Source organism: Aethina tumida, chromosome 1, assembly GCF_024364675.1.
Source record: "Aethina tumida isolate Nest 87 chromosome 1, icAetTumi1.1, whole genome shotgun sequence".
NCBI lineage: Eukaryota > Metazoa > Arthropoda > Insecta > Coleoptera > Nitidulidae > Aethina > Aethina tumida.
Genome location: NC_065435.1, coordinates 35,023,375 through 35,095,463, shown reverse-complemented (window position 1 = coordinate 35,095,463; position 72,089 = coordinate 35,023,375).

Sequence of the window (72,089 nt, the reverse complement as noted above, 5' to 3'; positions counted from 1 at the left end):
TATCAGACCCCCAAATGGAGTTAGACATAACGTTCGTCCTTCTGTTTGAATTTAGTTATAAGAGTTGCCATATTCAGACAAAAGAGAAGAGTTGTTAATTTGGCTGGCAACCTCGGTTACTAAACCAATAAACCATGTGTAGTGTCCGCGAAAAAGATAAGCCAAGAGGTACCCGAAAACTAGATGTTAAGATTAAAATCTCGGAACTAGAGGGTGAATTAAAACGAATGAAAGTAAGTAATGCAGTAAGCTGTCTGCTAAACTACAGATACCATCGGTAAATCCTGGAAGTACTCCTACTTCTAATCCTAACAGCAATCTGTCCTCCCGACCAGCCACCCCACACCTCCAAAACGCAGAAGTCTTCCACAAAGTGGGATACTCCCATGGAGGGGGTCTCAAAATCCTGACAACGCACCCCTGTGCTCTTCTGTTGTTTTTATTCTCCGTTGTCATCACAACCGTTATACACGATGTCTAGATATTCTAACATAACCTGCCTCGAGTGAATTGGACCAATGATGTGTAAGTATAGTGTTTGCATGAGTACTGAGGTTTACACTTTAAACTATCAATTATCATTGGTTGATTGTGTCTTCTGAAATTTTATACATTATGTTCCTACTTTATCTACATGTAAAAAAATTAAAAACTAAGTTTCCTAAGTTGTTCTCTAAAGAGCTTATAACATTAACTATTCGTTATTCATTTTGTAGACATTTGAATTTCGTTCCCATAAACAAATTTCAATTTTGTTCATAAAATCAGGTAGACTAAAAAGTTTTCTTTACTTGTTTACCACCAAACTTTAATCAGTTCAAACTTTTATTTCATACGAACCACATCTCTCTGAAGTTGTTTCTACGCTTCAATTCAAAATTATTAGTTAAATATTCTCGCTTTTATTAATGAGTTCCTGCCTCATTGGAAATGATAATCGGAAGAAATACTTGTGTATAGTAATGCTAGAAATGAAACAGATCGTATCAAACTGTTATTTTTAGGGAATAATTTTGTCTAAATTCATTAATTTACTTACAGGAATTCCCAACTAAACAAAGAATAAGTACTTTCATGTATATGACGCTCCTTAAAACAACACATTAATACCTAATTAATTTGTTTTCAGAATAAATTAAGATTGAAATCTTAAAGTACGATGCAAAAGGCAAATGATGTAAAGATTCTAGTGGCGCAAGAATTGGATTTAAATGTAAGTATAATTTTCATCTGCATTCAAGATTTTTATAACTAATGACATATTTTATGTTAAAACACACAATTAAATTATTTAATTTAAATAAAAAACAAATAAAATTGGTATATATAATATGATTAATCTTTAATAATTTTATATATCTTTTTTAAGGTATTTTGACGATTCGTTGGGCACGAGGAGTTACGGTCACATGGAAAGGCTGATTACCATCATATAAATGAAGATGAAATGAGCCATGACAAAACCTGACGACATCGGGAAATATTTTCTCTGAGGCTATGAAATATGAAAAAAAATCCAAAAAATCCGAAAAATGTACAAGAAAAAATCACAATAAAGAAGAAAACAGCATTACCAAGAAACCGTCTTCAAAAATTCTACCAAAAAGGTTGAGGTCTAGAATGTTCCTGTTGAAGTTCCACATATCTATCTCTGTATATAGCAGGTACTTTCATAGTGTGGATCTAGGTTTCAACTCATCTATCATCTGAGAATGAAGCTTGTTTATAGCAATTGTAAATTTAGATTAGTGCCGAAGTAATTTTTCCTTAAATTTTAATCTGTACTGTAATCACTAAATGTGTTTCCTAAAAAAATATATTCCATATAACTCAGTACCTCCACTGAATAGCTGAAGGTTAAAAAAATCGACAATGGGTCGAAACCATTTATTAACAACCAAACTTATATTAAATTAACCACATAACTTAAAGGTACACAAAGTAGTTTTATTTGGAAAGTTATATTATATATAAATATTTGGGAATCACATTTATAGTCATTTAGTGTGGGTTGAAATATAAGGATGAATTTGATTCGGAACAGTTCTACCATTTAGTATAACTCATCTCATCTCGATATTTCTTAGCTCTGTCAATTTGTTGACACTGTGGATTCAAACGAATAGAATTATACCAAAAAATATAACTGAACCACAACTTGATGTAATATTAATACAATGTAAGATCAAATCAAATTTACTTGAAAGACGACATCCCTCACCTCTCTTAGCAACAAAATATATATCGGCATTTAAGTATAAAGTTAACAATGTTAACAAAAACAATTTCTATTCACATGTTAATTATCTGTCAGATTCACAGGCAGTATTCCTTTGACGGAAAATAAATGTCGTCGAGACATCTACAACTGATTTGATTTCAGTGACTCGTAATCGGAACCTTCGGACAGTAGGTTGCTATTATTGTAACTGTTTAAACAAGTCACCTTTTTAAATCAAAAAATAATTCACGTAGTTGATTTTTTAAGCAAGAATTAGTGAGCGGCAAATTTCAACTAGGTACTGAATTTCTCTCTTTCACGTTTGGTTGGATTATCACCCTCAAACAACACTAAGATACCAATCTTTCTAATTTTGCTAATTTTATGTCAAAATTTATTCAGATTCCTCATGTCTAGATGACAAGTTCAAATAATGACAACACAATTTATAAACAAATTCAAATGACAATTTTCTGTGTAAAAATTTGCAATCTAGCTCTATCATTTGTAATTTTGATGAAATTTTCATCTACTTTAGTGCATATATATTTTAAGTGTCTCAACGTTTTCTTGAGAGCTAGTAACCACCACGCACGTTTTGACAACTTGCTGATTAATTAGACAACTTGGGCATGTTGGGGTATTTTCATTCTGCTTAGTTGCTAATCTTATAATCGCGATTATAGGAACCTGGGATCATATTAAGTAGTATTTTTCTAGAAAAACTACTTTACCGTGCAATAAGGTATAACATAACTGAAAAGAAAGATAAACATTCAAGAGGTGACACACAATTTACTTGGTTTACCTATATGCTATATGCAGAATCTTAACATCTACTACATGTCTGATCGGTATTCTAAATAAATGATTTTCCAAGTAAATTGCGTCTCAATTCTTGACTCTGTTATAGCGTAAGCTTTATTTTCAAGAATAAGATATTTTTTCGCATTGTAAATTAAATTATATCAGCAGAATGCTACACAGTTAACTGTGACAGGAAAATAGCTCCTCGATTATTATTATAGGATCCTGTGTTCAGAATATCTCGACAATTTATAATAACAACTTTGTATACTTGGTAAGGCCTTTATAAAATCGGCCAACAAGCAAAATGAAATAACTCCAACATCAGTTGACAGTTAGTTGTCAAAACACACGTACAGAACCAGAGTTCTCAAAAACTTATTCTCTCGTTTTAAGAAATTGTTAATAAATAATTTCATTATTTATTCCATATAGTATTATTCAAGTCTTAACCATTAATTTAAACCACACACATTTTCCATTTAAATTTGATTCACTGATGTTAATCATCAAATTTGACTTTCCTTAGACATTATGTGTTATTCCTTATGAATTACATCTGAAATAAATTAATCGCGTGTATGTAGTTGTTGATTTTTTGAATGGTGAGACACCTACTGTTCTAATGTTTCACAGCATCTCTTGAATGTTGAAATTGTTATTATTTTAAATTAAGTTTTGGGAACAGTTGTAAATAACAGTTGCTAGGTTACAACAAGTGTTCTATTGTTTTTTAAATTTGGATTCCCTTAGATACATAATTTATTGCAGTTAATCAAGGCGGAATATTGTAACAATTACATTAATAACGAAATATATCTAATTTAGAGCCCTGATTTCAAATAGTGTTAATTAATCATGAAACTCTCGGAAATCAAGCCACATGAAAATTTCCCGTGGGCTTTAATTTTGCTGTATCAAAATATTACCAATTATATTTAAAGTTCACTTAAATAAAGTTAGGAGATAAGATATATTAACAAAACACCAAAATGTCTTAGAAACTGTAAAAAAGAATCCCGATTTGTATATATATCAAAAGTTAACCAAAGTTATACAATATTACAGAGTACAGAGAGTATTTAGTGTAAAATATCGTGTTATATATACCGCCCCTTTGGTTGACTGAATCAACGCACTACAACGCCGTATAATCAAATTGAGACATCCCTAATTAAAAATCGCTCGGTTATTTTCCTTCTTTCAAAAAAATCTTTGGTCACTGTGTTTTTCATTCTCTTCTACAATATGATTTATTCAATCAATTTTTGAAGATAATTTTTGCAATACCCTCAAAAATTATTTCTTTTTACAGATTGCAAATTTAAATAAAGTATCTTAAGAACTCCATCTACATCCCTTCGAGTTACCACCACGATATTAACATATTTTTGAAGCAAGTATGGAGCATACAGGTAAAGCAAGTAAATTGTGTCTCACTTCTTGAATGTCTATAAGAGCATAAACTTTCATTTCAATTATGATATACCTTATTACTTTATATATTTTAGAAGAATACTGCTTAATAGGATACAAGGCTCCGCGATGTTTGATTGTATATAATAACTTCTTCCCATAATCGGTATCGCGATTATATGATAACCGAATAAGCAGGACGAAAATACTACAACTTTAGTTCTCGATGATGTTGTCAGTGTTTTGTCAAAACATGCCTACTCCCAAGAATATATGGAAACACTAAAAATATATATGCACTAAAGTAGATGAAAGTTTTAACAAAACTGCAACAGATAAATCTATTAATTATAAATTTCAATCCAACAAAGATTGCAAATCTTTATTTTCCCAGAAAATTGTGAAATAGTGTGAATTACTATTTCATGATTTGGTTTATAAATTGTGATAACATTATTTGAACTTGTCATCCAGACATGAAAAATCTAAATAATTTGCGACATAAAATTATCAAATATGGAAAGATTGGTATATTAGTGTTGTTTGAGGGTGATAACTAAAGGTGAAGGAGAAAAATTCAGTGCATAGTTGAAATCTGTCGCTCACTTATTCAAGCTGAAAGAATCAACTACGTGAATTTACTGTTTATTTAAAAAGGTGAAATATTTAAACAGTTACAAAAATAGCAACTTACCGTCTGAAGGTTTAGATTACTAGCCCTGAGAGTCACTGAAATCAAATCAGTTGCAGATCCCTCTTTGACATTTATTGCTGCTGAATAGATTGCTGCTAAGAGAAGTTTCAACTATTATAAGGTGAGGAATAGAATTGAAAACAAGATAACTAGCCTGATGTATAAACACATAAATAAAATTTTAATTAATTTGTAATTTCAAAATAAAACGAGTGGGTGTGTGACTGAGTGACACTTTACAAACTTTCAAGTTTCAATGGCAACGAATTGTTTGTCAAAAAATAAAATAACATGTCAAATTATGTTTCTTTATGGCATATGTCAGAAGTATGTAATTTAGAAAAAAGTTGTCAAGCAAATTTGATTTGATTCTTACATTGTATTAATATAACACCAAATTGTGGTTCAGTTATATCTTTTCTTATAATTCGTTTTAATCCACGGTCTCAGCAAATTGACAGAGCAAAGGAATATCGTGATGATTTTTCAATTTGTTAATAATTACTATAAACATGCTTAATTCTCAGATGTTAGATGAGTTGAAACGTATGCCCATACTATGGAAAACATTCCATAAAATGAAAGTACCTGCTTTAGTCCTCAGCCTTTTTGATAGATTGTGATTTTTTCTTGTACTTTTTTCGGATTTCTTGCATATTTTTTCATATTTCATAGCCTCAGAGAAAATAGCATGCCCTCAATCTCCGGAGATCTATCTTTCATCACTCTAATCCGGAGATTGCATGCTTGCATGATATCCAACCCTGTGAATCCGACAGATACAAGAGACCTTGTCTCTTGGCTGTCTAGACCTCTGCGTCTCTTTGGGACATCTTTTCTTTACCATGTAGCGATTGTTACGTACCTCTTTAGTTTTCCCTTCTATTTTCCTAAACCTTTGTGGTTAATTACTCTTAGGCCATGATCTTCGCATCGGTGCCCGGAGAGGCCTGCTTGTTCCAATAAACAAAAATCATAATTTATTCTGAAAACAAATCAATGTGTTGTTTTATGGAGCGTTATTCTGTGTTTAGTTGGGAATTCCTGTAAGTATAAGTAATGAATTTAGCCAAAATTATTCCCTAAAAATAACAGTTTGGTACGATCGGTTTCATTTCTAGCACTACTGTACATAAGTATTTCTTCTAATTACCATTTTCAATGAGAAAGAACCTGTTTTATATGTGTAATAGTTTCTGCTCGAAGGACCAATGTTTTGTATGTGCAGGACTAGTAAAACTGCCAAGTTTGTGATTTTTCTGTTTATTTTGCTCGGAGCATCTGAACGTTGTGTGTTGCTCTCGAGCTGACTTAAAAGTAAGTAACTTAAAGCTAATTCACCCTAACTAACTAAGGGGAGGGGGTTGCGCATTAGACGTTGCCAATGTTGACAAATGCTCTAACAGAACCTCATTAATAAAGAGAGAATATTTAACTATTAATTTCCTGTGGCATAGACAACTACAGTACTTACATTGCAAAGGCGTACAGGATTTGTACAGAAAGCGACTGGTACACGGTAATAAATTGGATAATGATAAATTACCCATGTGGTGTGACAATGTCAACGAGGTAAGCAAGCAAGGAAACCCTTTACTGACAGAGGAGGAAGAAGTAAGTAGTTACTGAATATTGTTCATTCAGATATCTGCGGACCAATGCGAGTCAGATTCAGCGGTGGATCCAGATATCTTCTTACATCAATAGATGATTATAATAGGTGGTTCCAGGTTTTTTCCTTAAGTCAAAGAGAGAAGTTTTTGAAAAATTTATGGAGTACAAAAGAGCTCTCAAAAACTAACTGGTAATGAAATTAAAAGAGAATTAGCTGAGAAATTGAAGATCAAAGATTGCTAGGTTTTTCTTTAGAATAGAAATTAACCAAAGTAAAAAAGGAGTAACACTTAAACAAAAAAAATATGTTTTAGAGAAATTCAGAATGGTGGATTGCAATCCAATTAAAACACTGTATGACTGCAACTCAAAATTTAACAGAGATTTAAAACCATTCAAAGACCTCACACGATACAGAGAATTAATTGGTACTCTAATGTACTCTAATGTAACCGGCTTTACAATAATTAGCTGTGTCGTTGGATGTGGTACCGCCTACCTTTCTGCCAATAGAACCTGGATTTGAGCCTCCTTTTCCTTTTCTTATTTCACGATTCTTGTCTTTTAATAGGAACTTTAATAGGGTCACTAAATAAAAACGAAAATATCACTACCAACACTTTTCCGTAGTTGCTACCGAAACTTGGTTAAATGACGATCTTTTTTTTTTTTTTTTCTGGGGACAGAGAGGGGAAAGTGTAAATCCCCCTCCGGGCACCGATCCGGAGATCATAACCAATTGGAAACCATATGTGCTAGCACATATGGGGGAAAGGGCGTGTATATACATACACGGGTGAAGTTGAACCAGAAGACGGGACTGACAAAGATGCCAGCCCCCTGTCAACTGGTTCCCGGAAGAACAAGCCCAATCTGAGGAAGGTCCTAGAACCTCCCTGGGTAAGGATTGGGCTTGCAGTTGATCCGTCGGCCTCCCGCCACCACTGGCTTGTGGAGCGGGACTGCCCGAGAGATGATGACGATCGTTACCTCTGCCATTGATAACGACAGAAAAGTCTCTTATTGTTAGCGACTTTTGTCAATTGTTCAGTGTGGGTAGTAACCAGGGAATATTGTTGAAAATTACAATTTTTGTTTGAGTTGTTCGTCCTTCTTCTGTCTGAATTTAGTTATAAAAGTTACCATAATCGAAAGAGAAGAGTTGTTAATTTGGCTTGTAACCTCGGTTACTAAACCAATAAACTATGTGTGCTAAGTGAAGGTGAGATACAGAGAGTGAAAGAGTGCTTACACAGCTTTGTCGTCTAAACTAGGGATGCTATCGGTAAACTCTGATAGTACCCCTACTCCTAACGCTAATCCCAAATCTTTGTCCCAACTAGCCACCCCTACTCCTGCAAAGTCTCCCAGCTCCAAAACTCAGAAAACTTCTTGGAACTCGGTCACCCCCAAGGAGGTGATGTCGAAATTGTGTAACTACGACGCACCCTACCATTTATGGTTCAGTGTTGAAATTTATGTATATTGAATTGTATTAAAGTATTTTAGACCAAGTACCCTAAGAATTAGAAGAGCCTTCTCATAGAAAATAAACTCCTTGTTATTAAAGTAATTATTTAACGTTTCTAATTGAATGGAATTATTTGGTAGCACTAATGGCTAGTCGTCTCAGTCTCAGTTTCGGCTCGTATTTTTTGACAACTCACTGACAATCTTCACAACTGATCTTTGTGTAATTTTGTTTTGTTTGGTGTCCGATCCTGTAATGCTCTTTGGCGAATTACAGAAAGAGGATATTTCAGTCTGCCAAAATGTGCGAAAAATGGGATCATATAAATATTAATCAAGGAGATGACCCAGCTTACAAATTCCGATAATATGCATTCCTCAGTTAATTTAATGCTGTCTTGTTAACCCAAAGTAGTTTACCTGAAACATTCTTCTCAATTTACAGCGCAATGTAGCTTAGGCTATTATAAAGAATGAAAAATTATAACACAACTTAAAACAAATAATGTTTCATTTTCTCTTGGGAATCCAATTGTGACTGATGCGATGACCTGTAGGAGTGTACTGAAACTACACATAAACTGTTAAAATTGTAATTTGAATTGTGCGCCTGTAGACAGTTAAGTTGTAATTTTAACACTAAATTCTTAAATATAAGATTTTCTCCTGAAATAATAAATCCTTTTAAGAAAAATTAACAGGTTATGGAGCCAGAAAAGCCCAGGGAAGCCCAGAATGGCTTACTTACTGAGAAAAGTAATGAAGTTAACCTAAAACGTCGATACGACAATTGAAAAGTGTTTTCTCGTAACATCTGGAATAAGGGTTCTTAAATTGTCAGCAAACAATCAATTGGCATTAATTGAAAAGTTAACCGGCCGAGATAATTACGTAACGTGGCGATTTGCTCTAAAAACATACCAACAGCAAGAGGAGTTGTGGAACTGACCCCACCACATGTGTCATTGTGGACACAAAACGAGACACAAAGGCAAAAACTAAGATAAATTTACTAGTTGTCTAAATAAATTACGTGCCCATGCAAGAGAGTAGTACTGCAAAAGAAGTATGGGATACGTTTTCATAAGTATTTGATGACTCTTTGTTGACACGCTGTGATGGGCTGCTGCGTGATCTCTATAATACTTCACTTACTGTATGTCAAAACGTAGAGAAATATGTGAGCAAAATTATGTGTACTGCTCACAAGCTCAGAAACATAACGAAACGGTTTCGCAGTTGACGATGAATGGCTAGTTACATTGCCACTCTCCGGTCTACCAGAGTCCTCCTATCAACCTATGATTATTTCTATTGAAAGCTCCGGCATGAAGATAACTTCATTTTCTGTGAAATCAAAACTATCACAAGATGTTAAACAACCTGAAAGTGACTCAACAGTATTCTCAGTCAACAAGAACAACCACAAGAAACAAAGTAAGTAAGGGAGCTACACTTGTAATAAGTAAGGTCATAAAAGTCCTCAAATGCAAATCCAGGACCAAGGATCATCAATAAAAGAAGAAATGGAAGAAACAAATCAAATTTACTTGAAAGAAGACAACTTTTTTCTAAATTACATATTTCGAATAAGGTTCAATTGGACATTGGATGTTTTGTTTATATTTTAAGGTCTGGCATATGTCACAAGGAATCGTAATCTTAGCAACATAAATGTTATTTTCTTTTATTTGATAAACAAAATTCCTTCATTGCTATTGAAACTTGAAAGTTCGTAAAATGTCACTCAGTCCAACACCCACTCCCAAATGTTCGTTAGTTTTGTAATTACTAATTAATTAAAATTTTATTTATGTGTATATACATCTAGTTATCCTGTTTTCAATTTCATCCCTCACGTCGTCCGTATCACATATTCAAACTAAATTATAATAGTTGGAATTTCTCTTAGCAGCAATCTATTCTAATGGAAATATAAAGTTAACAAAGTTAACAAAAACAATTTCTTTTCACATGTTAATTATCTATCAGAATCACAGACAGTTTTTGTATGTCGACGATAGATCTGCAACTAATTTGATTTCCGTGACTTTCAGGAACAGTAATCGACATCTCCACAATAATGGCATCAAGTTGCCATTATTGTAATTGTTTAAATATTCTTAACGAGTTCCTAATGAGTCCGCACGTTTTGACAACTCTGGGAATTTTGACAGCTAATGTGAGAGTATTTCGTTCTGCCTAATTGCTGTACTTATAATCTCGATACCGATTATGGAAAGAGGTTATTTTATACGACAAAACATCGCAGAACCTGGGATCCTACAGCAGTATTTGTGTAAAAAGCTACTTTAATGTGTGGGCAAATGCATCAAGATATGCTCCAGCTTTTCTTTTACATTTACCCAAAGTCATTTTAGCTTGAGCCGAACCAACTTTTCTAGAAAAACTACCGCCCAGTCTATTACTCATTTTTAAATTTCAAACACATTATATTAAAATCTTTTATTTAAAGTATAACTTGCGAATATGGTGTTGATTAATTTTTTTATAAAAACTAATCACTTTACATTACAATAGTTATGATTATTTACAGTGGAAAAATTACTTGTCAAATCCAGCCCATTTAGTTTAGCAAACAATAAATCATGGCAGATTCTATGAAATGCCTTTTAAATGCCTGTATAAACAGCATCAACCTGTAAATGATTATCAAGAGCACCAACTGTCGAGAGGTTATAAATCAGAAGGTTGGTCGCAGAAGATTTACATTTGCAAAATTCATGTTGACTCTCATTTATAATATTTTGGAACTATGGCATAATTATTTTGGAAATGATTTTTTTGGACAATCTTGGTAAACAACAAGTAAACTATCTCCATCCTTTAAGGTAGGTATAACAAATGATTTTTTACGTACGTTAGGAAATAAAGTAGATTTTAAAATCATATTAAATTTCATTGTTAGAGGCTTTGTTAATGAGAATCCACAATTCGTTCAATACTGTAGAAGGAATATCATAAGGACCTCTATTACTAGATAAATCAAGACTTCTGTGTTCATTGAAAACATCAATCTGGACAAAATTATAATTACGTTTTGAATATAAACAAAAATATTAGATTTGTGTCTGCATTGAAGGCTAAAAAGTGAAACAAACAGCTAACGAAGTGTAAATACTTATTTCTTTTGTTGTTTTTGTCTTTTCAATGACGAAATTGTAAGAAGTTACCAAATAATTGTTCAAGATCAGTTTTGAAATCAAATGATATTTTGTACATATTCAGGTTTTATGAAGGCGAAATTTTATATATTTTCTTTGATAAGATAATAATAAAACTTAAACATCTTTTTTAGCTGCTTTTTTTCAATATTGTTAAACTTATAAATTCACATCACATAATTAGGACCTTCCTACTTTCCGCATATTTTGGCAAATTGAAATAACTCTCTCTCAGTAATTCGCCAAAGAGCATTATATTATTGGACACCAAACGAAACGAAATTACACAAAGATCAGTTGCCAAGATTGTCAATGAGCTGTCAAAAAATATTAACCGAAACTGAGATCTGAGACGGCTAATCATTAGCGCTGTTTTCTCCCAAACCAATTTAAAAGTTTCTTCTCTATGAGAAGTCTCTTCCAATTCTTAGTGTACTTGGTCTAAAATACTTTAATACAATTCCATATTCATAAATTTGAACACTGAACCATAACTGGTGCATTGTAGTTAGACAATTTCGACTTCACCTCCTTGGGGGTGACCGAGTCCCTGAGTTTTGAAGCTGGAAGACTTTGCAGGAGTGGGGGTGGCTGGTTGGGATAAAGATTTGGGATTAGCGTTAACAACTCTTCTCTTTCGATTATGGTATCTATTATAACTAAATTCAGACAGAGGAAGGACGAACAACTCAAACAAAAATTGTTACTATCAACAATATTCCCTGGTTGCACTTTGAACAATTGACAAAAGTCGCTAACAATAAGAGACCTTTCTGTCGTTACCAATGGCAGCGGTAACAATCGTCATTTATCCAAATTTGAGTGGCAACTACGGAAAAGAGTTTGTTAAGGAATGAAATTGCACATTGATACTTGGAACCCCTCTGTATAGATGCCCTAACGCAAGCGTCATGCTACGCAGGGTTTTTAGTTCTTAGTTTTTAGTCTTTGACGTTTCTAGCCGAGTGCACACTTTCTAATAATATAATAAACGTTTAGTGTTCTTGTAACATAGACTTTTAATCTCATCACACTCACACCTCAGTTTTCAAAAGTGTTTGTAGTGATATTTTTGTTTTTATTTAGTGTCCCTCTTTTGTCTGAATTTAGTTAGTTACCAAATTCAGACAAATGAAAAATTTGTTTACTTGTCTGGTAACCTTGGTTACCAATTCAAGAAACAACTGAATTAAATTTTTGTTTTCGTACTATAAACAGTTTAATAACCGAATTAGCGATAATGAAATGGGAAAACAGCAAGTGTGCCTGCAAAAGTCGAGTGGTTCCGAATCCTATTGAAACCGGACGGCACATCGCCAGTTCCGTTCTACAAGAAGTTCCTACTAAGAGACAAAAACCTTGAAAGATGGAAAGGAAAAGGCGGTTCAAATCCAGGTTCTATTTGTTTCCATTAAGGTCAAAACACAAAAGTTAATAGTTAGAACATGCCTGCTTACAAGGCGACGTGGAATGATAATGCAAGGTACTCAGTAAAACGCTTATTGACTATCTTACAACATTGGTGGGCTGTATACAACTAACTCTGCTCTTACAACTTAACTCTGTTTCTATAACTACGCTCTTCTATTGTTTTTATTCTCCGTTGTCATCACAACCGTTATACACGATGTCTAGATTTTCTAACATAACTTGCCTCGAGTGAATTGGACCAATGATGAGTAAGTATAGTGTTTGCATGAGTACTGAGGTTTACACTTTAAACTATCAATTATCATTGGTTGATTGTGTCTTATGAAATTTTATATAATATGTTCCTATTTTATCTACATGTAAAAAAATTAAGAACTAAGTTTCCTAAGTTGTTCTCTAAAGAGCTTATAACATTAACTATTCGTTATTCATTTGTAGACATTTGAATTCCGTTCCCATAAACAAATTTCAATGTTTTATTTATTAATTCGTTATTCATTTGTAGACATTTGAATTTCGTTGTCATAAACTAATTTCAATTTTGTTCATAAAATCAGGTAGACCAAAAAGTTTTCTTTACTTGTTTACCTCCAAACTTTAATCAGTTCAAACATTTCATACGAACCACATTTCTCTGAAGTTGCTCCTACGCTTCAATTCAAAATTATTAGTTAAATATTCTCGCTTTTATTAATGAGTCCCTGCCTCATTGGAAATGATAATCGGAAGAAATACTTGTGTATAGTAATGCTAGAAATGAAACAGATCGTATCAAACTGTTATTTTTAGGTAATATTTTTGTCTAAATTCATTAATTTACTTACAGGAGTCCCAACTAAACAGAGAATAAGAACTTTCATGTATAGACGCTCCTTAAAACAACACATTAATACCTAATTAATTTGTTTTCAGAATAAATTAAGATTGAAATCTTAAAGTACGATGCAAAAAGCAAATGGTGTAAAGATTCTAGTGGTCCAAGAACTGGATTTAAATGTAAGTATAATTTTCATCTGTATTCAAGATTTTTATAATTAATGACATATTTTATGTTAAAACACACAATTAAATTATATAATTTAAATGAAAAACAAATAAAATTGGTATATATAATAAAATTAATCTTTAATATTAATTTTATATATCTTTTTTAAAGTATTTCGACGATTCGTTGGGCACGACGAGTTACGTTCACATGGAAAGGCTGATTACCATCATATAAATGAAGATGAAATGAGCCACGACAAAATCTGACGACATCGGCAAATATTTTCTCTGAGGCTATGAAATATGAATAAAAATCCAAGAAATCCGAAAAAAGTACAAAAAAAAATCACAATAAAGAAGAAAACATCATTACCAAGAAACCGTATTCAAAAGTTCTACCAAAAAGACTGAGGACTGGAATGTTTCCGTTGGAGTTCCACATATCTATCTCTGTATATAGCAAGTACTTTCATTTTATGGAAATGATTCCATAGTGTGGATCTAGGTTTCAACTCATCTATCATCTGAGAATGAAACTTGTTTATAGCAATTATAATTTTAGATTAGTGCCGAAGTAATTTTTCCTTAAATTTTAATCTGTACTGTAATCACTGAATGTGTTTCCTAAAAAACTATGTTCCATATAACTCAGTACCTCCAGCTGAAGGTTAAAAAAATCGACAATGGGTCGAAACCATTTATTAACAACCAAACTTATATTAAATTAACCACATAACTTAAAGGTACACAAAGTAGTTTTATTTGGAAAGTTATATTATATATAAATATTTGGGAATCACATTTATAGTCATTTAGTGTGGGTTGAAATATAAGGATGAATTTGATTCGGAACAGTTCTACCATTTAGTATAACTCATCTCATCTCGATATTTCTTAGCTCTGTCAATTTGTTGACACTGTGGATTCAAACGAATAGAATTATACCAAAAAATATAACTGAAGCACAACTTGATGTAATATTAATACTATGTAAGATCAAATCAAATTTACTTGAAAGACGACATCCCTCACCTCACTTAGCAACAAAATATATATCGGCATTTAAGTATAAAGTTAACAATGTTAACAAAAACAATTTCTATTCACATGTTAATTATCTGCAGAATCACAGACAGTATTTCTTTGATTCAAAATAAATGTCGACGAGAGATCTGCAACTGATTTGATTTCAGTGACTCGTAATCGAAACCTTCAGACAGTAGGTTGCTATTATTGTAAATGTTTAAATATTTCACCTTTTTAAATCAAAAGATAATTCACCTAGTTGATTCTTTAAGCAAGAATTTGTGAGCGGCAAATTTCAACTAGGTACTGAAATTTTTCTATCACGTTTGGTTGGATTATTACCCTCAAATAACACTAGGATACCAATCTTTCCAAATTTGCTAATTTTATGTCAAAATTTAATTAGATTCCTCATCTCTAGATGACAACTTCAAATAATGTCAGCACATTTTATTAACAAAATCATGAAAAAGTGATTTCTACTTTACAATTTGCTGATTTGCAATCTTTGTACAGATGAAATTTATAATTAATAGCTCCATCATTTGTAATTTTGTTGAAATTTTCATCTACGTTTGTGCATATATATTTTAAGTGTCTCCACGTTTTCTTGAGAGCTGACAAATTGGACAACTTGGCCTTAGTTGCTGATTTATAATCGCGATTCTAGGAACCTGGGATCCTATTAATTAGTATTTTTCTAAAAAATCTTTATAAACATTCAAGAGTTGAAACACAATTTACTTTACCTACATGCTCCATACTTGCTTTAAAATAAAGTTCAAATCGTGGTGGTGAATCAAAACTTGAAGATTGTGATAGACAATATAAATTGAACTTTGCGAATGTTATTTGATGGGATAAGAACCCTTTAGAAGATAAATAAAAGTTTTTTGTGCTCTTCGCAATAACTAAATGACCAAGTTTAGAAGGTAAATTTACCAAAAAATAGTTTTGTACATAATCTGGGTTCAATAGCAACGAAGGCAGTTCTTCTTCCTTTCTATTTACCTGGAAGAATATCATCAACTGACACATGTCTGATCGGTATTCCAAATAAATGCTTTTCTAAGAAAATTGTGTCTCAATTCTTGACTCTGTTATAGCGTAAGCTTTATTTTCAATAATAAGATGTTTTTTCGCATTGTAAATTAAATTGTATCAGAAGAATGTTTCACTGTTAAATGTCACAAAAGGATAGCTCCTCCATTATTATTATAGAATCCTGTGTTCAGAATCTCTCGACAATTTAGAATATCATCTTTCTATATTTGGTATCGCCAATATAAAATCGACCAACAAGCAAAATGAAATAACTGAAATATCAGTTGTCAGTTAGTTTTCAAAACAAACGTACAGGACCAGAGTTCTCAAAAACTTATTCTCCTGTTTTAAGAAATTGTTAGTAAATAATTTCATTATTTATTCCATATGGTATTACTCAAGCCTTAACCATTATGTTAAACCCTACACATTTTCCATTTAAATTCAATCCATTGATGTTAATCATCAAATTTGACTCTTTTAAGAAATTATGTGTTATGAATTACATCTGAAATAAATTGATGGCGTGTTTGTAGTTGTTGAGTTTTTGAATGATGAGATACCTAGTGTTCTCAAGTTTCACAGCATCTCTTGAATGTTAAAATTGTTAATATTTCAAATTAAGGTGTAGGAACAATTGTAAATAACAGTTGCTAATTTACAATAAGTGTTGTATTGTTTTTTAAATTTGATTTCCCTTAGCTACATAATTTGTTGCATTTATTCAATCATATTGGAACAGTTACACTAATAACAAAATATATCTATTTTAGAGCTCTGATTTCAAATAGTGTTAATTCGTCATGAAATTCTCGAAAATCAAGTCATATGAAAAATTCCCGTGGGCTTTAATTTTGCTGAATCAAAATATTACCAATCATATTAAAATTCATTTCAGTAAAGTTAGGCATATGATATATTATCAAAACACCAAGATGTCTTAAAAACTGTAAAAAAGAATTCCGATTTGTATATATATCAAAAGTTAATCAAAGTTATACAATATTACATAGTACAGAGAGTATTTAGTGTACAATATCGTGTTGTATATACCGCCCCTTTGGTTAACTGAATCAGTGCACTACATCGACGTATAATCAAATTGAGTCATCCCTAATTAAAAATCGCTCCGTTATTTTCCTTCTTTCAAAAAAACCTTTGGTCACTGTGTTTTTCAATCTCTTCTACAATATGATATATTCAATCAATTTTTGAAGATACCCTCAAAAATTATTTCTTTTTACAGATGGCAAATTTAAATAATGCATCCTAAGAACTCCATCTACATCCCATCGCATATGGAGAATTACTACCACGATTTTAACATATTTTTAAAGCAAGTATGGAGCATATAGGTAAAGCAAGTAAATTGTGTCTCACTACTTGAATGTCTATAGGAGCATAAACTTTCTTTTCAATTATGATATTATTATTATTATTATTATTGCAGATATTTTAGAAGAATAGTGCTTAATAGGATACAAGGGTCCGCGATGTTTGGTAGTATAAAATACCTTCATTCTATGATCAGAATCGCGAATAAGCAGAACGAAAATACTCCATCTTTAGTTCTCGATGTTGTCAGTGTGTTGCCAAAACACGCATACTGTCAAGAAAATATGGAGTACACCAAAAATATATATGCACCAAAGTAGATGAAAATTTTAGCAGAACTGCAAATGATAAAGCCATTAATTATAAGTTTCAACCGAACAAAGATTGCAAATCAATATTTACGCAGAAAATTGTAAAATAGAAATTACTATTTTATGATTTGGTTTATAAGTTGTGTTGATATTATTTGAATTTGTCATCCAGACATGAGGAATCTAAATAATTTGCGATATAAAATTATCAAATATGGAAAGATTAGTATATCATTTGAGGGTGATAACCAATGTTGAAAAAGAAAAATTCAGTGTATAGTTGAAATCTGTCGCTCAGTTATTCAAGCTGAGAGAATCACCTACGTGAATTTACTGTTGATTTAAAAAGGTGAAATATTTAAACAGTTACAAAAATAGCAACTTACTGTCTGAAGGTTTAGATTACGTGCCCTGAAAGTCACTGAAATCAAATCAGTTGCAGATCTCTCGTCGACATTTATTTCAAGTTTCAATAGCAACCAATTGTTTGTCAAAAAATAAAATAACATTTATGTTGCTAAGATTACGTTTCCTTATGACATATGTCAGAAGTATGTAATTTAGCAAATAAGTTGTCTTCTCCCAAGCAAAACTTGATTTGATTCTTATATTGTATTTCACCAAATTGTGGTTCAGATATATCTTTTCTTATAATTCTATAAGTTTCTTAGTTTAACTTAAGTCGAAAATTTAGTTTGGTGTTATAAAATGGTTTCGACACATTGTCGATTTTTTCAACCACCAATTTTTCAGTAGAAAGATTTACAGCTATATATAACATAATTATTTATAATATATACAACATAATTATTTAGGAAACGCATTTACCGTCATAGAGTACAGATTACAATAGGAAAAATTTCTTCGCCACAATTATAAAATTATAATTATTATAAACATGCTTAATTCTCAAAATGAAAGTACCTGCTTTATACACAGACAGATATGTGGAACTCCAACGGGAACATTCCAGTCCTCAGCCTTTTTGGTAGAACTTTTGGTAATGCTGTTTTCTTCTTTATTGGGATTTTTGCTTGTACTTTTTTTGATTTCTTGGATTTTTTTTCATATTTCCCGATATGTGGCTTTGTCATAGCACATTTCATCTTCATTTATATGATAGTAATCAGTCTGTCAATGTGGTAATTCCTGATGTCCAACGAATCGTCGAAATAGCTTATTTGTTTTTTATTTAAATTAAATTTAATTGTGTGTGTTTTAGCATAAAATATATCATTAATTATAAAAATCTTGAATACAGATGAAAATTATACGTATATTTAAATCCAATTCTTGGGCCACTAGAATCTTTCCAGCATTTGCCTTTTACATCGTACTTTCAGATTTCAATCTTAATTTATTGAATTTATTCTGAAAACAAATTATGTATAAGAGAGGTAGGTTTCGATATGAACTGATTAAAGTTTTGTGGTAATCAAATAAAGAAATCTTTTTGGGCTACTTGATTTTATGAAAAATATTTAATTTTGCTTATGACAACGAAATTCAAATATCTGCAAATGAATAATGAATTGTTAATGTCATAAGCTCTTTATAGAACAACTTAAGAAACATAGTTCTTAATTATGTTTACAGGTAGATCAAGTTGGAACATATTGTATAAAATTTCATAAGATTTAACATCCATATTGCTTAAAAGTAAATCCCAATCGACTAATGACAAGTGATAGTTTAATGAGTAAACCTCAGAACTCATGAAAACACCAAACTCATCATTAGTCCAATTCACTCGGGGCAGGTTTCAATCTCCAGTTACTAAAAATATATCCACTGATGCACAATGATTGGAATAAAAATCAGAACCAGATGCTGGTAAACTGTTCCAATTATTCACTTTTGGCTTTTGGCCATAATGGATATAAAGACTTCCAGTACTTTCATGTCTTTTCGGTGAGCACAGGGGTGCGTCATCATCAGACGATATCGACATCACTTTTATAGGCGTGACCCACTTCGTGGAAAACTTTTGCGTTTCGGAGGTGTGGGGTGGCTAGTTGGGAGAAAGGATTGGTGTTAGAAGTAGGAGTATTTCCAGGATTTACCGAAGGTGTCTGTAGTTTAGCAGACAGCTTACTGCATTACTTACTTTCATTCGTTGTAGTTCACCCTCTAGTTCCGATATTTTAATCTTAAGGCCTCTTGAAGCGCCGGCAGACTTTTGGGTTTTATTGAGATTTTCACTTGGCTTGTCTTTTCTCCTCAAACTACATATAGTTTATTTATCTGAGTTTGAATCCGAATATAAACGCACACTGGTAAAATGTAATATTTTTCAAGGAAAAGAATAATATATATTAGGGCAAATTTTAATATTGATATGATTTAGATGACTGAGATAATGTTAGAAATTGTTCAGTGTTCAAATTTATGTATTTTGAATTGAATTAAAGCAAAAAGGTCAATACACTAACATTTAGAAAAAAGTTTTCATAGAAAAGAAACACTTAAATTAGTTTGTTAATATTGTTTGTTATTGTGAAGACTGATATGAAATACGGTTCGTATTCTTTGACAACTCCTTGACAATCTTGACAACTGATCTTTGTGTAATTTTATTTTGTTCGGTATCCGATCCTATAATGCTCTTTGGCGAATTACGGAAAGAGGTTATTTCAATCTGCCAAAATGTGGAGAATGTGTATCGTATAAATATTACTCCAGGAGCTGACCCAGCGTACTAAATTTGATAATATGCTTTCCTTAGTTAACTTAATGCTGTCTTGTTAACCCTAATTAGTTTAATTGAAGGATTCTTCTAAAAAAAATCTAATTTACAGCGCAATGTAGCTTACACTACTATAAAGAATGAACAATTTTGACACAACTTAAAACAAATAATGTTTCATCTCCTCTTGGGATGCCAATTGTAACTGATGCGATGACCAGGTAGGAGTGCACTGAAACTACACATAAACTGTTAAAATTGTAATTTGAATTGTGCGCCTCTTGAGAAATAATCTTCTTCTTGAGAAATAATAAATTCTTTTAAGCCCAGAAAGACTTATTTACTGAGAAAAGTAATAAAGTTAACCTAAAACGTCAATACGACAATTGAAAGGTGATTTCTCGTAACATTTGGAATAAGGGTTCTTAAATTGTCAGCAAACAATCAATTGGCATTAATTGAAAAGTTAACCTGCCGAGATAATTACGTAAACTGGTTATTTGCTATAGAAACACATCTACAGCAAGAGAAGTTGTGGACTGCATAAAACCCCCCACATGTGTCATTGTGGACACAAAACGAGACACAAAGGCAAAAACTAAGATAAATTTACTAGTTGACTCAATAAATTACGTGCACATACAAGAGAGTAGTACTGCAAAATAAGTATGGGATAAATCTTGGTTGACACGCTGTGATGGGCTGCTGCATGATCTCTGTAATACTTCACATACTGCATGTTAAAACGTAGAGAAATATATGAGTAAAATAATGTGTACCGCTCACAAGCTCAGAAACATTGGTTTCGAAGTTGACGATGAATGGCTATTTACAGTGCTACTCTCCGGTCTACCAGAATCCTATCAACCAATGATTATTGCTATTGAAAGCTCCGGCATGAAGATACCTTCTGTTTCTGTGAAATCAAAACTATCACAAGATGTTAAACAACCTGAAAGTGACTCAACAGTATTGTCAGTCATCAAGAAAATTAAAAACAACCACAGAAACAAAGTAAGGGTCCAAGGTGCTACACTTGTAACAAGTAAGGTCATAAAAGTCCTCAAATGCAAATCCAGAACCAAGAATGTTCAACAAAAAGCAAGTAGTTCATCATATGCTGCTGCGTTTGAGGCAACATCCAGCCAAAATGACCCATGGTAAGTGGCTTCCGATGCATCGTCACACATGACAAGACGTAAGAACATGCTTGAAAATATGATGGCTCCTGTCATACATAAAATCAGAGTCGCAAACAACAAAGTATAATCTGTGCAATGCTCAGAACAAGTGAGGTTGGACCATTATGACGATGAAGGTCAAAACAAAAAGGTGCTTTTTACAAAAGTATTATGTGTTCCTAAACTGGCAACAAATCTATTGTCTCTAAGTTAGATTATTTGCGATGGTAGCCAAATAAAATTTGACGGAACAAGCTGTGTTATTATGAACAGCAGAAGTGAGGTAGTATCTTCCCACTGTGGCTTTATGTGAGGGTCGACTGGAACAGTATTAGGATTAGCATTAGTCATTTCAAATCTGTTTAAAATTTGTTCCGTATAAATACTAAAACTACTACTAAAACTGGCTTTATGTGAGGGTCGACTGGAACAGTATTAGGATTAGCATTAGTCATTTCAAATCTGTTTAAAGTTTGTTCCGTATAAATACTAAAACTACTACTAAAACTCTTTTCGGTGTAGAGTCGAATTTTGCATTCCAGCAGCGTGGGAATTGTTTTAACCCATATAGTGACTTGTTCAATTTACATACCATGTTTTCGTCATGATCCAACCCTTCTTGTTAAGTCATAAATAGGTGTGTTCAAGTTCTCCGTATAAAAATGCTGTCTTTACGTCTAGTTACTTGATTTTGTGATTATTTTGTACAGCCACAGATAGGAACAATCGTATTGAATCTCACCTGACTGTTTGTGCAAAAGTTTCCTGGTAATCAACACGTGACATTTGACCATATCATTTCACACACAGATGTGATTCGTAACGTGGTCATTAAATAAATGAATCACTGTCATTAAAGTTATTATAACAAATCGAAAAATCATCTCGATATTTCTTTTCTCTGTCAATTTGATGACACTGTCAATTAAAACAAATAGAAATATAATAAAAATATAACCACAATTTGATGTAATTTTAATACAATGAAAGAAACAAATCAAAATTACTTGAAAGATGACAACTTTTTTCTAAATTACATATTTCGAATATGGTTTAATTGGTCATTGGACGTTTTGTTTATATTGTAACGTGTGGCACATGTCACAAGGAAACGTAATCTTAGCAACATAAATGTTATTTTCTTTTATTTGATAAACAAAATTCCTTCGTTGCTACTGAAACTTGAAAGTTCGTGATTTCCGTGATTTTTCAGCACTCGTAATCGAAATCCTCAAACAAAAAGTTGCCATTATTGTAATTGTTTAAATATTTCACTTTTTTAAATCAACAGTAAATTAATGTGGTTGATTCTTTCAGCTTGAATTAGTGAGCGACAATTTTCAACTATGCACTGAATTTTTCTCTTTCACTTTTGGTTGGGTTATCACTCTCCCACAACACTAAGATACCAATGTTTCCATATTTGCTAATTTTATGACGAAAATTATTTAGATTCCTCATGTCTGGATGACAAGTTTAAATAATGTCAACACAACTTTTAAACCAAATCATGAAATATTGATTTCTATTCTACAATTTTCTGCGTAAAGATTTGCAATCTTTTTACAGTAGAAATTTATAAGTAATAGCATTCTTTTGTTGATTTATTACATATATATTTTTAGTGTCTCCACGTTTTCTTGAGAGTTGCTATCGAGTACGCACGTTTTGACAACTTTCTGACAACTTAGTCAACTAATGTTGAAGTATTTCCGTTTTGGTTAATTGCTGATCTTATAATCGCGATACCGATTATAAAAAGAGGTTATTTTATACGACAAAGCATCGCAGAACCTGGAATCCTATTAACCATTATTTTTCTAAAAATCTACTTTATAGTGCAACAAGGGCAACATAATTAAAAGGAACGCTTACGAAATTATAGACATTCAAGAAGTGAGACACGATTACTTGTTTTACTTATATGTTCCGTACTTGCTTTAAAAATATATTAAAATCGTGGTAGTAACTCTCCATATGCGTTGAGTTGTAAATGGAGTTCTTAGGATGCTTTATTTAAATTTGCAATTTGTAATAAGAAATAATTTTTGAGGGTATTAGAGAGTTTGATGAATAACCCGAAAAGTTTTGACAATGACAGAATATAGAAGGGCGTGACAACTAAGTTGACTTATTAATTACTAGTCAATAATAGTTGATGTTAACAGAGAAATGGAAAGATTAACTATTTCTACACATTATTTCTTCTTCAACAATAACGCATACTTTAAGCTGGAATTTATATGCTAAATTACTGTCCATCCCATCTAAAAATTGTTCTGCAATCAGTGCACTAGAATATTCACCAGTTTTTCTTTTACATTTACGCAAATTTATTTTAGTTTGAGCCAAACCAACTTTTCTAGATAAACTACCGCCTAATCTGTTACACATTTCTAAATTTCAAACATATTACATTAAAATCTTTTATGTAAAGTGTAACTTTCGAAAATAATGTTGATTTATTTTTTTTTAAAAAACTAATCACTTTACATTACAATCGTTATGATTATCTACAGTGGAAAACTTACTTGACAACTCCAGCCCAGTTAGTTCAGCAAACAATAAATCATGACAGATTCTATCAGATGCCTTTTAAAAGTCTGTATAAACAACATCAACCTGTAAATGATTTTCAAGAGCAACAACTGTCGAATTGTTATAAATAAGAAGGTTGGTCGCAGAAGATTTACATTTGCAAAATCCATGTTGACTCTCATTTATAATATTTTGGAACTATTCTGAAAATGAATTTTTTTGGACAATTATGGAATACAAAACATTTTTCATACAGGCCTAAATTTGTTACAAGTAAACTATCTCCATTCTTTAAGGTAGGTGTAATAAATGATTTTTTCTGTACATTAGGAAATAAAGCACATTTTAAAAACTAGTTAAATTCCATTTTTGGAGGCTTTGTTAATGATAATCCACAATTCATTCAATGCTGTAGAAGGAATATCATAAGGACCTCTATTACTAGATAAATCTGACTTCTGAGTTCATTAAAAACATCAATCTGGAAAAAATTATTATTATTTTTTGAATATAAACCAAAATATTTTCATGACAAAACGATATTGCTTAAATTTGTGTTTGCATTGAAAGCTAAAAAACGAAACAAACAGCTCACGTGTAAAGACTAAATACTTATTTATTTCTTTCGTAGTTTTCGTCTTTTCAACGACGAAATTGTAAGTTTCCAAATAATTGTTCAAGTTCAGTTTTGAAATCAAATTACATTTTGTACATATTCAGGTTCCAACAGCAATGAAGGCGATATGTTTATTAATCAAAAGTAAAACATACTTCTGTTGTCTGAAGAATATGCAATGCTTTAATACAATTCAATATACATAAATTTGGACACTAAGGAAATCGGGTTCCTCTGGAAACGTCGGCAGACATTTGGTTTTTATTGAGATTTTCACTTAGCTTGTCTCTGTTCCGGACACTACACATAGTTCACACACATAGTTTATTGATTTAGTAACCGAAGTTACCAGCCAAATTAACAACTCTCCTCTTTCGAATATGGTAACTGAATTGGTCTGAATTTAGTTAGTTACTAAATTCAGACAAATAAAAAAATTTGTTTACCTGGTTGGTAACCTTGGTTACCAATCCAAGAAACAACTGAATTAAGTTTAGGTTTTCGTACTATAAACAGTTTAATAACTGAATTAGCGGTCATGAAATGAGTAAACAGCAAGCGTGCCTGCAAGAAGTTTGAGTGCTTCAGAGTCCTATTGGGGCCACACGGCACATCGCCAGTTTCATTTCAGAAGAAGTTCCTATTAAGAGACAAAAACCGTGAAATAAGAAAATGAAAAGGCGGCTCAAATCCAGGTTCGATTGTCAGAAAGACACAGCTAATTATTGTAAAGCCCCAGTTTTGATCGGCTGGATTAGAGTACATTAGAGTACCAATTAATTCTCTGTATCGTGTGGAGTCTTTGTACATTTTTAAATCTCTGTTAACTTTCTAAAATATATTTTTTTTGTTTAAGTGTTACTCTTTTCTTACTTTGGTTAATTTCTATTCCAAAAAAAACCTAGCATTCTTTGATCTTCAATTTCTCAGCTAATTCTCTCTTACTTTCATTACCAGTTCGTTTTTCAGCAGTTCTTTTGTACTCCTTAAATTTTTCAAGAAATTCTCCTTTTGACATGAGAAAATACACCTTGCACCATCCACTATTATCGTCTATAAATGTTAGAAGATATCTTGATCCACCTCTGGTTCTAACTCGCTTTGGTCCGCAGATGTCTGAATGAACAATATTCAGTAACTGCTTACTTCTTAATTCTCTGGCAGTAAAGGGTGTCCTTGCATATTTACCTCATTGATATATGCCACACCACGTGGGTAATTTATCGTTATCCAATTTTATTTATACTTAATCAAATAATATAAAATATATAAAATATATAAAATAATTGTTTCAAAAGTGCCATACATCTTTGGAAATCTCACATCCTTTGATACTCTTGAGGTCCGATGGGCTTATGCATAGGATGATGTCCGCATTTACCTTTTTATCTTATTTACATCCACGTTTTAAGCGCTGATTCACTTTTTTTGACACCCTGACATCTAACTGACTTTGATACTTCATTAACGAAATTCCAGGTATCGATTTTGGTAAGTAACGCCTCTACCTGAATCCGCCTCGTGTCGAAATTTTCTTTGGATAGAAGTTCAATTCTTGTACCACAGATCGCCATCTCGAGTCCCATGTTTCGATAGTATGGACCTACCTTATAACTGATTCTACATCTGAGAATTAAGCTTGTTTTTTCTAATTATAATTTTAGAATAGTGCCGAAGTAATTCTTCCTTAAAATTTAATCTGTACTGTAATCAGTAAATGTGTTTCCTAAAAAATTATGTCGCATATATCTTTTAAGTACTTCTTTCCACTAACTAATTGGAGGTTAAAATTAATTAAATTAACCACAAAACTTAAACAAAGTAGTTTCATTTGGAAAGTTATATTATATTTAAATATTTGGAAACCACATTTATAGTCATTTAGTGTAAGTTGAAATATAAGGATGAAATTGATTCGGAACAGTTCTACCTTTAAAGTTATTATAACTCATCTCGACATTTCTTTGCTCTGTCAATTTGTTGACACTGTGGATTCAAACGAATAGAATTATAACAAAAAATATAACTGAACCACAATTTGATGTAATATTAATACAATATAAGATCAAATCAAATTTACTTGAAAGAAGGCAACGTGATTCCAAACCACATATTTCGAATTAGGTTTAATTGAATTAACCATAACTCTTGCCTATAATTGGACAGGCTGACATACATCATAAGGTGACGTAATCTTAGCAACATAAATGTTATTTTCTCTTATTTGACTAATAATCTTCTTTCGTTGCTACTGAAACATGAAAGATTGCAAAATATCACTCAATACAAAACTCACTCCAAAATGTTTGTTTAATTTTGTAAGTACTAATTAATTAAAATTTTATTTATGTGTATATACATCAGGCAAGTTACTTGTTTTCAATTTCATCCCCCACGTCTCTTAGTAGCAAAATATATTTCTGCATTTAAGTATAAAGTTAATGAAAACAATTTCTATTCACATGTTAATTATCTGTCAGATTCACAGACAGTAATCCTGTGATGGAAAATAAATGTCGTCGAGACATCTACAACTGATTTGATTTCAGTGACTCGTAATCGGAACCTTCGGACAGTAGGTTCCTATTATTGTAACTGTTTAAATATGTCACTTTTTTAAATCAAAAAATAATTCACGTAGTTGTTTCTTTAAGCAAGAATTAGTAAGCGGCAAATTTCAACTAGGTACTGAATTTCTCTCTTTCACGTTTGGTTGGATTATCACCCTCAAACAACACTAAGATACCAATCTTTCTAATTTTGCTAATTTTATGTCAAAATTTATTTAGATTCCTCATGTCTAGATGACAAGTTCAAATAATGACAACACAATTTATAAACAAAATCAAAACACAATTTTCTGTGTAAAAATTTGCAATCTTTGTTGAGTTGAAATTTATAATTAATAGCTCATTTGTAATTTTGATGAAATTTTCATCTACTTTAGTGCATATATATTTTAAGTGTCTCCACGTTTTCTTGAGAGCTCGTAACCGTTACGCACGTTTTGACAACTTGCTGACAAATTAGACTACTTGGGCATGTTGGGGTATTTTCATTCTAATTAGTTGCTAATCTTATAATCGCGATTATAGGAACCTGGGATCATTTTAAGTGGTATTTTTCTAAAAAAAACTACTTTACCGTGCAATAAGGTATAACATAACTGAAAAGAAAGATAAACATTCAAGAGGTGACACTCAATTTACTTGGTTTATCTATATGCTATATGCAGAATCTTAACATCTACTACATGTCTGATCGGTATTCTAAATAAATGATTTTCCAAGTAAATTGCGTCTCAATTCTTGACTCTGTTATAGCGTAAGCTTTATTTTCAAGAATAAGATATTTTTTCGCATTGTAAATTAAATTATATCAGCAGAATGCTACACAGTTAACTGTGGCAGGAAAATAGCTCCTCGATTATTATTATAGGATCCTGTGTTCAGAATATCTCGACAATTTAGAAGAACAACTTTGTGTACTTGGTAAGGCCATTATAAAATCGTCCAACAAGCAAAATCTCCAACATCAGTTGACAGTTAGTTGTCAAAACACACGTACAGAACCAGAGTTCTCAAAAACTTATTCTCTCGTTTTAAGAAATTGTTAATAAATAATTTAATTATTTACTCCAAATAGTATTATTCAAGTCTTAACCGTTAATTTAAACCACACACATTTTCCATTTAAATTTGATCCACTGATGTTAATCATCAAATTTGACTTTCCTTAGAAATTATGTGTTATTCCTTATGAATTACATCTGAAATAAATTAATGGCGCGTATGTTGTTGTTGATTTTTTGAATGGTGAGACACCTACTGTTCTAAAGTTTCACAGCACATCTTGAATGTTGAAATTGTTAATATTTTAAATTAAGTTTTGGGAACAGTTGTAAATTACAGATGCTAGGTTACAACAAGTGTTCTATTGTTTTTTTAAATTTGGATTCCCTTAGATACAGAATTTATTGCAGTTAATCAAGGCGGAATATTGTAACAATTACATTAATAACGAAATATATCTATTTTAGAGCTCTGATTTCAAATAGTGTTAATTAATCATGAAATTCTCGGAAATCAAGCCACATGAAAATTTCCCGTGGGCTTTTATTTTGCTGTATTAAAATATTACCAATTATATTTAAAGTTCACTTAAATAAAGTTAGGAGATAAGATATATTAACAAAACACCAAAATGTCTTAGAAACTGTAAAAAAAAATCCCGATTTGTATATATATATATATCAAAAGTTAACCAAAGTTGTACAATATTACAGAGTACAGAGAGTATTTAGTGTAAAATATCGTGTTATATATACCGCCCCTTTGGTTGACTGAATCAACGCACTACAACGCCGTATAATCAAATTGAGACATCCCTAATTAAAAATCGCTCCGTTATTTTCCTTCTTTCAAAAAAATCTTTGGTCACTGTGTTTTTCATTCTCTTCTACAATATGATTTATTCAATCAATTTTTGAAGATAATTTTTGCAATACCCTCAAAAATTATTTCTTTTTACAGAATGCAAATTTAAATAAAGTATCTAAGAACTCCATCTACATCCCAACGCATATGGAGAGTTACTACCACGATTTTAACATATTTTTGAAGCAAGTATGGAGCATGCAGGTAAAGCAAGTAAATTGTGTCTCACTTCTTGAATGTCTATAAGAGCATAAACTTTCATTCCAATTATGATATACCTTATTACAGATGTTTTAGAAGAATACTGCTTAATAGGATACAAGGCTCCGCGATGTTTGATTGTATATAATTACTTCTTTCCATGATCGGTATCGCGATTATATGATAACCGAATAAGCAGAGCGAAAATACTACAACGTTAGTTCTCGATGATGTTGTCAGTGTTTTGTCAAAACATGCCTACTCCCAAGAAAATATGGAAACACTAAAAATATATATGCACTAAAGTAGATGAAAGTTTTAACAAAACTGCAACAGATAAATCTATTAATTATAAATTTCAACCCAACAAAGATTTCAAATCTTTATTTCCCCAGAAAATTGTGAAATAGAAATCACTATTTCATGATTTGGTTTATAAATTGTGTTAACATTATTTGAACTTGTCGTCCAGACATGAAGAATCTAAATAATTTACGACATAAAATTATCAAATATGGAAAGATTGGTATATTAGTGTTGTTTGAGGGTGATAAATAAAGGTGAAGGAGAAAAATTCAGTGCATAGTTGAAATCTGTCGCTCACTTATTCAAGCTGAAAGAATCAACTACGTGAATTTACTGTTGATTTAAAAAGGTGAAATATTTAAACAGTTACAAAAATAGCAACTTACCGTCTGAAGGTTTAGATTACGAGCCCTGCAAGTCACTGAAATCAAATCAGTTGCAGATCTCTCGTCGACATTTATTTTCGACAGGTAATTAATATGTGATAGGTGAGGGATAGAATTGAAAACAAGATAAATAGCCTGATGTATATACACATAAATAAAATTTTAATTAATTTGTAATTAAAAAATAAAGCGTGTGAGTGTGTGATTGAGTGACATTTTGCAAACAAGTATCAATAGCAACGAATTGTTTGTCAAAAAAATAAAATAACATGTCAAATTACGTTTCTTTATGGCATATGTCAGAAGTATGTAATTTATAAAAAAGTTGTCTTCTCTCAAGCATATTTGATTTGATTCTTACATTGTATTAATATAACACCCAATTGTGGTTCAGTTATATCTTTTCTTATAATTCGTTTTAATCCACTGTCTCAGCAAATTGACAGAGCAAAGGAATATCGTGATGATTTTTCAATTTGTTATAATATTTTTGATGGTAAAACTGTTTCGAATCAATCTCATCCTTGTATTTCAACCTACAGTGGATGACCATAAATGAGATTCCCAAATATTTAAATATAACATAACTTTACAAATAAAACTACTTTGTTTAACTTATGTCGATATTTTAATATTAGTTTGGTGTTATAAAATGGTTTCGACACATTGCCGATTTTTTCAACATCCAATTATTCAGTGGAAAAATATACAGATATACACAATATAATTATTTATGAATCACATTTTCCGTCATAAATTACAGATTAAAATATAAGTAAAAACTACTACGGCACAATTCTAATATTATAATTACTATAAACATGCTTAATTCTCAGATGTTATTTGAGTTGAAACGTATGCCCATACTATGGAAAACTTTCCATAAATTGAAAGTACCTTCTTTATACACAGACAGATATGTGGAACTCCAATGGGAACATTCCTGTCCTCAGCCTTTTTGATAGAACTTTTGAAGACGGTTTCTTGTTATTGCTGTTTTCTCCTTTATTGTGACTTTTTCTTGACCTTTTATCGGATTTCTTGCATATTTTTTCATATTTCATAGCCTCAGAGAAAATAGCATGCCCTCAACCTCCGGAGATCTATCTTTCAACACTCTAATCCGGAGATTGCATGTTTGCATGATATCCAACCCAGTGAATCCGACAGATACAAGAGACCTTGTCTCTTGGCTGTCTAGACCTCTGCGTCTCTTTTGAACATCTTTTCTTTACTATGTAGCGATTGTTACGTACCTCTTTAGTTTTCCCTTCTATTTTCCTAAACCTTTATGGTTAACTACTCTTAGGTCATGATCTTCGAATCATTGCCCGGAGAGGGGTTTTTAGTCGGTAAAGTCCGGCACTACGTCTTGTAGATTTCCTCCTCTTTGCTCCAATAAAAAAAAATCATAATTTATTCTGAAAACAAATCAATGTGTTATTTTATGAAGCCTTATTTTGTGTTTAGTTGGGAATTCCTGTAAATATAAATAATGAATTTAGCCAAAACTATTCCCTAAAAATAACAGTTTGGTACGATCGGTTTCATTTCTAGCACTACTGTACATAAGTATTTCTGATAATTACAATTCTCAATGAGGAAGAACCTCATTATTAAAGAGAGAATATTTAACTATTAATTTTGAATTGAAGCGTAGGAGCAACTTCAGAAAGATGTGTTTCTTATGAAATAAAAGTCTGAACTGATTAGAGGTTTGTGGTAAACAAATAAAGAAAATTTTTGGGCTACTTGATTTTATGAAAAATATTGTAATATGTTTATATACAACGAAATTCAAATGTCTACAAGTGAATAATGCATAGAAATTCAAACAAAATGGTCCTGTGGCATAAACAACTAGAGTACCTACATTATAAAGGCGTACAGGATTTGTACAGAAAGCGACTGGTACATGGTAATAAATTGGATAATGATAAATTACCCATGTGGTGTGACAATGTCAACGAGGTGAGCAAGCAAGGAAACCCTTTACTGACAGAGAAGGAAGAAGTAAGCAGTTACTGAATATTGTCCATTCAGATATCTGCGGACCAATGCGAGTCAAATTCAGCGGTGGATCAAGATATCTTCTTACATTAATAGACGAATATAATAGGTGGTGCCAGGTTTTTTCCTTAAGTCAAAGAGAGAAGTTTTTGAAAAATTTAAGGAGTACAAAAGAACTGTCGAAAATAAACTGGTAATGATATTAAGAGAGAATTAGCTGAGAAATTGAAGATCATAGATTGCAAGGTTTTTATTTAGAATAGAAATTAATCAAAGTAAGAAAGGAGTAACACTAAAACAAAAAAAATATATTTTAGAGAAATTCAGAATGGTAGATTGCAATCCAATTAAAACACCGTATGACTGCCACTCAAAATTTAACAGAGATTTAAAACCATTCAAAGACCCCGCACGATACAGAGAATTAATTGGTACTCTAATGTACTCTAATGTAACCGATCAAAACTGGGGCTTTACAATAACTAGTTGTGTCGTTGGATGTGGTACCGCCTTCCTTTCTGCCAATAGAACCTGGAATTGAGCCTCCTTTTCCTTTTTTTATTTCACGATTCTTGTCTTTTAATAGGAACTTTAATAGGGTCACTAAATAAAAACGAAAATATCACTACCAACACTTTTCCGTAGTTGCTACCGAAACTTGGTTAAATGACGATCGTTACCTCTGCCATTGATAACGACAGAAAAGTCTCTTATTGTTAGCGACTTTTGTCAATTGTTCAGTGTGGGTAGCAACCAGGGAATATTGTTGAAAATTACAATTTTTTTTGAGTTGTTCGTCCTTCTTTTGTCTGAATTTAGTTATAATAGTTACCATAATCGAAAGAGAAGAGCTGTTAATTTGGCTTGTAACCTCGGTTACTAAACCAATAAACCATGTGTAGGGTCCGGAAAAAAGAAAAGCTAAGTGAAAAACTCAATAAAACCCAAAAGTCTGCTGACGTTTCCAGAGGTACCCGACTTCCTTAGGAATAAAATTTTGAAACTAGAATGTGAGATACAGAGAGTGAAAGAGTGCTTACACAGCTTTGTCGTCTAAACTAGGGATACTATCGGTAAACTCTGATAGTACCACTACTCCTAACGCTAATCCAAAATCTTTATCCCAACTAGCCACCCTTGCATCCCCTGCAAAGTCTCCCAGCTCCAAAACTCAGAAGACTTCTTGGAACTCGGTCACTCCCAAGGAGGTGATGTCAAAATTGTGAACCATTTATGATTCAGTGTTGAAATTTATGTATATTGAATTGTATTAAAGTATTTTAGACCAAGTACCCTAAGAATTAGAAGAGCCTTCTCATAGAAAATAAACTCTTAAATTAGTATGGCAGAACTGTGTAGATAGAAATGGAATACAGGTTACAGTACTTTAAATCACAAACATTTATATAACCTTGTTATTAAAGTAATTATTTAACGTTTCTAATTGAATGAAATTATTTGGTAGCGCTTATGGCTAGCCGTCTCAGTCTCAGTTTCGGCTCGTATTTTTTGACAACTCACTGACAATCTTGACAACTGATCTTTGTGTAATTTTGTTTTGTTTGGTGTCCGATCCTATAATGCTCTTTGACGAATTACAGAAAGAGGATATTTCAGTGCGAAAAATGGGATCATATAAATACTAATCAAGGAGATGACCCAGCTTACAAATTCCGATAATATGCATTCCTCAGTTAATTTAATGCTGTCTTTTTAACCCAAAGTAGTTTACCTGAAGCATTCTTCTCAAAAAAATCTAATTTACAGCGCAATGTAGCTTACGCTATTACATAGAAATAAAAATTATAACACAACTTAAAACAAATAATGTTTCATCTCCTCTTGGGAATCCAATTGTAACTGATGCGATGACCTGTAGAAACTACACATAAATTGATAAAATTGTAATTTGAATTGTGCGTCTGTAGACAGTTAAGTTGTAATTTTAACACTAAATTCTTAAATATAAGTTTTTCTCCTGAAATAAAAAATTCTTTTAAGAAAAATTAACAGGTTATGGAGCCAGAAAAGCCCAGGGAAGCCGAGAATGGTTTACTTACTGAGAAAAGTAATGAAGTTAACCTAAAACTTCAATACGACAATTGAAAAGTGTTTTCTCGTAACATCTGGAATAAGGGTTCTTAAATTGTCAGCAAACAATCAATTGGCATTAATTGAAAAGTTAACCGGCCGAGATAATTACGTAACGTGGCGATTTGCTCTAAAATCATACCTACAGCAAGAGGAGTTGTGAAACTGCAGAGACCCCACCACATGTGTCATTGTGGACACAAAACGAGACACAAAGGCAAAAACTAAGATAAATTTACTAGTTGACTAAATAAATTACGTGCACATACAAGAGAGTAGTACTGCAAAAGAAGTATGGGATACGTTTTCATAAGAATTTGATGACTCTTGGTTGACACGCTGTGATGGGCTGCTGCGTGATCTCTATAATACTTCACTTACTCTATGTCAAAACGTAGAGAAATATGTGAGCAAAATTATGTGTACTGCTCACAAGCTGAGAAACATTGGTTTCGCAGTTGACGATGAATGGCTAGTTACATTGCTACTCTCCGGTCTACCAGAGTCCTCCTATCAACCAATGATTATTGCTATTGAAGGCTCCGGCATGAAGATAACTTCAATTTCTGTGAAATCAAAACTATCACAAGATGTTAAACAACCTGAAAGTGACTCAACAGTATCCTCAGTCAACAATACCAACCACAAGAAACAAAGTAAGTAAGGGTGATACACTTGTAATAAGTAAGGTCATAAAAGTCCTCAAATGCAAATCGAGGACCAAGGATCATCAATAAAAGAAGAAATGGAAGAAACAAATCAAATTTACTTGAAAGAAGACAACTTTTTTCTAAATTACATATTTCGAATAAGGTTCAATTGGACATTGGATGTTTTGTTTATATTTTAACGTCTGGCATATGTCACAAGGAATCGTAATCTTAGCAACATAAATATTATTTTCTTTTATTTGATACACAAAATTCCTTCGTTGCTATTGAAACTTGAAAGTTCGTAAAATGTCACTCAGTCCAACACCCACTCCCAAATGTTCGTTTAGTTTTGTAATTACTAATTAATTAAAATTTTATTTATGTGTATATACATCTAGTTATCCTGTTTTCAATTTCATCCCTCACGTCGTCCGTATCACATATTCAAACTAAATTATAATAGTTGGAACTTCTCTTAGCAGCAATCTATTCTAATGGAAATATAAAGTTAACAAAGTTAACAAAAACAATTTCTTTTCACATGTTAATTATCTATCAGAATCACAGACAGTTTTTGTATGTCGACGATAGATCTGCGACTAATTTGATTTCCGTGACTTTCAGGAACAGTAATCGACATCTCCACAATAATGGCATCAAGTTGCCATTATTGTAATTGTTTAAATATTCCTAACGAGTTCCTAAGGAGTCCGCACGTTTTGACAACTCTGGCAATTTTGACAGCTAATGTGAGAGTATTTCGTTCTGCTTAATTGCTGTACTTATAATCGCGATACCGATTATGGAAAGAGGTTATTTTATACGACAAAACATCGCAAAACCTGTTATCCTACAGCAGTATTTGTGTAAAAAGCTACTTTAATGTGTGGGCAAACGCATCAAGATATTCTCCAGCTTTTCTTTTACATTTACCCAAATTCAGTTTAGCTTGAGCCGAACCAACTTTTCTAGAAAAACTACCGCCCAATCTATTACTCATTTTTAAATTTCAAACACATTACATTAATATCTTTTATCTAAAGTATAACTTGCGAATATGGTGTTGATTAATTTTTTTATAAAAACTAATCACTTTACATTACAATCGTTATGATTATTTACAGTGGAAAAATTACTTGTCAAATCCAGCCCATTTAGTTTAGCAAACAATAAATCATGGCAGATTCTATCAAATGCCTTTTAAATGTCTGTATAAACAGCATCAACCTGTAAATGATTTTCAAGAGCACCAACTGTCGAGAGTTTATAAATAAGAAGGTTGGTCGCAGAAGATTTATATTTGCAAAATTCATGTAGACTCTCATTTATAATATTTTGGAACTATGGCATAATTATTTTGGAAATGATTTTTTTGGGCAATCTTGGAAAACAACAAGTAAACTATCTCCATCCTTTAAGATAGGTATAACAAATGATTTTTTACGTACGTTAGGAAATAAAGTAGATTTTAAAAACATATTAAGTTTCATTGTTAGAGGCTTTGTTAATGAAAATCCACAATTCATTCAATACTGTAGAAAGAATATCATAAGGACCTCTATTACTAGATAAATAAAGACTTCTGAGTTCATTGAAAACATCAATCTGGACAAAATTATAATTACGTTTTGAATATAAACAAAAATATTAGATTTGTGTCTGCATTGAAGGCTAAAAAGTGAAACAAACAGCTAACGAAGTGTAAATACTTATTTCTTTTGTTGTTTTTGTCTTTTCAATGACGAAATTGTAAGAAGTTACCAAATAATTGTTCAAGATCAGTTTTGAAATCAAATGATATTTTGTACATATTCAGGTTTCAACAGCATTGAAGGCTTTTATATATTTTCTTTAATAAGATAATAATAAAACTTAAACATCTTTTTTAACTGCTTTTTTTCTATATTGTTAAACTTATAAATTCACATCACATAATTAGGACCTTCCTACTTTCCGCATATTTTGTCAAATTGAAATAACCTCTCTCAGTAATTCGCCAAAGAGCATTATATTATTGGACACCAAACGAAACGAAATTACACAAAGATCAGTTGCCAAGATTGTCAATGAGCTGTCAAAAAATATTAACCGAAACTGAGATCTGAGACGGCTAATCATTAGCGCTGTTTTCTCCCAAACCAATTTAAAAGTTCCTTCTCTATGAGAAGTCTCTTCCAATTCTTAGTGTACTTGGTCTAAAATACTTTAATACAATTCCATATACATAAATTTGAACACTGAACCATAACTGGTGCATTGTAGTTAGACAATTTCGACATCACCTCCTTGGGGGTGACCGAGTTCCTGACTTTTGGAGCTGGAAGACTTTGCAGGAGTGGGGGTGGCTGGTTGGGATAAAGATTTGGGATTAGCGTTAACAACTCTTCTCTTTCGATTATGGTATCTATTATAACTAAATTCAGACAGAGGAAGGACGAACAACTCAAACAAAAATTGTTACTATCAACAATATTCCCTGGTTGCACTTTGAACAATTGACAAAAGTCGCTAACAATAAGTGACCTTTCTGTCGTTACCAATGGCAGCGGTAACAATCGTCATTTATCCAAATTTGAGTGGCAACTACGGAAAAGAGTTTGTTAAGGAATGAAATTGCACATTGATACTTGGAACCCCTCTGTATAGATGCCCTAACGCAAGAGTCATGCTACGCAGGGTTTTTAGTTCTTAGTTTTTAGTCTTTGACGTTTCTAGCCGAGTGCACACTTTGTAATAATATAATAAACGTTTAGTGTTCTTGTAACATCGACTTTTAATCTCATCACACTCACACCTCAGTTTTCAAAAGTGTTTGTAGTGATATTTTTGTTTTTATTTAGTGTCCCTTTTTGTCTGAATTTAGTTAGTTACCAAATTCAGACAAATGAAAAATTTGTTTATTTGTCTGGTAACCTTGGTTACCAATTCAAGAAACAACTGAATTAAATTTTTGTTTTCGTACTATAAACAGTTTAATAACCGAATTAGCGATAATGAAATGGGAAAACAGCAAGTGTGCCTGCAAAAGTCGAGTGGTTCCGAATCCTATTGAAACCGGACGGCACATCGCCAGTTCCGTTCTACAAGAAGTTCCTACTAAGAGACAAAAACCTTGAAAGATGGAAAGGAAAAGGCGGTTCAAATCCAGGTTCTATTGGCAGAAAGAAAGGTCAACCGCCCGGTAAACCCTGAGCACGACTCCGTTCCAAGTTCCGAAAGAGTTAACTATCTAAAGTAAGTAACAACAGCAAAATTCGGCAAAGCGCCACACCGACATCAGACCCCCAAATGGAGTTAGACATAACGTTCGTACTTCTGTTTGAATTTAGTTTTAAGAGTTGCCATATTCAGACAAAAGAGAAGAGTTATTAATTTGGCTGGTAACCTCGGTTACTAAACCAATAAACCATGTGTAGAGTCCACGAAAAAGATAAGCCAAGAGGTACCCGAAAACTAGACGTTAAGATTAAAATCTCGGAACTAGAGGGTGAATTACAACGAATGAAAGTAAGTAATGCAGTAAGCTGTCTGCCTATGGAGGTGTTCTCGAAATCCTGACGACGCACCCCTGTGCTCACCGAAAGGACACGGAAGCACTGGAAGTATTTGTTTCCATTAAGGTCAAAACACAAAAGTTAATAGTTAGAACATGCCTGCTTACAAGGCGACGTGGAATGATAATGCAAGGTACTCAGTAAAACGCTTATTGACTATCTTACAACATTGGTGGGCTGTATACAACTAACTCTGCTCTTACAACTTAACTCCGTTTCTATAACTACGCTCTTCTATTGTTTTTATTCTCCGTTGTCATCACAACCGTTATACACGATGTCTAGATATTCTAACATAACTTGCCTCGAGTGAATTGGACCAATGATGAGTAAGTATAGTGTTTGCATGAGTACTGAGGTTTACACTTTAAACTATCAATTATCATTGGTTGATTGTGTCTTATGAAATTTTATATAATATGTTCCTATTTTATCTACATGTAAAAAAATTAAGAACTAAGTTTCCTAAGTTGTTCTCTAAAGAGCTTATAAAATTAACTATTCGTTATTCCTAATTAATTTGTTTTCAGAATAAATTAAGATTGAAATCTTAAAGTACGATGCAAAAAGCAAATGGTGTAAAGATTCTAGTGGTCCAAGAATTGGATTTAAATGTAAGTATAATTTTCATCTGTATTCAAGATTTTTATAATTAATGACATATTTTATGTTAAAACACACAATTAAATTATATAATTTAAATGAAAAACAAATAAAATTGGTATATATAATAAAATTAATCTTTAATATTAATTTTATATATCTTTTTTAAAGTATTTCGACGATTCGTTGGGCACGACGAGTTACGTTCACATGGAAAGGCTGATTACCATCATATAAATGAAGATGAAATGAGCCACGACAAAACCTGACGACATCGGCAAATATTTTCTCTGAGGCTATGAAATATGAATAAAAATCCAAGAAATCCGAAAAAAGTACAAAAAAAAATCACAATAAAGAAGAAAACATCATTACCAAGAAACCGTATTCAAAAGTTCTACCAAAAAGACTGAGGACTGGAATGTTTCCGTTGGAGTTCCACATATCTATCTCTGTATATAGCAAGTACTTTCATTTTATGGAAATGTTTCCATAGTGTGGATCTAGGTTTCAACTCATCTATCATCTGAGAATGAAGCTTGTTTATAGCAATTATAATTTTAGATTAGTGCCGAAGTAATTTTTCCTTAAATTTTAATCTGTACTGTAATCACTAAATGTGTTTCCTAAAAAAATATGTTCCATATAACTCAGTACCTCCACTGAATAGCTGAAGGTTAAAAAATCGACAATGGGTCGAAACCATTTATTAACAATCAAACTTATATTAAATTAACCACATAACTTAAAGGTACACAAAGTAGTTTTATTTGGAAAGTTATATTATATATAAATATTTGGGAATCACATTTATAGTCATTTAGTGTGGGTTGAAATATAAGGATGAATTTGATTCGGAACAGTTCTACCATTTAGTATAACTCATCTCATCTCGATATTTCTTAGCTCTGTCAATTTGTTGACACTGTGGATTCAAACGAATAGAATTATACCAAAAAATATAACTGAACCACAACTTGATGTAATATTAATACAATGCAAGATCAAATCAAATTTACTTGAAAGACGACATCCCTCACCTCTCTTAGCAACAAAATATATATCGGCATTTAAGTATAAAGTTAACAATGTTAACAAAAACAATTTCTATTCACATGTTAATTATCTGCAGAATCACAGACAGTATTTCTTTGATTCAAAATAAATGTCGACGAGAGATCTGCAACTGATTTGATTTCAGTGACTCGTAATCGAAACCTTCAGACAGTAGGTTGCTATTATTGTAAATGTTTAAATATTTCACCTTTTTAAATCAAAAGATAATTCACCTAGTTGATTCTTTAAGCAAGAATTTGTGAGCGGCAAATTTCAACTAGGTACTGAAATTTTTCTATCACGTTTGGTTGGATTATTACCCTCAAATAACACTAAGATACCAATCTTTCCAAATTTGCTAATTTTATGTCAAAATTTAATTATTTTTTTTTTATTTCCTCATCTCTAGATGACAACTTCAAATAATGTCAGCACATTTTATTAACAAAATCATGAAAAAGTGATTTATACTTTACAATTTGCTGATTTGCAATCTTTGTTCAGATGAAATTTATAATTAATAGCTCTATCGTTTGTAATTTTGTTGAAATTTTCATCTACGTTTGTGCATATATATTTTAAGTGTCTCCACGTTTTCTTGAGAGCTGACAAATTGGACAACTTGGCCTTAGTTGCTGATTTATAATCGCGATTCTAGGAACCTGGGATCCTATTAATTAGTATTTTTCTAAAAAATCTTTATAAACATTCAAGAGGTGAAACACAATTTACTTTACCTACATGCTCCATACTTGCTTTAAAATAAAGTTCAAATCGTGGTGGTGAATCAAAACTTGAAGATTGTGATGCACAATATAAATTGAACTTTGCGAATGTTATTTGATGCGATAAGAACCCTTTAGAAGATAAATAAAAGTTTTTTGTGCTCTTCGCAATAACTAAATGAACAAGTTTAGAAGGTAAATTTACCAAAAAATAGTTTTGTACATAATCTGGGTTCAATAGCAACGAAGGCAGTTCTTCTTCCTTTCTATTTACCTGGAAGAATATCATCATCTGACACATGTCTGATCGGTATTCCAAATAAATGCTTTTCTAAGAAAATTGTGTCTCAATTCTTGACTCTGTTATAGCGTAAGCTTTATTTTCAATAATAAGATGTTTTTTCGCATTGTAAATTAAATTGTATCAGAAGAATGTTTCACTGTTAACTGTCACGGAAGGATAGCTCCTCCATTATTATTATAGAATCCTGTGTTCAGAATATCTCGACAATTTAGAATATCATCTTTCTATATTTGGTATCGCCAATATAAAATCGACCAACAAGCAAAATGGAATAACTGAAATATCAGTTGTCAGTTAGTTTTCAAAACAAACGTACAGGACCAGAGTTCTCAAAAACTTATTCTCCTGATTTAAGAAATTGTTAGTAAATAATTTCATTATTTATTCCATATGGTATTACTCAAGCCTTAACCATTATGTTAAACCCTACACATTTTCCATTTAAATTCAATCCATTGATGTTAATCATCAAATTTGACTCTTTTAAGAAATTATGTGTTATGAATTACATCTGAAATAAATTGATGGCGCGTTTGTAGTTGTTGAGTTTTTGAATGATAAATACCTAGTGTTCTCAAGTTTCACAGCATCTCTTGAATGTTGAAATTGTTAATATTTCAAATTAAGTTGTAGGATCAATTGTAAATAACAGTTGCTAATTTACAATAAGTTTTGTATTGTTTTTTAAATTTGATTTCCCTTAGCTACATAATTTGTTGCATTTATTCAATCATATTGGAACAGTTACACTAATAACAAAATATATCTATTTTAGAGCTCTGATTTCAAATAGTGTTAATTAGTCATGAAATTCTCGAAAATCAAGTCACATGAAAAATTCCCGTGGGCTTTAATTTTGCTGAATCAAAATATTACCAATCATATTAAAATTCATTTAAGTAAAGTTAGGCATATGATATATTATCAAAACACCAAGATGTCTTAAAAACTGTAAAAAAGAATTCCGATTTGTATATATATCAAAAGTTAATCAAAGTTATACAATATTACATAGTACAGAGAGTATTTAGTGTACAATATCCTGTTATATATACCGCCCCTTTGGTTAACTGAATCAGTGCACTACATCGACGTATAATCAAATTGAGTCATCCCTAATTAAAAATCGCTCCGTTATTTTCCTTCTTTCAAAAAAAACTTTGGTCACTGTGTTTTTCAATCTCTTCTACAATATGATATATTCAATCAATTTTTGAAGATAATTTTTGCAATACCCTCAAAAATTATTTCTTATTACAGATGGCAAATTTAAATAAAGCATCCTAAGAACTCCATCTACATCCCAACGCATATGGAGAGTTACTACCACGATTTTAACATATTTTTAAAGCAAGTATGGAGCATATAGGTAAAACAAGTAAATTGTGTCTCACTTCTTGAATGTCTATAAGAGCATAAACTTTCATTTCAATTATGATATTATTATTATTATTATTATAGATAATTTAGAAGAATACTGCTTAATAGGATACAAGGGTCCGCGATGTTTGGTAGTATAAAATACCTTCATTCTATGATCAGTATCGCGAATAAGCAGAACGAAAATACTCCATCTTTAGTTCTCGATGTTGTCAGTGTGTTGCCAAAACACGCATACTGTCAAGAAAATATGGAGTACACCAAAAATATATATGCACCAAAGTAGATGAAAATTTTAGCAGAACTGCAAATGATAAAGCCATTAATTATAAGTTTCAACCGAACAAAGATTGCAAATCAATATTTACGCAGAAAATTGTAAAATAGAAATTACTATTTTATGATTTGGTTTATAAGTTGTGTTGATATTATTTGAATTTGTCATCCAGACATGAGGAATCTAAATAATTTGCGATATAAAATTATCAAATATGGAAAGATTAGTATATCATTTGAGGGTGATAACCAATGTTGAAAAAGAAAAATTCAGTGTATAGTTGAAATCTGTCGCTCAGTTATTCAAGCTGAGAGAATCACCTACGTGAATTTACTGTTGATTTAAAAAGGTGAAATATTTAAACAGTTACAAAAATAGCAACTTACTGTCTGAAGGTTTAGATTACGTGCCCTGAAAGTCACTGAAATCAAATCAGTTGCAGATCTCTCGTCGACATTTATTTCAAGTTTCAATAGCAACCAATTGTTTGTCAAAAAATAAAATAACATTTATGTTGCTAAGATTACGTTTCCTTATGACATATGTCACAAGTATGTAATTTAGCAAAAAAGTTGTCTTCTCCCAAGCAAAACTTGATTTGATTCTTATATTGTATTTCACCAAATTGTGGTTCAGTTATATCTTTTCTTATAATTCTATTCGTTTTAATCCACAGTGTCAGCAAATTGACAGAGCAAAGGAATATCGTGATGATTTTTCGATTTGTTATAATATTGTTGATGGTAGAACTGTTTCGAATCAATCTCATCCTTATATTTCAACCTACACTGGAAGACTATAAATGAGAATCACAAATAATTAAATATAACTTAACTTTACAAATAAAATTACTTAGTTTAACTTAAGTCGAAAATTTAGTTTGGTGTTATAAAATGGTTTCGACACATTGTCGATTTTTTCAACCACCAATTTTTCAGTAGAAAGATTTACAGCTATATATAACATAATTATTTATAATATATACAACATAATTATTTAGGAAACGCATTTACCGTCATAGAGTACAGATTACAATAGGAGAAATTTCTTCGCCACAATTATAAAATTATAATTATTATAAACATGCTTAATTCTCAAAATGAAAGTACCTGCTTTATACACAGACAGATATGTGGAACTCCAACGGGAACATTCCAGTCCTCAGCCTTTTTGGTAGAACTTTTGGTAATGCTGTTTTCTTCTTTATTGGGATTTTTGCTTGTACTTTTTTTGATTTCTTGGATTTTTTTTTCATATTTCCCGATATGTGGCTTTGTCATAGCACATTTCATCTTCATTTATATGATAGTAATCAGTCTGTCAATGTGGTAATTCCTGATGTCCAACGAATCGTCGAAATAGCTTATTTGTTTTTTATTTAAATTAAATTTAATTGTGTGTGTTTTAGCATAAAATATATCATTAATTATAAAAATCTTGAATACAGATGAAAATTATACGTATATTTAAATCCAATTCTTGGGCCACTAGAATCTTTCCAGCATTTGCCTTTTACATCGTACTTTCAGATTTCAATCTTAATTTATTGAATTTATTCTGAAAACAAATTATGTATAAGAGAGGTAGGTTTCGATATGAACTGATTAAAGTTTTGTGGTAATCAAATAAAGAAATCTTTTTGGGCTACTTGATTTTATGAAAAATATTTAATTTTGCTTATGACAACGAAATTCAAATATCTGCAAATGAATAATGAATTGTTAATGTCATAAGCTCTTTATAGAACAACTTAAGAAACATAGTTCTTAATTATGTTTACAGGTAGATCAAGTTGGAACATATTGTATAAAATTTCATAAGATTTAACATCCATATTGCTTAAAAGTAAATCCCAATCGACTAATGACAAGTGATAGTTTAATGAGTAAACCTCAGAACTCATGAAAACACTAAACTCATCATTAGTCCAATTCACTCGGGGCAGGTTTCAATCTCCAGTTACTAAAAATATATCCACTGATGCACAATGATTGGAATAAAAATCAGAACCAGATGCTGGTAAACTGTTCCAATTATTCACTTTTGGCTTTTGGCCATAATGGATATAAAGACTTCCAGTACTTTCATGTCTTTTCGGTGAGCACAGGGGTGCGTCATCATCAGACGATTTCGACATCACTGTTATAGGCGTGACCCACTTCGTGGAAAACTTTTGCGTTTCGGAGGTGTGGGGTGGCTAGTTGGGAGAAAGGATTGGTGTTAGAAGTAGGAGTATTTCCAGGATTTACCGAAGGTGTCTGTAGTTTAGCAGACAGCTTACTGCATTACTTACTTTCATTCGTTGTAGTTCACCCTCTAGTTCCGATATTTTAATCTTAAGGCCTCTTGAAGCGCCGGCAGACTTTTGGGTTTTATTGAGATTTTCACTTGGCTTGTCTTTTCTCCTCAAACTACATATATTTTATTTATCTGAGTTTGAATCCGAATATAAACGCACACTGGTAAAATGTAATATTTTTCAAGGAAAAGAATAATATATATTAGGGCAAATTTTAATATTGATATGATTTAGATGACTGAGATAATGTTAGAAATTGTTCAGTGTTCAAATTTATGTATTTTGAATTGAATTAAAGCAAAAAGGTCAATACACTAACATTTAGAAAAAAGTTTTCATAGAAAAGAAACACTTAAATTAGTTTGGTAATATTGTGAAGACTGATATGGAATACGGTTCGTATTCTTTGACAACTCCTTGACAATCTTGACAACTGTTCTTTGTGTAATTTTATTTTGTTCGGTATCCGATCCTATAATGCTCTTTGGCGAATTACGGAAAGAGGTTATTTCAATCTGCCAAAATGTGGAGAATGTGTATCGTATAAATATTACTCCAGGAGCTGACCCAGCGTACTAAATTTGATAATATGCTTTCCTTAGTTAACTTAATGCTGTCTTGTTAACCCTAATTAGTTTACTTGAAGGATTCTTCTAAAAAAAATCTAATTTACAGCGCAATGTAGCTTACACTACTATAAAGAATGAACAATTTTGACACAACTTAAAACAAATAATGTTTCATCTCCTCTTGGGATGCCAATTGTAACTGATGCGATGACCAGGTAGGAGTGCACTGAAACTACACATAAACTGTTAAAATTGTAATTTGAATTGTGCGCCTCTTGAGAAATAATCTTCTTCTTGAGAAATAATAAATTCTTTTAAGCCCAGAAAGACTTATTTACTGAGAAAAGTAATAAAGTTAACCTAAAACGTCAATACGACAATTGAAAGGTGATTTCTCGTAACATTTGGAATAAGGGTTCTTAAATTGTCAGCAAACAATCAATTGGCATTAATTGAAAAGTTAACCTGCCGAGATAATTACGTAAACTGATTATTTGCTATAGAAACACATCTACAGCAAGAGAAGTTGTGGACTGCATAAAACCCCCCACATGTGTCATTGTGGACACAAAACGAGACACAAAGGCAAAAACTAAGATAAATTTACTAGTTGACTCAATAAATTACGTGCACATACAAAAGAGTAGTACTGCAAAATAAGTATGGGATAAATCTTGGTTGACACGCTGTGATGGGCTGCTGCATGATCTCTGTAATACTTCACATACTGCATGTTAAAACGTAGAGAAATATATGAGTAAAATAATGTGTACCGCTCACAAGCTCAGAAACATTGGTTTCGAAGTTGACGATGAATGGCTATTTACAGTGCTACTCTCCGGTCTACCAGAATCCTATCAACCAATGATTATTGCTATTGAAAGCTCCGGCATGAAGATACCTTCTGTTTCTGTGAAATCAAAACTATCACAAGATGTTAAACAACCTGAAAGTGACTCAACAGTATTGTCAGTCATCAAGAAAATTAAAAACAACCACAAAAACAAAGTAAGGGTCCAAGGTGCTACACTTGTAACAAGTAAGGTCATAAAAGTCCTCAAATGCAAATCCAGAACCAAGAATGTTCAACAAAAAGCAAGTAGTTCATCATATGCTGCTGCGTTTGAGGCAACATCCAGCCAAAATGACCCATGGTAAGTGGCTTCCGATGCATCGTCACACATGACAAGACGTAAGAACATGCTTGAAAATATGACGGCTCCTGTCATACATAAAATCAGAGTCGCAAACAACAAAGTATAATCTGTGCAATGCTCAGAACAAGTGAGGTTGCACCATTATGACGATGAAGGTGCTTTTTACAAAAGTATTATGTGTTCCTAAATTGGCAACAAATCTATTGTCTCTAAGTCAGATTATTTGCGATGGTAGCCAAATAAAATTTGACGGAACGAGCTGTGTTATTATGAAGAGCAGAAGTGAGGTAGTATCTTCCTACTGTAGCTTTATGTTAGGGTCGACTGGAACAGTATTAGGATCAGCATTAGTCATTTCAATTCTGTTTAAAATTTGTTCCATATAAATACTAAAACTCTTTTCGGTGTAGATTCGAATTTGGCATGCCAGCAGCAAGGGAATTGTTTTAACCCATATGGTGACTTGTTCAATTTACATACCATGTTTTCGTCATGATCCAACCCTTCTTGTTAAGTCATAAATAGGTGTCTTCAAGTTCTCCAAATAAAAATGCTGTCTTTACGTCTAGTTACTTGATTTTGTGATTATTTTGTACAGCCACAGATAGTAACGATCGTATTGAACTGATTGTTTGTGCAAAAGTTTCCTGGTAATCAACACGTGACATTTGTCCATATCATTTCACACACAGATGTGATTTGTAACGTGGTCATGAAATAAATGAATCACTGTCATTAAAGTTATTATAACAAATCGAAAAATCATCTCGATATTTCTTTTCTCTGTCAATTTGATGACACTGTCAATTAAAACAAATAGAAATATAATAAAAATATAACCACAATTTGATGTAATTTTAATACAATGAAAGAAACAAATCAAAATTACTTGAAAGATGACAACTTTTTTCTAAATTACATATTTCGAATATGGTTTAATTGGTCATTGGACGTTTTGTTTATATTGTAACGTGTGGCACATGTCACAAGGAAACGTAATCTTAGCAACATAAATGTTATTTTCTTTTATTTGATAAACAAAATTCCTTCGTTGCTACTGAAACTTGAAAGTTCGTGATTTCCGTGATTTTTCAGCACTCGTAATCGAAATCCTCAAACAAAAAGTTGCCATTATTGTAATTGTTTAAATATTTCACTTTTTTAAATCAACAGTAAATTAATGTGGTTGATTCTTTCAGCTTGAATTAGTGAGCGACAATTTTCAACTATGCACTGAATTTTTCTCTTTCACTTTTGGTTGGGTTATCACTCTCCCACAACACTAAGATACCAATGTTTCCATATTTGCTAATTTTATGACGAAAATTATTTAGATTCCTCATGTCTGGATGACAAGTTTAAATAATGTCAACACAACTTTTAAACCAAATCATGAAATATTGATTTCTATTCTACAATTTTCTGCGTAAAGATTTGCAATCTTTTTACAGTAGAAATTTATAAGTAATAGCATTCTTTTGTTGATTTATTACATATATATTTTTAGTGTCTCCACGTTTTCTTGAGAGTTGCTATCGAGTACGCACGTTTTGACAACTTTCTGACAACTTAGTCAACTAATGTTGAAGTATTTCCGTTTTGGTTAATTGCTGATCTTATAATCGCGATACCGATTATAAAAAGAGGTTATTTTATACGACAAAGCATCGCAGAACCTGGAATCCTATTAACCATTATTTTTCTAAAAATCTACTTTATAGTGCAACAAGGGCAACATAATTAAAAGGAACGCTTACGAAATTATAGACATTCAAGAAGTGAGACACGATTACTTGTTTTACTTATATGTTCCGTACTTGCTTTAAAAATATATTAAAATCGTGGTAGTAACTCTCCATATGCGTTGAGTTGTAAATGGAGTTCTTAGGATGCTTTATTTAAATTTGCAATTTGTAATAAGAAATAATTTTTGAGGGTATTAGAGAGTTTGATGAATAACCCGAAAAGTTTTGACAATGACAGAATACAGAAGGGCGTGACAACTAAGTTGACTTATTAATTACTAGTCAATAATAGTTGATGTTAACAGAGAAATGGAAAGATTAACTATTTCTACACATTATTTCTTCTTCAACAATAACGCATACTTTAAGCTGGAATTTATATGCTAAATTACTGTCCATCCCATCTAAAAATTGTTCTGCAATCAGTGCACTAGAATATTCACCAGTTTTTCTTTTACATTTACGCAAATTTATTTTAGTTTGAGCCAAACCAACTTTTCTAGATAAACTACCGCCTAATCTGTTACACATTTCTAAATTTCAAACATATTACATTAAAATCTTTTATGTAAAGTGTAACTTTCGAAAATAATGTTGATTTATTTTTTTTTAAAAAACTAATCACTTTACATTACAATCGTTATGATTATCTACAGTGGAAAACTTACTTGACAACTCCAGCCCAGTTAGTTCAGCAAACAATAAATCATGACAGATTCTATCAGATGCCTTTTAAAAGTCTGTATAAACAACATCAACCTGTAAATGATTTTCAAGAGCAACAACTGTCGAATTGTTATAAATAAGAAGGTTGGTCGCAGAAGATTTACATTTGCAAAATCCATGTTGACTCTCATTTATAATATTTTGGAACTATTCTGAAAATGAATTTTTTTGGACAATTATGGAATACAAAACATTTTTCATACAGGCCTAAATTTGTTACAAGTAAACTATCTCCATTCTTTAAGGTAGGTGTAATAAATGATTTTTTCTGTACATTAGGAAATAAAGCACATTTTAAAAACTAGTTAAATTCCATTTTTGGAGGCTTTGTTAATGATAATCCACAATTCATTCAATGCTGTAGAAGGAATATCATAAGGACCTCTATTACTAGATAAATCTGACTTCTGAGTTCATTAAAAACATCAATCTGGAAAAAATTATTATTATTTTTTGAATATAAACCAAAATATTTTCATGACAAAACGATATTGCTTAAATTTGTGTTTGCATTGAAAGCTAAAAAACGAAACAAACAGCTCACGTGTAAAGACTAAATACTTATTTATTTCTTTCGTAGTTTTCGTCTTTTCAACGACGAAATTGTAAGTTTCCAAATAATTGTTCAAGTTCAGTTTTGAAATCAAATTACATTTTGTACATATTCAGGTTCCAACAGCAATGAAGGCGATATGTTTATTAATCAAAAGTAAAACATACTTCTGTTGTCTGAAGAATATGCAATGCTTTAATACAATTCAATATACATAAATTTGGACACTAAGGAAATCGGGTTCCTCTGGAAACGTCGGCAGACATTTGGTTTTTATTGAGATTTTCACTTAGCTTGTCTCTGTTCCGGACACTACACATAGTTCACACACATAGTTTATTGATTTAGTAACCGAAGTTACCAGCCAAATTAACAACTCTCCTCTTTCGAATATGGTAACTGAATTGGTCTGAATTTAGTTAGTTACTAAATTCAGACAAATAAAAAAATTTGTTTACCTGGTTGGTAACCTTGGTTACCAATCCAAGAAACAACTGAATTAAGTTTAGGTTTTCGTACTATAAACAGTTTAATAACTGAATTAGCGGTCATGAAATGAGTAAACAGCAAGCGTGCCTGCAAGAAGTTTGAGTGCTTCAGAGTCCTATTGGGGCCACACGGCACATCGCCAGTTTCATTTCAGAAGAAGTTCCTATTAAGAGACAAAAACCGTGAAATAAGAAAATGAAAAGGCGGCTCAAATCCAGGTTCGATTGTCAGAAAGACACAGCTAATTATTGTAAAGCCCCAGTTTTGATCGGCTGGATTAGAGTACATTAGAGTACCAATTAATTCTCTGTATCGTGTGGAGTCTTTGTACATTTTTAAATCTCTGTTAACTTTCTAAAATATATTTTTTTTGTTTAAGTGTTACTCTTTTCTTACTTTGGTTAATTTCTATTCCAAAAAAAACCTAGCATTCTTTGATCTTCAATTTCTCAGCTAATTCTCTCTTACTTTCATTACCAGTTCGTTTTTCAGCAGTTCTTTTGTACTCCTTAAATTTTTCAAGAAATTCTCCTTTTGACATGAGAAAATACACCTTGCACCATCCACTATTATCGTCTATAAATGTTAGAAGATATCTTGATCCACCTCTGGTTCTAACTCGCTTTGGTCCGCAGATGTCTGAATGAACAATATTCAGTAACTGCTTACTTCTTAATTCTCTGGCAGTAAAGGGTGTCCTTGCATATTTACCTCATTGATATATGCCACACCACGTGGGTAATTTATCGTTATCCAATTTTATTTATACTTAATCAAATAATATAAAATATATAAAATATATAAAATAATTGTTTCAAAAGTGCCATACATCTTTGGAAATCTCACATCCTTTGATACTCTTGAGGTCCGATGGGCTTATGCATAGGATGATGTCCGCATTTACCTTTTTATCTTATTTACATCCACGTTTTAAGCGCTGATTCACTTTTTTTGACACCCTGACATCTAACTGACTTTGATACTTCATTAACGAAATTCCAGGTATCGATTTTGGTAAGTAACGCCTCTACCTGAATCCGCCTCGTGTCGAAATTTTCTTTGGATAGAAGTTCAATTCTTGTACCACAGATCGCCATCTCGAGTCCCATGTTTCGATAGTATGGACCTACCTTATAACTGATTCTACATCTGAGAATTAAGCTTGTTTTTTCTAATTATAATTTTAGAATAGTGCCGAAGTAATTCTTCCTTAAAATTTAATCTGTACTGTAATCAGTAAATGTGTTTCCTAAAAAATTATGTCGCATATATCTTTTAAGTACTTCTTTCCACTAACTAATTGGAGGTTAAAATTAATTAAATTAACCACAAAACTTAAACAAAGTAGTTTCATTTGGAAAGTTATATTATATTTAAATATTTGGGAACCACATTTATAGTCATTTAGTGTAAGTTGAAATATAAGGATGAAATTGATTCGGAACAGTTCTACCTTTAAAGTTATTATAACTCATCTCGACATTTCTTTGCTCTGTCAATTTGTTGACACTGTGGATTCAAACGAATAGAATTATAACAAAAAATATAACTGAACCACAATTTGATGTAATATTAATACAATATAAGATCAAATCAAATTTACTTGAAAGAAGGCAACGTGATTCCAAACCACATATTTCGAATTAGGTTTAATTGAATTAACCATAACTCTTGCCTATAATTGGACAGGCTGACATACATCATAAGGTGACGTAATCTTAGCAACATAAATGTTATTTTCTCTTATTTGACTAATAATCTTCTTTCGTTGCTACTGAAACATGAAAGATTGCAAAATATCACTCAATACAAAACTCACTCCAAAATGTTTGTTTAATTTTGTAAGTACTAATTAATTAAAATTTTATTTATGTGTATATACATCAGGCAAGTTACTTGTTTTCAATTTCATCCCCCACGTCTCTTAGTAGCAAAATATATTTCTGCATTTAAGTATAAAGTTAATGAAAACAATTTCTATTCACATGTTAATTATCTGTCAGATTCACAGACAGTAATCCTGTGATGGAAAATAAATGTCGTCGAGACATCTACAACTGATTTGATTTCAGTGACTCGTAATCGGAACCTTCGGACAGTAGGTTCCTATTATTGTAACTGTTTAAATATGTCACTTTTTTAAATCAAAAAATAATTCACGTAGTTGTTTCTTTAAGCAAGAATTAGTAAGCGGCAAATTTCAACTAGGTACTGAATTTCTCTCTTTCACGTTTGGTTGGATTATCACCCTCAAACAACACTAAGATACCAATCTTTCTAATTTTGCTAATTTTATGTCAAAATTTATTTAGATTCCTCATGTCTAGATGACAAGTTCAAATAATGACAACACAATTTATAAACAAAATCAAAACACAATTTTCTGTGTAAAAATTTGCAATCTTTGTTGAGTTGAAATTTATAATCAATAGCTCATTTGTAATTTTGATGAAATTTTCATCTACTTTAGTGCATATATATTTTAAATGTCTCCACGTTTTCTTGAGAGCTCGTAACCGTTACGCACGTTTTGACAACTTGCTGACAAATTAGACTACTTGGGCATGTTGGGGTATTTTCATTCTAATTAGTTGCTAATCTTATAATCGCGATTATAGGAACCTGGGATCATTTTAAGTGGTATTTTTCTAAAAAAACTACTTTACCGTGCAATAAGGTATAACATAACTGAAAAGAAAGATAAACATTCAAGAGGTGACACACAATTTACTTGGTTTATCTATATGCTATATGCAGAATCTTAACATCTACTACATGTCTGATCGGTATTCTAAATAAATGATTTTCCAAGTAAATTGCGTCTCAATTCTTGACTCTGTTATAGCGTAAGCTTTATTTTCAAGAATAAGATATTTTTTCGCATTGTAAATTAAATTATATCAGCAGAATGCTACACAGTTAACTGTGGCAGGAAAATAGCTCCTCGATTATTATTATAGGATCCTGTGTTCAGAATATCTCGACAATTTAGAAGAACAACTTTGTGTACTTGGTAAGGCCATTATAAAATCGTCCAACAAGCAAAATCTCCAACATCAGTTGACAGTTAGTTGTCAAAACACACGTACAGAACCAGAGTTCTCAAAAACTTATTCTCTCGTTTTAAGAAATTGTTAATAAATAATTTAATTATTTACTCCAAATAGTATTATTCAAGTCTTAACCGTTAATTTAAACCACACACATTTTCCATTTAAATTTGATCCACTGATGTTAATCATCAAATTTGACTTTCCTTAGAAATTATGTGTTATTCCTTATGAATTACATCTGAAATAAATTAATGGCGCGTATGTTGTTGTTGATTTTTTGAATGGTGAGACACCTACTGTTCTAAAGTTTCACAGCACATCTTGAATGTTGAAATTGTTAATATTTTAAATTAAGTTTTGGGAACAGTTGTAAATTACAGATGCTAGGTTACAACAAGTGTTCTATTGTTTTTTTAAATTTGGATTCCCTTAGATACAGAATTTATTGCAGTTAATCAAGGCGGAATATTGTAACAATTACATTAATAACGAAATATATCTATTTTAGAGCTCTGATTTCAAATAGTGTTAATTAATCATGAAATTCTCGGAAATCAAGCCACATGAAAATTTCCCGTGGGCTTTTATTTTGCTGTATTAAAATATTACCAATTATATTTAAAGTTCACTTAAATAAAGTTAGGAGATAAGATATATTAACAAAACACCAAAATGTCTTAGAAACTGTAAAAAAAAATCCCGATTTGTATATATATATATATCAAAAGTTAACCAAAGTTGTACAATATTACAGAGTACAGAGAGTATTTAGTGTAAAATATCGTGTTATATATACCGCCCCTTTGGTTGACTGAATCAACGCACTACAACGCCGTATAATCAAATTGAGACATCCCTAATTAAAAATCGCTCCGTTATTTTCCTTCTTTCAAAAAAATCTTTGGTCACTGTGTTTTTCATTCTCTTCTACAATATGATTTATTCAATCAATTTTTGAAGATAATTTTTGCAATACCCTCAAAAATTATTTCTTTTTACAGAATGCAAATTTAAATAAAGTATCTAAGAACTCCATCTACATCCCAACGCATATGGAGAGTTACTACCACGATTTTAACATATTTTTGAAGCAAGTATGGAGCATGCAGGTAAAGCAAGTAAATTGTGTCTCACTTCTTGAATGTCTATAAGAGCATAAACTTTCATTCCAATTATGATATACCTTATTACAGATGTTTTAGAAGAATACTGCTTAATAGGATACAAGGCTCCGCGATGTTTGATTGTATATAATTACTTCTTTCCATGATCGGTATCGCGATTATATGATAACCGAATAAGCAGAGCGAAAATACTACAACGTTAGTTCTCGATGATGTTGTCAGTGTTTTGTCAAAACATGCCTACTCCCAAGAAAATATGGAAACACTAAAAATATATATGCACTAAAGTAGATGAAAGTTTTAACAAAACTGCAACAGATAAATCTATTAATTATAAATTTCAACCCAACAAAGATTTCAAATCTTTATTTCCCCAGAAAATTGTGAAATAGAAATCACTATTTCATGATTTGGTTTATAAATTGTGTTAACATTATTTGAACTTGTCGTCCAGACATGAAGAATCTAAATAATTTACGACATAAAATTATCAAATATGGAAAGATTGGTATATTAGTGTTGTTTGAGGGTGATAAATAAAGGTGAAGGAGAAAAATTCAGTGCATAGTTGAAATCTGTCGCTCACTTATTCAAGCTGAAAGAATCAACTACGTGAATTTACTGTTGATTTAAAAAGGTGAAATATTTAAACAGTTACAAAAATAGCAACTTACCGTCTGAAGGTTTAGATTACGAGCCCTGCAAGTCACTGAAATCAAATCAGTTGCAGATCTCTCGTCGACATTTATTTTCGACAGGTAATTAATATGTGATAGGTGAGGGATAGAATTGAAAACAAGATAAATAGCCTGATGTATATACACATAAATAAAATTTTAATTAATTTGTAATTAAAAAATAAAGCGAGTGAGTGTGTGATTGAGTGACATTTTGCAAACAAGTATCAATAGCAACGAATTGTTTGTCAAAAAAATAAAATAACATGTCAAATTACGTTTCTTTATGGCATATGTCAGAAGTATGTAATTTATAAAAAAGTTGTCTTCTCTCAAGCATATTTGATTTGATTCTTACATTGTATTAATATAACACCCAATTGTGGTTCAGTTATATCTTTTCTTATAATTCGTTTTAATCCACTGTCTCAGCAAATTGACAGAGCAAAGGAATATCGTGATGATTTTTCAATTTGTTATAATATTTTTGATGGTAAAACTGTTTCGAATCAATCTCATCCTTGTATTTCAACCTACAGTGGATGACCATAAATGAGATTCCCAAATATTTAAATATAACATAACTTTACAAATAAAACTACTTTGTTTAACTTATGTCGATATTTTAATATTAGTTTGGTGTTATAAAATGGTTTCGACACATTGCCGATTTTTTCAACATCCAATTATTCAGTGGAAAAATATACAGATATACACAATATAATTATTTATGAATCACATTTTCCGTCATAAATTACAGATTAAAATATAAGTAAAAACTACTACGGCACAATTCTAATATTATAATTACTATAAACATGCTTAATTCTCAGATGTTATTTGAGTTGAAACGTATGCCCATACTATGGAAAACTTTCCATAAATTGAAAGTACCTTCTTTATACACAGACAGATATGTGGAACTCCAATGGGAACATTCCTGTCCTCAGCCTTTTTGATAGAACTTTTGAAGACGGTTTCTTGTTATTGCTGTTTTCTCCTTTATTGTGACTTTTTCTTGACCTTTTATCGGATTTCTTGCATATTTTTTCATATTTCATAGCCTCAGAGAAAATAGCATGCCCTCAACCTCCGGAGATCTATCTTTCAACACTCTAATCCGGAGATTGCATGTTTGCATGATATCCAACCCAGTGAATCCGACAGATACAAGAGACCTTGTCTCTTGGCTGTCTAGACCTCTGCGTCTCTTTTGAACATCTTTTCTTTACTATGTAGCGATTGTTACGTACCTCTTTAGTTTTCCCTTCTATTTTCCTAAACCTTTATGGTTAACTACTCTTAGGTCATGATCTTCGAATCATTGCCCGGAGAGGGGTTTTTAGTCGGTAAAGTCCGGCACTACGTCTTGTAGATTTCCTCCTCTTTGCTCCAATAAAAAAAAATCATAATTTATTCTGAAAACAAATCAATGTGTTATTTTATGAAGCCTTATTTTGTGTTTAGTTGGGAATTCCTGTAAATATAAATAATGAATTTAGCCAAAACTATTCCCTAAAAATAACAGTTTGGTACGATCGGTTTCATTTCTAGCACTACTGTACATAAGTATTTCTGATAATTACAATTCTCAATGAGGAAGAACCTCATTATTAAAGAGAGAATATTTAACTATTAATTTTGAATTGAAGCGTAGGAGCAACTTCAGAAAGATGTGTTTCTTATGAAATAAAAGTCTGAACTGATTAGAGGTTTGTGGTAAACAAATAAAGAAAATTTTTGGGCTACTTGATTTTATGAAAAATATTGTAATATGTTTATATACAACGAAATTCAAATGTCTACAAGTGAATAATGCATAGAAATTCAAACAAAATGGTCCTGTGGCATAAACAACTAGAGTACCTACATTATAAAGGCGTACAGGATTTGTACAGAAAGCGACTGGTACATGGTAATAAATTGGATAATGATAAATTACCCATGTGGTGTGACAATGTCAACGAGGTGAGCAAGCAAGGAAACCCTTTACTGACAGAGAAGGAAGAAGTAAGCAGTTACTGAATATTGTCCATTCAGATATCTGCGGACCAATGCGAGTCAAATTCAGCGGTGGATCAAGATATCTTCTTACATTAATAGACGAATATAATAGGTGGTGCCAGGTTTTTTCCTTAAGTCAAAGAGAGAAGTTTTTGAAAAATTTAAGGAGTACAAAAGAACTGTCGAAAATAAACTGGTAATGATATTAAGAGAGAATTAGCTGAGAAATTGAAGATCATAGATTGCAAGGTTTTTATTTAGAATAGAAATTAATCAAAGTAAGAAAGGAGTAACACTAAAACAAAAAAAATATATTTTAGAGAAATTCAGAATGGTAGATTGCAATCCAATTAAAACACCGTATGACTGCCACTCAAAATTTAACAGAGATTTAAAACCATTCAAAGACCCCGCACGATACAGAGAATTAATTGGTACTCTAATGTACTCTAATGTAACCGATCAAAACTGGGGCTTTACAATAACTAGTTGTGTCGTTGGATGTGGTACCGCCTTCCTTTCTGCCAATAGAACCTGGAATTGAGCCTCCTTTTCCTTTTTTTATTTCACGATTCTTGTCTTTTAATAGGAACTTTAATAGGGTCACTAAATAAAAACGAAAATATCACTACCAACACTTTTCCGTAGTTGCTACCGAAACTTGGTTAAATGACGATCGTTACCTCTGCCATTGATAACGACAGAAAAGTCTCTTATTGTTAGCGACTTTTGTCAATTGTTCAGTGTGGGTAGCAACCAGGGAATATTGTTGAAAATTACAATTTTTTTTGAGTTGTTCGTCCTTCTTTTGTCTGAATTTAGTTATAATAGTTACCATAATCGAAAGAGAAGAGCTGTTAATTTGGCTTGTAACCTCGGTTACTAAACCAATAAACCATGTGTAGGGTCCGGAAAAAAGAAAAGCTAAGTGAAAAACTCAATAAAACCCAAAAGTCTGCTGACGTTTCCAGAGGTACCCGACTTCCTTAGGAATAAAATTTTGAAACTAGAATGTGAGATACAGAGAGTGAAAGAGTGCTTACACAGCTTTGTCGTCTAAACTAGGGATACTATCGGTAAACTCTGATAGTACCACTACTCCTAACGCTAATCCAAAATCTTTATCCCAACTAGCCACCCTTGCATCCCCTGCAAAGTCTCCCAGCTCCAAAACTCAGAAGACTTCTTGGAACTCGGTCACTCCCAAGGAGGTGATGTCGAAATTGTGAACCATTTATGATTCAGTGTTGAAATTTATGTATATTGAATTGTATTAAAGTATTTTAGACCAAGTACCCTAAGAATTAGAAGAGCCTTCTCATAGAAAATAAACTCTTAAATTAGTATGGCAGAACTGTGTAGATAGAAATGGAATACAGGTTACAGTACTTTAAATCACAAACATTTATATAACCTTGTTATTAAAGTAATTATTTAACGTTTCTAATTGAATGAAATTATTTGGTAGCGCTTATGGCTAGCCGTCTCAGTCTCAGTTTCGGCTCGTATTTTTTGACAACTCACTGACAATCTTGACAACTGATCTTTGTGTAATTTTGTTTTGTTTGGTGTCCGATCCTATAATGCTCTTTGACGAATTAGAGAAAGAGGATATTTCAGTGCGAAAAATGGGATCATATAAATACTAATCAAGGAGATGACCCAGCTTACAAATTCCGATAATATGCATTCCTCAGTTAATTTAATGCTGTCTTTTTAACCCAAAGTAGTTTACCTGAAGCATTCTTCTCAAAAAAATCTAATTTACAGCGCAATGTAGCTTACGCTATTACATAGAAATAAAAATTATAACACAACTTAAAACAAATAATGTTTCATCTCCTCTTGGGAATCCAATTGTAACTGATGCGATGACCTGTAGAAACTACACATAAATTGATAAAATTGTAATTTGAATTGTGCGTCTGTAGACAGTTAAGTTGTAATTTTAACACTAAATTCTTAAATATAAGTTTTTCTCCTGAAATAAAAAATTCTTTTAAGAAAAATTAACAGGTTATGGAGCCAGAAAAGCCCAGGGAAGCCGAGAATGGTTTACTTACTGAGAAAAGTAATGAAGTTAACCTAAAACTTCAATACGACAATTGAAAAGTGTTTTCTCGTAACATCTGGAATAAGGGTTCTTAAATTGTCAGCAAACAATCAATTGGCATTAATTGAAAAGTTAACCGGCCGAGATAATTACGTAACGTGGCGATTTGCTCTAAAATCATACCTACAGCAAGAGGAGTTGTGAAACTGCATAGACCCCACCACATGTGTCATTGTGGACACAAAACGAGACACAAAGGCAAAAACTAAGATAAATTTACTAGTTGACTAAATAAATTACGTGCACATACAAGAGAGTAGTACTGCAAAAGAAGTATGGGATACGTTTTCATAAGTATTTGATGACTCTTGGTTGACACGCTGTGATGGGCTGCTCCGTGATCTCTATAATACTTCACTTACTCTATGTCAAAACGTAGAGAAATATGTGAGCAAAATTATGTGTACTGCTCACAAGCTGAGAAACATTGGTTTCGCAGTTGACGATGAATGGCTAGTTACATTGCTACTCTCCGGTCTACCAGAGTCCTCCTATCAACCAATGATTATTGCTATTGAAGGCTCCGGCATGAAGATAACTTCAATTTCTGTGAAATCAAAACTATCACAAGATGTTAAACAACCTGAAAGTGACTCAACAGTATCCTCAGTCAACAATACCAACCACAAGAAACAAAGTAAGTAAGGGTGATACACTTGTAATAAGTAAGGTCATAAAAGTCCTCAAATGCAAATCGAGGACCAAGGATCATCAATAAAAGAAGAAATGGGAGAAACAAATCAAATTTACTTGAAAGAAGACAACTTTTTTCTAAATTACATATTTCGAATAAGGTTCAATTGGACATTGGATGTTTTGTTTATATTTTAACGTCTGGCATATGTCACAAGGAATCGTAATCTTAGCAACATAAATATTATTTTCTTTTATTTGATACACAAAATTCCTTCGTTGCTATTGAAACTTGAAAGTTCGTAAAATGTCACTCAGTCCAACACCCACTCCCAAATGTTCGTTTAGTTTTGTAATTACTAATTAATTAAAATTTTATTTATGTGTATATACATCTAGTTATCCTGTTTTCAATTTCATCCCTCACGTCGTCCGTATCACATATTCAAACTAAATTATAATAGTTGGAACTTCTCTTAGCAGCAATCTATTCTAATGGAAATATAAAGTTAACAAAGTTAACAAAAACAATTTCTTTTCACATGTTAATTATCTATCAGAATCACAGACAGTTTTTGTATGTCGACGATAGATCTGCGACTAATTTGATTTCCGTGACTTTCAGGAACAGTAATCGACATCTCCACAATAATGGCATCAAGTTGCCATTATTGTAATTGTTTAAATATTCCTAACGAGTTCCTAAGGAGTCCGCACGTTTTGACAACTCTGGCAATTTTGACAGCTAATGTGAGAGTATTTCGTTCTGCTTAATTGCTGTACTTATAATCGCGATACCGATTATGGAAAGAGGTTATTTTATACGACAAAACATCGCAAAACCTGTTATCCTACAGCAGTATTTGTGTAAAAAGCTACTTTAATGTGTGGGCAAACGCATCAAGATATTCTCCAGCTTTTCTTTTACATTTACCCAAATTCAGTTTAGCTTGAGCCGAACCAACTTTTCTAGAAAAACTACCGCCCAATCTATTACTCATTTTTAAATTTCAAACACATTACATTAATATCTTTTATCTAAAGTATAACTTGCGAATATGGTGTTGATTAATTTTTTTATAAAAACTAATCACTTTACATTACAATCGTTATGATTATTTACAGTGGAAAAATTACTTGTCAAATCCAGCCCATTTAGTTTAGCAAACAATAAATCATGGCAGATTCTATCAAATGCCTTTTAAATGTCTGTATAAACAGCATCAACCTGTAAATGATTTTCAAGAGCACCAACTGTCGAGAGTTTATAAATAAGAAGGTTGGTCGCAGAAGATTTATATTTGCAAAATTCATGTAGACTCTCATTTATAATATTTTGGAACTATGGCATAATTATTTTGGAAATGATTTTTTTGGGCAATCTTGGAAAACAACAAGTAAACTATCTCCATCCTTTAAGATAGGTATAACAAATGATTTTTTACGTACGTTAGGAAATAAAGTAGATTTTAAAAACATATTAAGTTTCATTGTTAGAGGCTTTGTTAATGAAAATCCACAATTCATTCAATACTGTAGAAAGAATATCATAAGGACCTCTATTACTAGATAAATAAAGACTTCTGAGTTCATTGAAAACATCAATCTGGACAAAATTATAATTACGTTTTGAATATAAACAAAAATATTAGATTTGTGTCTGCATTGAAGGCTAAAAAGTGAAACAAACAGCTAACGAAGTGTAAATACTTATTTCTTTTGTTGTTTTTGTCTTTTCAATGACGAAATTGTAAGAAGTTACCAAATAATTGTTCAAGATCAGTTTTGAAATCAAATGATATTTTGTACATATTCAGGTTTCAACAGCATTGAAGGCTTTTATATATTTTCTTTAATAAGATAATAATAAAACTTAAACATCTTTTTTAACTGCTTTTTTTCTATATTGTTAAACTTATAAATTCACATCACATAATTAGGACCTTCCTACTTTCCGCATATTTTGTCAAATTGAAATAACCTCTCTCAGTAATTCGCCAAAGAGCATTATATTATTGGACACCAAACGAAACGAAATTACACAAAGATCAGTTGCCAAGATTGTCAATGAGCTGTCAAAAAATATTAACCGAAACTGAGATCTGAGACGGCAAATCATTAGCGCTGTTTTCTCCCAAACCAATTTAAAAGTTCCTTCTCTATGAGAAGTCTCTTCCAATTCTTAGTGTACTTGGTCTAAAATACTTTAATACAATTCCATATACATAAATTTGAACACTGAACCATAACTGGTGCATTGTAGTTAGACAATTTCGACATCACCTCCTTGGGGGTGACCGAGTTCCTGACTTTTGGAGCTGGAAGACTTTGCAGGAGTGGGGGTGGCTGGTTGGGATAAAGATTTGGGATTAGCGTTAACAACTCTTCTCTTTCGATTATGGTATCTATTATAACTAAATTCAGACAGAGGAAGGACGAACAACTCAAACAAAAATTGTTACTATCAACAATATTCCCTGGTTGCACTTTGAACAATTGACAAAAGTCGCTAACAATAAGTGACCTTTCTGTCGTTACCAATGGCAGCGGTAACAATCGTCATTTATCCAAATTTGAGTGGCAACTACGGAAAAGAGTTTGTTAAGGAATGAAATTGCACATTGATACTTGGAACCCCTCTGTATAGATGCCCTAACGCAAGAGTCATGCTACGCAGGGTTTTTAGTTCTTAGTTTTTAGTCTTTGACGTTTCTAGCCGAGTGCACACTTTGTAATAATATAATAAACGTTTAGTGTTCTTGTAACATCGACTTTTAATCTCATCACACTCACACCTCAGTTTTCAAAAGTGTTTGTAGTGATATTTTTGTTTTTATTTAGTGTCCCTTTTTGTCTGAATTTAGTTAGTTACCAAATTCAGACAAATGAAAAATTTGTTTATTTGTCTGGTAACCTTGGTTACCAATTCAAGAAACAACTGAATTAAATTTTTGTTTTCGTACTATAAACAGTTTAATAACCGAATTAGCGATAATGAAATGGGAAAACAGCAAGTGTGCCTGCAAAAGTCGAGTGGTTCCGAATCCTATTGAAACCGGACGGCACATCGCCAGTTCCGTTCTACAAGAAGTTCCTACTAAGAGACAAAAACCTTGAAAGATGGAAAGGAAAAGGCGGTTCAAATCCAGGTTCTATTGGCAGAAAGAAAGGTCAACCGCCCGGTAAACCCTGAGCACGACTCCGTTCCAAGTTCCGAAAGAGTTAACTATCTAAAGTAAGTAACAACAGCAAAATTCGGCAAAGCGCCACACCGACATCAGACCCCCAAATGGAGTTAGACATAACGTTCGTACTTCTGTTTGAATTTAGTTTTAAGAGTTGCCATATTCAGACAAAAGAGAAGAGTTATTAATTTGGCTGGTAACCTCGGTTACTAAACCAATAAACCATGTGTAGAGTCCACGAAAAAGATAAGCCAAGAGGTACCCGAAAACTAGACGTTAAGATTAAAATCTCGGAACTAGAGGGTGAATTACAACGAATGAAAGTAAGTAATGCAGTAAGCTGTCTGCCTATGGAGGTGTTCTCGAAATCCTGACGACGCACCCCTGTGCTCACCGAAAGGACACGGAAGCACTGGAAGTATTTGTTTCCATTAAGGTCAAAACACAAAAGTTAATAGTTAGAACATGCCTGCTTACAAGGCGACGTGGAATGATAATGCAAGGTACTCAGTAAAACGCTTATTGACTATCTTACAACATTGGTGGGCTGTATACAACTAACTCTGCTCTTACAACTTAACTCCGTTTCTATAACTACGCTCTTCTATTGTTTTTATTCTCCGTTGTCATCACAACCGTTATACACGATGTCTAGATATTCTAACATAACTTGCCTCGAGTGAATTGGACCAATGATGAGTAAGTATAGTGTTTGCATGAGTACTGAGGTTTACACTTTAAACTATCAATTATCATTGGTTGATTGTGTCTTATGAAATTTTATATAATATGTTCCTATTTTATCTACATGTAAAAAAATTAAGAACTAAGTTTCCTAAGTTGTTCTCTAAAGAGCTTATAAAATTAACTATTCGTTATTCCTAATTAATTTGTTTTCAGAATAAATTAAGATTGAAATCTTAAAGTACGATGCAAAAAGCAAATGGTGTAAAGATTCTAGTGGTCCAAGAATTGGATTTAAATGTAAGTATAATTTTCATCTGTATTCAAGATTTTTATAATTAATGACATATTTTATGTTAAAACACACAATTAAATTATATAATTTAAATGAAAAACAAATAAAATTGGTATATATAATAAAATTAATCTTTAATATTAATTTTATATATCTTTTTTAAAGTATTTCGACGATTCGTTGGGCACGACGAGTTACGTTCACATGGAAAGGCTGATTACCATCATATAAATGAAGATGAAATGAGCCACGACAAAACCTGACGACATCGGCAAATATTTTCTCTGAGGCTATGAAATATGAATAAAAATCCAAGAAATCCGAAAAAAGTACAAAAAAAAATCACAATAAAGAAGAAAACATCATTACCAAGAAACCGTATTCAAAAGTTCTACCAAAAAGACTGAGGACTGGAATGTTTCCGTTGGAGTTCCACATATCTATCTCTGTATATAGCAAGTACTTTCATTTTATGGAAATGTTTCCATAGTGTGGATCTAGGTTTCAACTCATCTATCATCTGAGAATGAAGCTTGTTTATAGCAATTATAATTTTAGATTAGTGCCGAAGTAATTTTTCCTTAAATTTTAATCTGTACTGTAATCACTAAATGTGTTTCCTAAAAAAATATGTTCCATATAACTCAGTACCTCCACTGAATAGCTGAAGGTTAAAAAATCGACAATGGGTCGAAACCATTTATTAACAATCAAACTTATATTAAATTAACCACATAACTTAAAGGTACACAAAGTAGTTTTATTTGGAAAGTTATATTATATATAAATATTTGGGAATCACATTTATAGTCATTTAGTGTGGGTTGAAATATAAGGATGAATTTGATTCGGAACAGTTCTACCATTTAGTATAACTCATCTCATCTCGATATTTCTTAGCTCTGTCAATTTGTTGACACTGTGGATTCAAACGAATAGAATTATACCAAAAAATATAACTGAACCACAACTTGATGTAATATTAATACAATGCAAGATCAAATCAAATTTACTTGAAAGACGACATCCCTCACCTCTCTTAGCAACAAAATATATATCGGCATTTAAGTATAAAGTTAACAATGTTAACAAAAACAATTTCTATTCACATGTTAATTATCTGCAGAATCACAGACAGTATTTCTTTGATTCAAAATAAATGTCGACGAGAGATCTGCAACTGATTTGATTTCAGTGACTCGTAATCGAAACCTTCAGACAGTAGGTTGCTATTATTGTAAATGTTTAAATATTTCACCTTTTTAAATCAAAAGATAATTCACCTAGTTGATTCTTTAAGCAAGAATTTGTGAGCGGCAAATTTCAACTAGGTACTGAAATTTTTCTATCACGTTTGGTTGGATTATTACCCTCAAATAACACTAAGATACCAATCTTTCCAAATTTGCTAATTTTATGTCAAAATTTAATTATTTTTTTTTTATTTCCTCATCTCTAGATGACAACTTCAAATAATGTCAGCACATTTTATTAACAAAATCATGAAAAAGTGATTTATACTTTACAATTTGCTGATTTGCAATCTTTGTTCAGATGAAATTTATAATTAATAGCTCTATCGTTTGTAATTTTGTTGAAATTTTCATCTACGTTTGTGCATATATATTTTAAGTGTCTCCACGTTTTCTTGAGAGCTGACAAATTGGACAACTTGGCCTTAGTTGCTGATTTATAATCGCGATTCTAGGAACCTGGGATCCTATTAATTAGTATTTTTCTAAAAAATCTTTATAAACATTCAAGAGGTGAAACACAATTTACTTTACCTACATGCTCCATACTTGCTTTAAAATAAAGTTCAAATCGTGGTGGTGAATCAAAACTTGAAGATTGTGATGCACAATATAAATTGAACTTTGCGAATGTTATTTGATGCGATAAGAACCCTTTAGAAGATAAATAAAAGTTTTTTGTGCTCTTCGCAATAACTAAATGAACAAGTTTAGAAGGTAAATTTACCAAAAAATAGTTTTGTACATAATCTGGGTTCAATAGCAACGAAGGCAGTTCTTCTTCCTTTCTATTTACCTGGAAGAATATCATCATCTGACACATGTCTGATCGGTATTCCAAATAAATGCTTTTCTAAGAAAATTGTGTCTCAATTCTTGACTCTGTTATAGCGTAAGCTTTATTTTCAATAATAAGATGTTTTTTCGCATTGTAAATTAAATTGTATCAGAAGAATGTTTCACTGTTAACTGTCACAGAAGGATAGCTCCTCCATTATTATTATAGAATCCTGTGTTCAGAATATCTCGACAATTTAGAATATCATCTTTCTATATTTGGTATCGCCAATATAAAATCGACCAACAAGCAAAATGGAATAACTGAAATATCAGTTGTCAGTTAGTTTTCAAAACAAACGTACAGGACCAGAGTTCTCAAAAACTTATTCTCCTGATTTAAGAAATTGTTAGTAAATAATTTCATTATTTATTCCATATGGTATTACTCAAGCCTTAACCATTATGTTAAACCCTACACATTTTCCATTTAAATTCAATCCATTGATGTTAATCATCAAATTTGACTCTTTTAAGAAATTATGTGTTATGAATTACATCTGAAATAAATTGATGGCGCGTTTGTAGTTGTTGAGTTTTTGAATGATAAATACCTAGTGTTCTCAAGTTTCACAGCATCTCTTGAATGTTGAAATTGTTAATATTTCAAATTAAGTTGTAGGATCAATTGTAAATAACAGTTGCTAATTTACAATAAGTGTTGTATTGTTTTTTAAATTTGATTTCCCTTAGCTACATAATTTGTTGCATTTATTCAATCATATTGGAACAGTTACACTAATAACAAAATATATCTATTTTAGAGCTCTGATTTCAAATAGTGTTAATTAGTCATGAAATTCTCGAAAATCAAGTCACATGAAAAATTCCCGTGGGCTTTAATTTTGCTGAATCAAAATATTACCAATCATATTAAAATTCATTTAAGTAAAGTTAGGCATATGATATATTATCAAAACACCAAGATGTCTTAAAAACTGTAAAAAAGAATTCCGATTTGTATATATATCAAAAGTTAATCAAAGTTATACAATATTACATAGTACAGAGAGTATTTAGTGTACAATATCCTGTTATATATACCGCCCCTTTGGTTAACTGAATCAGTGCACTACATCGACGTATAATCAAATTGAGTCATCCCTAATTAAAAATCGCTCCGTTATTTTCCTTCTTTCAAAAAAAACTTTGGTCACTGTGTTTTTCAATCTCTTCTACAATATGATATATTCAATCAATTTTTGAAGATAATTTTTGCAATACCCTCAAAAATTATTTCTTATTACAGATGGCAAATTTAAATAAAGCATCCTAAGAACTCCATCTACATCCCAACGCATATGGAGAGTTACTACCACGATTTTAACATATTTTTAAAGCAAGTATGGAGCATATAGGTAAAACAAGTAAATTGTGTCTCACTTCTTGAATGTCTATAAGAGCATAAACTTTCATTTCAATTATGATATTATTATTATTATTATTATAGATAATTTAGAAGAATACTGCTTAATAGGATACAAGGGTCCGCGATGTTTGGTAGTATAAAATACCTTCATTCTATGATCAGTATCGCGAATAAGCAGAACGAAAATACTCCATCTTTAGTTCTCGATGTTGTCAGTGTGTTGCCAAAACACGCATACTGTCAAGAAAATATGGAGTACACCAAAAATATATATGCACCAAAGTAGATGAAAATTTTAGCAGAACTGCAAATGATAAAGCCATTAATTATAAGTTTCAACCGAACAAAGATTGCAAATCAATATTTACGCAGAAAATTGTAAAATAGAAATTACTATTTTATGATTTGGTTTATAAGTTGTGTTGATATTATTTGAATTTGTCATCCAGACATGAGGAATCTAAATAATTTGCGATATAAAATTATCAAATATGGAAAGATTAGTATATCATTTGAGGGTGATAACCAATGTTGAAAAAGAAAAATTCAGTGTATAGTTGAAATCTGTCGCTCAGTTATTCAAGCTGAGAGAATCACCTACGTGAATTTACTGTTGATTTAAAAAGGTGAAATATTTAAACAGTTACAAAAATAGCAACTTACTGTCTGAAGGTTTAGATTACGTGCCCTGAAAGTCACTGAAATCAAATCAGTTGCAGATCTCTCGTCGACATTTATTTCAAGTTTCAATAGCAACCAATTGTTTGTCAAAAAATAAAATAACATTTATGTTGCTAAGATTACGTTTCCTTATGACATATGTCACAAGTATGTAATTTAGCAAAAAAGTTGTCTTCTCCCAAGCAAAACTTGATTTGATTCTTATATTGTATTTCACCAAATTGTGGTTCAGTTATATCTTTTCTTATAATTCTATTCGTTTTAATCCACAGTGTCAGCAAATTGACAGAGCAAAGGAATATCGTGATGATTTTTCGATTTGTTATAATATTGTTGATGGTAGAACTGTTTCGAATCAATCTCATCCTTATATTTCAACCTACACTGGAAGACTATAAATGAGAATCACAAATAATTAAATATAACTTAACTTTACAAATAAAATTACTTAGTTTAACTTAAGTCGAAAATTTAGTTTGGTGTTATAAAATGGTTTCGACACATTGTCGATTTTTTCAACCACCAATTTTTCAGTAGAAAGATTTACAGCTATATATAACATAATTATTTATAATATATACAACATAATTATTTAGGAAACGCATTTACCGTCATAGAGTACAGATTACAATAGGAGAAATTTCTTCGCCACAATTATAAAATTATAATTATTATAAACATGCTTAATTCTCAAAATGAAAGTACCTGCTTTATACACAGACAGATATGTGGAACTCCAACGGGAACATTCCAGTCCTCAGCCTTTTTGGTAGAACTTTTGGTAATGCTGTTTTCTTCTTTATTGGGATTTTTGCTTGTACTTTTTTTGATTTCTTGGATTTTTTTTTCATATTTCCCGATATGTGGCTTTGTCATAGCACATTTCATCTTCATTTATATGATAGTAATCAGTCTGTCAATGTGGTAATTCCTGATGTCCAACGAATCGTCGAAATAGCTTATTTGTTTTTTATTTAAATTAAATTTAATTGTGTGTGTTTTAGCATAAAATATATCATTAATTATAAAAATCTTGAATACAGATGAAAATTATACGTATATTTAAATCCAATTCTTGGGCCACTAGAATCTTTCCAGCATTTGCCTTTTACATCGTACTTTCAGATTTCAATCTTAATTTATTGAATTTATTCTGAAAACAAATTATGTATAAGAGAGGTAGGTTTCGATATGAACTGATTAAAGTTTTGTGGTAATCAAATAAAGAAATCTTTTTGGGCTACTTGATTTTATGAAAAATATTTAATTTTGCTTATGACAACGAAATTCAAATATCTGCAAATGAATAATGAATTGTTAATGTCATAAGCTCTTTATAGAACAACTTAAGAAACATAGTTCTTAATTATGTTTACAGGTAGATCAAGTTGGAACATATTGTATAAAATTTCATAAGATTTAACATCCATATTGCTTAAAAGTAAATCCCAATCGACTAATGACAAGTGATAGTTTAATGAGTAAACCTCAGAACTCATGAAAACACTAAACTCATCATTAGTCCAATTCACTCGGGGCAGGTTTCAATCTCCAGTTACTAAAAATATATCCACTGATGCACAATGATTGGAATAAAAATCAGAACCAGATGCTGGTAAACTGTTCCAATTATTCACTTTTGGCTTTTGGCCATAATGGATATAAAGACTTCCAGTACTTTCATGTCTTTTCGGTGAGCACAGGGGTGCGTCATCATCAGACGATTTCGACATCACTGTTATAGGCGTGACCCACTTCGTGGAAAACTTTTGCGTTTCGGAGGTGTGGGGTGGCTAGTTGGGAGAAAGGATTGGTGTTAGAAGTAGGAGTATTTCCAGGATTTACCGAAGGTGTCTGTAGTTTAGCAGACAGCTTACTGCATTACTTACTTTCATTCGTTGTAGTTCACCCTCTAGTTCCGATATTTTAATCTTAAGGCCTCTTGAAGCGCCGGCAGACTTTTGGGTTTTATTGAGATTTTCACTTGGCTTGTCTTTTCTCCTCAAACTACATATAGTTTATTTATCTGAGTTTGAATCCGAATATAAACGCACACTGGTAAAATGTAATATTTTTCAAGGAAAAGAATAATATATATTAGGGCAAATTTTAATATTGATATGATTTAGATGACTGAGATAATGTTAGAAATTGTTCAGTGTTCAAATTTATGTATTTTGAATTGAATTAAAGCAAAAAGGTCAATACACTAACATTTAGAAAAAAGTTTTCATAGAAAAGAAACACTTAAATTAGTTTGGTAATATTGTGAAGACTGATATGGAATACGGTTCGTATTCTTTGACAACTCCTTGACAATCTTGACAACTGTTCTTTGTGTAATTTTATTTTGTTCGGTATCCGATCCTATAATGCTCTTTGGCGAATTACGGAAAGAGGTTATTTCAATCTGCCAAAATGTGGAGAATGTGTATCGTATAAATATTACTCCAGGAGCTGACCCAGCGTACTAAATTTGATAATATGCTTTCCTTAGTTAACTTAATGCTGTCTTGTTAACCCTAATTAGTTTACTTGAAGGATTCTTCTAAAAAAAATCTAATTTACAGCGCAATGTAGCTTACACTACTATAAAGAATGAACAATTTTGACACAACTTAAAACAAATAATGTTTCATCTCCTCTTGGGATGCCAATTGTAACTGATGCGATGACCAGGTAGGAGTGCACTGAAACTACACATAAACTGTTAAAATTGTAATTTGAATTGTGCGCCTCTTGAGAAATAATCTTCTTCTTGAGAAATAATAAATTCTTTTAAGCCCAGAAAGACTTATTTACTGAGAAAAGTAATAAAGTTAACCTAAAACGTCAATACGACAATTGAAAGGTGATTTCTCGTAACATTTGGAATAAGGGTTCTTAAATTGTCAGCAAACAATCAATTGGCATTAATTGAAAAGTTAACCTGCCGAGATAATTACGTAAACTGATTATTTGCTATAGAAACACATCTACAGCAAGAGAAGTTGTGGACTGCATAAAACCCCCCACATGTGTCATTGTGGACACAAAACGAGACACAAAGGCAAAAACTAAGATAAATTTACTAGTTGACTCAATAAATTACGTGCACATACAAAAGAGTAGTACTGCAAAATAAGTATGGGATAAATCTTGGTTGACACGCTGTGATGGGCTGCTGCATGATCTCTGTAATACTTCACATACTGCATGTTAAAACGTAGAGAAATATATGAGTAAAATAATGTGTACCGCTCACAAGCTCAGAAACATTGGTTTCGAAGTTGACGATGAATGGCTATTTACAGTGCTACTCTCCGGTCTACCAGAATCCTATCAACCAATGATTATTGCTATTGAAAGCTCCGGCATGAAGATACCTTCTGTTTCTGTGAAATCAAAACTATCACAAGATGTTAAACAACCTGAAAGTGACTCAACAGTATTGTCAGTCATCAAGAAAATTAAAAACAACCACAAAAACAAAGTAAGGGTCCAAGGTGCTACACTTGTAACAAGTAAGGTCATAAAAGTCCTCAAATGCAAATCCAGAACCAAGAATGTTCAACAAAAAGCAAGTAGTTCATCATATGCTGCTGCGTTTGAGGCAACATCCAGCCAAAATGACCCATGGTAAGTGGCTTCCGATGCATCGTCACACATGACAAGACGTAAGAACATGCTTGAAAATATGACGGCTCCTGTCATACATAAAATCAGAGTCGCAAACAACAAAGTATAATCTGTGCAATGCTCAGAACAAGTGAGGTTGCACCATTATGACGATGAAGGTGCTTTTTACAAAAGTATTATGTGTTCCTAAATTGGCAACAAATCTATTGTCTCTAAGTCAGATTATTTGCGATGGTAGCCAAATAAAATTTGACGGAACGAGCTGTGTTATTATGAAGAGCAGAAGTGAGGTAGTATCTTCCTACTGTAGCTTTATGTTAGGGTCGACTGGAACAGTATTAGGATCAGCATTAGTCATTTCAATTCTGTTTAAAATTTGTTCCATATAAATACTAAAACTCTTTTCGGTGTAGATTCGAATTTGGCATGCCAGCAGCAAGGGAATTGTTTTAACCCATATGGTGACTTGTTCAATTTACAT